Genomic DNA, 70746 nt, shown 5'->3' with positions numbered 1-70746 from the left:
CTGTCTTACTTTGGCAGCTCAGATAAGGCACAGATTGGAAGCAGCAACATTCCCAGAATTCCCAGTCAGAACACGTTTCTATCAGAACCTGCAGCTGATGAGACAGACTGACTCCTGTCCACCATGTTACATAATAATAATAATAATAATAATAATAATAATAATAATAATAATAATAATAATAATAGATTGACAAAACCTTTGGTAACTTTCAGGTATTTCAGCAAAACATCAGATTCCAAATTTCAGTATTGATCAGTGTTGATCAGGTTTGACATGCTTTCTTTAACCAGTTAAACTTCCTCTGAGGAAGGAGACGACCCCTGCACACCTGCTGCCAGTTAAAAACCACAAATGGGATTAAAACAAGTGTAAGTGATCAGAAACATGTTCTTATGTCGTTGTTTTAATATCGATCTGTGCTGATTAAATTCAGTCTGATCTGATCCGTTTAAATAAAGATGTTCTTACTGTTTCCATCAGCAAACGTTGTTCCAGACACAGAGAGGAGACAGAGACACAGCAGAGGAAGAAGCTCCATCTCTACAGAACACATCTGAACAATAATCACTTCCACAATCAGCAGTTACGGAAATGTAGTGGAAGGTTAACTGTGCCACCAACTCGTCCACACTTTCGGTTTCTTCAGTTTCCAGTTTTCATCCTTCATCATAATGTTTAATGAACCCTTACAGTTCTCCAGGTGTTGCAGCAGCTGAGACTTAGAGAAACATTAATCTCTGAAAACAAAGTCACACAGCTCACTGACAAATGCAAGTTCAATGCTGCCAATAAAGGGTTTGAATCAGTGTTCACTGAGGCAGAGGGAGGCTGTCGAGGGTACAGTTCTGCACCACAACTCTATTTAGCAAATTTTTGTAACCGTCTGCAAGAGCAGCTGTAAAGAGCCACAAGAGAAATGAGTTATCAGTCTGCTATATCATAATAAGGAAATGAAAACACTGAGAGACAGGACTGAGCCTGAGCTTAAAACATTCTGACACATTATTTAATGTAGAAAGAAAAATCTGATAAAAAAAAAATAGGTATAAATAGGAGATCAGCAATTATATAAATAAAGTTTTTTTTTTTAATTGAAATTATGATTTGTTAATTCTGTGTTTTCTCTGCTGTATTTAAAAGTTAAGCTTTGGAAAACAACACTGGAGGTGTCAGACAGTAACAATCAGAGACAGTAACAAAAGGAACGTCTTCATCTGTGGTTAACAGTTTCTCAGAAATAAGACTTCACTTCGGTCTGCAGGAAGGAGACGATGCCCTCCACATCCTGCCAACTACAATCAAATCAAATGTGATGACTACAGCTTTAACAAATCAGAAGGTTGTTTTAATGTTTCAACTCTGTATGTCAAATAATATCTAATAAAATGTTTTTCATTTGAATTAAAGCTCTGACACAGACACCAGCTGATCCACCTCGCAGCAGAAATCTGGTGCAAAGAGTCACTTGTCAAAATCACGAGGTACAGAGCTGTGAGAATGTTTTATTTTTATGTATATTGTCACATGGCTCAGATCATCCAACAAATTTAACAAAGATAATCCTGAAGGATGAATCAGTTCATGACCTCAAACTCAAGCGCACTTATACAGCAAAGGCAGTAATCCAAAACATGTGCATCAGCAAATCCACCTCTGAATGTCTAAAAAATATAATAATATAATATTAAAATTGGTTTGATGAAGTGTGACAAATGTGCAAAATAATAATCAGGACAGGGGCAAATATTTTTTCACAGCACTGAACAGATTCAGTTATCAGAATCTGTCAGACACACCTGCAGCCTGTATGTAAGCCACCGGATGGTTGCACCATGCTGTTACTGAGAAAACAGCAGATGTGACGTCTAAACCAACAAGACTGTCAGGAAATGAGAACGTTATAGTGTCATGTATCTTAAAGTGAAGAAGTGCCACTACTTTAGTTTTACTTTGTTTTTTTGTTATACTTATTTCAAGATGGATTTTGATAAACAACAAAACACCTTTTTATTCAGGTGGCACTGACCAATTAAACTGACGCAAAAACTGGGTTTAGAAAAGTTGAAAGTTAAAACTCAGAACTCTGATGTGTTTGTGTTTCTACGCTGCCCTCTCCTGGTTCTGCTGCAGTAAAACAGGAGCAGCATGTTTCAGATGGAAATATTGTCTTTAATCAACTATTTTATGTGACAGCTGAAAACTCATTTAGAAAAACACCTCAGTGATGTGTCAGAGTAAAAGAAGAACCATTGAGCTCTTCACACTGTGTCAGGAGCTCAGCAGGTGGGAACCAGGAGACAGATGCATTCTGGGGGACTTAGTCCCCTCTAGCCTTGATCTCCAGGTTACTACAGCAGCTGACTTAACAAGGTCAGTGACATTAATTAGCTTCAGTTTGTTTTCTAACCTTCAAATAAACAGATGTTTCCATGTCTGAACTTCTTATTTGTCTAAATCCTAAAAGTTTGATGTGTAAATGTGTAGTTTAGACTCTAAACTGTAGCTCATCAATATTGAAATAAGTAGAAATTCTGTGTGATGAGAGCAGGTTTAATAGGGAAAACACATTTCTGATTAAAACGACTGTTTCTGAATTTATCCAGTAATTTAATGCTGTTTAAAACTTTCACCATTAAATCATGTTTATTTCTATGTATATTCTAAAACCAGGTTTTGATTCAAATTTAATCTTTTGACTAAAATGTACATAAGTTTTAGTTAAATGTTGTCATTTGATATTTTGGTTCCTGATACTTAAACCAAATCACAGGTGTTGGCAGCAGCTCCAGAGCTCTATAACAATTAACCTGCTCACAGACAAACTATTTGTTTCATTACTGTAAATTACAAAGACAAATTAAACACAGGGAAGAAGTCTGTTGTTTGCTGTTGCTTTTCCTTCTAACTAAACTTTTTTGTATCTTTAATAAATGACAGAAAAAAATGTAATATGTTTTTTCCCAGTTGTGACTTTGCTGGTTTTTGACTCTGTTCAATAAAATGTTTGTAGCCTCAGAAACAAACAAGTTCACAGGTTTGATTCCAGGAACCAGTCATGTCAAGTATTGTATATGTCAAGCTACTATACTGGTTCTTATTTTTGATTGTTTCTAAAACAATCTCTAAATAAAAGTCTAAAGTTTGTTTCTTACCCTCAGAAAATGTCTATAAAACTATTTATTTTATGAAGTTGAAAAATATGACGGAAAAAAGACAGAAATGGCATTTAGTCTCTTCATAATACTGTAAGACACTAGCATAGTTTATATAAGGTGAAAATTACACAGTATTAACTGTGATGAGAGGTGAAGTAACACAGTGATCCACCAGTTTTATTTTCTTCACAAAGAAAGTGTCAGCGGTCATGCAGAGAATTAAAGAAAGAAAAAATGACAAACATACAATATAGCAAATATACCATGTTAACACCATGACACTTCAATAATTACTCAAAGTAAATACAATGATGAATGTAAACCTTTGAAGATAACTGTAAATTGAGCTCAGGTCACCGTCTCCAACGGACCCATATTGGATGAGCTCAGTGGAATTGACTCAGGTGGGTCCTTATTTAGACTGTGATCATTTTTGTGTTGTGTCTCCTCTGAACCTGCAGAAAAGGAAACAAAACCACATTTATAAAAATAATCTTTTATTTGGCACTGACCCAGGTCAAAGGTTAAACTAGAAATATTATTTGGGATATGAAACAAAGCAAATGGACCATGTGGAACACATTTCATGAAGTGTTGGTGGTACCTGTGTTACCATTGGTTCTTATGGGTTAAATATCATCAATTAGATAACTGGAGTCAGAGACCCCACAGTTAAACCAGGATTTTAGGGTTAAAGGTCAAACACAAACCAACTGTTTTATGTAACAACAAATTTAAAATTTACCTGTTTTGCTGTGTTTTCTACAGAAAAATATTGTGAATCCAACTCCAAGTCCAACTCCAAGTCCAACTCCAAGTCCAATCAGAAAACCATCAACAACCCTCAGAGTGGTCTTTCTTTGTTCAGCACCTAAAACAAAAAAGTGAAACTCAGAATGTAAATGTGGATCAAGAACAGAACCTGTGGTTAGTGAAGCTCTCTCTGATCTTAATCTGCACAGTTACTGATAATAAAAACTGAACTCTCAGGATTTTTTAATCTTCACTTATGGCACAAAAATGTCTAAATCCACCTCATTTGGTTCATGTTGGTTCCTCTGCATGAGCTGTGATAAACACCAGCTTATTAAAATTATTAACTACTATTCTTAACCTGTGTTCTGCACTGAAGTTTGTCTTCATCTGTCCTGTTTCTGAGGCTAAAATGTAAAACTAAACATGTTAGACAATTAACAGGCAGGTGACATTTCCACATCCAGGTTTAAACTGCTCAAACTTTCACAGACGACTGGTTTGTTCCAGTCTCAAGTGGAGTTTACAGTCTGTCCTTGGAAGCTGTTGTGGATTTTGATGGTACTTCATACATTACAGTGTTTGTCAGACTCCCTCTAATGTCAACATCAGAAATATGTGTGAGGAGGTTTAAAGACAAACTGCAATTCTCATGTCTGACGTCTGATACATGGAAGACTATTATTCCAAATGGGTTTGCAGCTGTTGTGGATAAGAATCTGACAGTGAGTTATTATGACTGTTTTCTGATCTCAGTTTACTACAAACACTTGTTTCTGTTTTTTCCCTCCACAGCCTCTGATTCTTCCACTGATCTCAGTAGATTCATCAAGTGCAGTCTCAGCAAAATCTGAATCATTTTCAACGGTTTTATCTAAAACAAATAACTTGAACAACAGGACTTATTTCAATCTACAAATATAAATACAGAGAAACTCACCATGAACAGGAACATATGTCTCTGTATAAACCTGATGCTTGATTTCCTCCTGTGTGGCTACACAGCGGTAATAGCCACTCTTGGTCACAGTAGTGTTGAGGATGTAACTTTCTCCTCTTTCTGTCTTCTGTATTTCTTTTTCAGTGAGGTTGTTTCCAGAGCCGTCCTGCCAACCGATCTTCAATTTAATTCCTGGATAAGTTCCCACAACCTCACACTGCAGCTGAACCCCGTCCTTAGTTTCACTGAGTATGGTGACGCACGGCTTTAAAACGGCGTCTGTGAACATAAACAGTGAATTATAAAGAACATTCACATAATGAGACATATATTTTTATGACAGATTGTCTGAATGTTTCACTGTGAATGTTCTTTACTTGACTGTGAATGTGTTAGCTGCGTCAGGCTGTGAGTGGCAGAGAAGCCAGAACAGGTAATGAACTAGGATTATTCACAAAAACAGAAGTCAGTCTGTAAACGGGTCGTATTAAACTCACACAGAAAATACTGTGGAGGCAAAATGTAATCTGGTAATCAGAAGATCGACAGGCGACAGAACGAACGGCCTGTCGAGTGTGTGAGAGCTGTAGAAGGATGAGTCCAGCACACAAGAATCAGATCCAGGTATTCAGAGCAGAGAGCAAGAGGAGCGAGGGAGGCACAGATAGAGAGAAACAACATGTGGTCAATGTCTGTGAAGATTCTCCATCATCCAAGTGGTTATTCCTGTTCAGTATTAACTGGACTTCCCCTTCTCATTCATCTATTATTTTAGGAACTGGAACATCGATGGATGCCTTTCCCTTTGCTTGTGAGCAGCTCTGCCACGTGTTCTTGTTTGCTAAGGCTGACTGAAACTGCCAAAGGTTTGATTTAGGCTGTTTCGTGTTAGTGTGTTCGTAAAGACTTTGGTCTGGAGCTTCTGTTGGTTGTGTCTGTGTGTTTTTTATGTTGATTTAGTCCTTAGTTTTTATAATTTTAGTATTTTAATCATTGTGGTTTGATAATGACCATTTGAAGCCTCAAGACTGTTTCTAGACTCGTTCCTAAGTAGTTTTGATTTTGTGAAGTGTACAATAAATAGATTTAACCATTTAACAAGGTAAAGTCGTCAAGTAACATTATATTTAGTGAGCCAGGAAACAAGGTCATAAATGAACAGAAACTGTTAAAACAGTTTGATGATTCACTCACCAACAATAAGCTTAATGTAGAATTTCTGTCTCGGCTGCAGACGTGGAAAATCACAGGTGTAGACTCCCCTGTCTGCTGTTGTTATACTTCTGATGATTATGGAGGCGTTACCGTTCTTTAGTTCTTCTTGAAAATATGAGACTCGTCCTCTGAACTGTTTATTTTGACCTCCAAGACCATTATTATCATGAAGACCAGCATCGTATCGGAACACCTCCTTCTGTCCATCTTTCCTCCAGTCAAAGATTTTGGACTCAACACTCGTCTTGGTCCTGAGAGAACAGGGTAGAATGACGTCCCTTCCTTCTTTCTCAGTCACTGTGACGACTTCTGATCCTGGAAGATAAAAACAGGTTGAAATCAGTATTTTCACAAACAGACATTAGTCTGCATCAGTCCAATTTCTCATCTACTGTATTCATATCTACAGATAATATATACATATTCTGCTTTTTAGTTTAAATTAAAGACATTTATTCAATTTCTAGTCTCCACAGACATAACTGAAATATTTTCAGTTCACTACAGAACAAAACTTTCTGTGTAGAAACAGGAACAGGATGAAATGACGAAAGTGGAAATAACTTCTGTTTGTTTAGTGTTTCAGTGGAAAAAGTTCTATGATTAGAAAACTAATGTAACTAATAATGTTACTAACTCAGTTTTCCTTAAGGAAAGAAGGAAATAAGTTCGATCCAACAGAAACCTGTTTTTAAGTGTTTAAACTTTGTTCTGTGCGGGTCGGCTCAGAGGAAACACCCCGTCAGTGTCCGGACTTTTACCTGCTGTGTTCTCACCTGGACTCGGACATTATAGACTTTGTTGAGTAGAATTGTTTCGTTCGTGAAAGATTTGTTCAATATGAACTAATCTCTTCAACTGTGAGTCTGTACTCAGGTCCTCGTTCTTTTGTCACGTGACAGCCAGGCTGCTCAGGCTCTGTGTCAGCAGCACTACAGTTCTTTAATGAGTCGTTCATACGGATCATTACGGATCGTTCTTTTGTCATGTGACAGCTGTAGCTCAGCTCCGGGGCTGTGGACTGAGAAACAAGGAAATGAATGATGTCTGATATCTGACGTTCATTTATTTGTCACCTGACACCAGACATTATTTATTAATGGAATCATCTTGTAGATGTGTGTAGTGTTATTGTGTAAATAATGTAAATTATGTTCGTAAATAAATACTTTAGAAAATTATATCAAAATATGAATTGTGTTATTCTCTTCCATAAAATAATAAAACTTAATTTGTAATTAAAATAACATAATAATAATAATAATAATAATAATAATAATAATAATAATAATAATAATAATAATAATAATGTCACGTTTTGGACACAATAAATGCACCATGTCAACATTTTAGGGAACTTGTTTTTACGATTTGCTTCAAAAGTCTCACTAATTGTCGAAATCAGTTTTACTTTCACTCGTCCTCTACCAGCTGTCATGTGAACAGCAACTCGGACTGCACGGTTTCCTTCATCGTTCACAGTTCAGGCTGCGGCAGCGGTAACTAGTTCGCAGATCGGTCTCTCGTTCATTTGTAACGTGACAGCTACCAAGTCTGTTAAACAACAATATCAGGCAGGATGCAGAACACAGGTCACTTTATTGTGGTGTGTATTTGCTTTCCTAGGTTTTGACATGGTTTGAATTGCTTGTGGCATTTTGTGTATTATAATTTGTCAGCTGAACAATTCATGTTGTCTTCACTATATAGTGTCTGAGAACCGGGACCATTTTTATATCGCCCACTAGAGGGTTAAAGAGCAACCCGCTGTAAAATGAACGAAATGACTCAAAAGGATTCGTTCAATTTACTGTTCGAGAGTTACAGATCTGAGTCAGTTATTTGAACCGAATTTCCCATCTCTAGGACTGAGGTCTCACAGTCCAGAGAATCTCTGAGCTGAATAACTCACTTCGCACTTTACTCGGAAGATGTTCAGGTGCAGAAGAAACAAAGTTTGAGTTTCTCACCGTTTTTCTCACAACGTGTTATTTGAGTTTTCAGAAACAGCAGAAGGAGAAGAGGAACCATCATCAGTCCGTCATCTTGATCTCTGAAGAGGTTTTAGAAGAGTTATTGTAAAGCAAAGTGCTGCGACGACTGTAAAGTTTTACTTCAACTTCTTTCAGCCAGTGTTTATTTCCTGTTTCACCCACAGGAGGAAGTAACCACAGCGCCCCAGTTGCTACAGTATTCATTTTACATGATGCTTTACAGAAGTATTCACAAAGATACAAGATAACAATAAATAATAAACAGCTACATAAAGAAAATTATATGTACTGTACATAAAGTTTTAAGAGGTACAGAATAAATACAGTAATAGTGTAAAAATAATTTAATACAGTACACATTGACTCTTTTGTGGGCTTCAAGTTCCTGCACCACTTATCTGACAGCATCTCTGCATAACAACTTTTTTTATAATCTGCATTATAGTTGTAATGATCCCCTCTATAACATGAGAACACATTATGATCACAGAGGTGAAGGGAAACATTTGAACCGTGGACTCAAACATACTCAGTTTACAACATTCAGTAAAGGAAATGTGATAAAGTTTCATCCGTCATCTGACGCACATGAAACAAACCAGGAAACAGTTTGTTCCTCTTTGTCACTAAAGAGAGAAACGGGCTGAAAAACAAATGATCAGATTCACTGTCAGACTGAACAAGTGTAACGACATCCGAGTCCATCTACAGGAGAGAAAAGTGGAAAAGTCCAACACGGCTGCTTCAACCTGCTGACACTCCTCCACACACTGAAGGTGAGCTTAAACAAAAAACATGACTCAAAGTGAAAGTGGAGATAAAGAGGAAGACGTGGGGCCATGACTCAGTGTACTTTGTGTTTTCAGCTTTACCCACAAACCAAATGGCTTCCAGATCAGTGGAGGACTTCTGCTGCCCAGTCTGTCATGAGGTCTTCAGAGATCCTGTACTTTTATCATGTAGCCACAGCTTCTGTACTGACTGTCTGCAAAAGTGGTGGAAAGCGAAACAAACACGAGAGTGTCCAGTTTGTAGAATAAGATCTTTGATGTTAAAACCACCTCGTAACCTGGCATTGAAGAACCTGTGTGAGGCCTTCGTGCAGGAGAGAGATCAGAGACCTTCAGAGAGTCTCTGCAGTCTGCACTCTGAGAAACTCAGACTCTTCTGTCTGGACCATCAGCAGCCGGTTTGTCTCGTCTGCAGAGATTCAAGACAACACACCAACCACACATTCAGACCCATCGATGAAGCAGCTCAGGATCACAGAGGGAATCTGCAGAGATCCCTGAAGACTTTACAGGACAAACTGGAGCAGTGTCAGACAGTCAAAGTGCAGTTTGATCAAACAGCTGAACACATCAAGGTCCAGGCCCGACACACAGAGAGGCAGATTAAGGAGCAGTTTAAGAAGCTTCACCAGTTCCTAGAAGAGGAAGAGGAGGGCAGGATGGCTGCACTGAGGGAGGAAGAGGAGCACAAGAGTCAGAGGATGAAGGAGAAGATGGAGGCTCTGAGCAGAGACATAGCAGCTCTTTCAGACACCGTCAGAGCCACAGAGGAGGAGCTGAGAGCTGGAGACGTCTCATTCCTCAACAACTACAAGGCTGCAGTGGAAAGAGTCCAGCAGCGCCCCCTGCTGGAGGATCCACAGCTGCCCTCAGGAGCTCTGATAGACCAGGTCAAACACCTGGGAAACCTGAGCTTCAACATCTGGACCAAGATGAGGGACGTGGTCTCCTACACTCCTGTGGTTCTGGATCCAAACACGGCTCATCCATATCTCAGACTGTCTGAAGATCTGACCAGTGTGAGAGAAGGAGACAAACAGCAGCTTCCTGACAATCCAGAGAGAAACAGGTATTACATCTCTGTCCTGGGCTCTGAGGGCTTCAACTCAGGGACTCACAGCTGGGACGTCGAGGTTGGAGACAGTGAAGAGTGGACAGTGGGTGTGTTAGCGAAGTCTGTGCACAGAAGGGGGCGCGTACAGCCCGGATTATGTGGAATATGGTTCTGTGAAGGTAAATACTTAGCATGGCAACCAAGAACTACAGCTATTTATATCCCACTGAAGAAGAAGGTCCAGAGGGTCAGAGTGAATCTGGACTGGATCAAAGGAAACCTATCGTTCTTTGACATGGAGACAGACAGATGTTTACTCAATTTCGAACACAGTTTCACTGAGAGGATGTTTCCATTCATAAGCAACGTGAATAATCTCCCAGTGAAGATTTTACCAGTAAAAGTTTCTGTGAAAGTGGAACAGAGCAGTTAGAGATTAACAGGATGATCACAGACCTCTTTGGCAGTACTGGAATGATAAAGACAATTTATTTGTGAACGCTGTACAAAACATTTTAAGAACGAAAGGTGGATGTGAGGTGAAAGTTCATATTGATGTACACATCAACATGTTAAACAGAGAACCTACTGTGGATCAACCACATTTAACGTAACTTAAACTATGTCAGTTAAAATCAAATCCCTCGTTTGCATCAATCAAACTGTTTCTTCTTTTGATTTGCTTGATTTGTTTTTATTGCAGCCTTCATTTGTATGTTTTTTGTTTTTTGTTTTTGTACACATCTAAATTCATCTTGCTGCCACCATCATTTACCTCAGTAAAGATCACTGAGCCTTTCTTCAGATCCTACCTTCATCATGCTCAGCACGTGAGCTTGAATGATTTAGATTTGTTTATTCACAGTTGTTAAATCATTGTGTCATTTGTTTTAATTCTGTATTTTTACTTTGTCTGTAGCCATGAAAACTGAAAACAGGCTGTTTGTTAACAAATTTCAAAAAACTTAATAATTTAAATACAGCACTTGTGTGATGTACTAAATTACTTAACACCTAAAAATAACACACATAAATTAAAATCTATTAATCATTGTCAAAGAAAACAAACAGAAATGAAGATAAAGAGAATCAACAGTTTTATTACACAGAAACATTTGATCAGTTTTGTTTTTACAGTAATATCCTTGGTAACTCTATTTGAAAGGTGCTAAATGAATACATTTATTATTAATTGGTTGCATTGTGAAAATTTTAATCCCAAAGTTCCTTTCTATCTTTAAATCCTAAAGTAGCTGGACTCCATATTACTAAGAATAAACCCACTCTTCTATGATCATAAAAAAACCATGTGACCTGCTCTGAAAGGTGATTCTGTCTTTAACTGTTTACACAGCAAACAGAAGACATCTGGTATGTGTGAAATGATCTGTGTCTGTGTTTAGTTTGTGTTCTGTATCATCCAGATATAATCCAATATTCGTGTGTCTGACAAATAGGTGCTGTAGAAAGTTTGTCGTAGTTGTTCACTTCTTATTTTCACCACACAGTTTGTTAAAGCTGTTAAAGGTAAAGGCTAAAGACCATCTTCTCCTAGAAAGGTCAACATAAGATACACAGTATAAAAATGTAAAGTGATTATAGTGACAAGAAGTATCACAGTTATACTCTTTCAGCTGTCATATTTGTTATTGATTATATTAGTATTAATAATAGTTTTTAAATACTATGTGTTAAACACCAACAACAAAAGTGAACTCACAACATGATATGAGACTGTGTCAAGTGGAAATTAGACCATCTGCATCAAAATGAACCTTCCAGCCGCACAAAGCTAATAATTGATTAAATCAATGAGTCTTAATGTTTGAGAACTTAGTGTGACACTTGTGTGGTTACAGTAAATAACAAATATACCAACTCGTGTGTTGACAGTAGCTGAAACAAAGAGAAAAACACCAAACAAACATAAACACTAACAGGAACTAAAAGTTGTGGAACCTCGTTAATCAACAGCAGCAGTGAGTTTACTTAAAGTCCACAGACAGCAGGAGTCACACAGGTGCTAACAAGGTACTATCAACAAGTTCACAGCGTCTACTTACAGCTTATTATCTATAAAAGGTATTGAAAGAGAGCACGTCTATGTAAGAGCTGCTACCACACTTTGTACTGCTGTAAATACAGTACAAAGTACAGCTGCAACCACAGCTCAGCACCTAGTTAAGTAAGTCTGAAGTCTGTTCTTTTAGGAGGTTGATACTGACTCTGGTTGATGCTGGACTGTATTTAATTCATCTAAATATCAAGAAGACCTGAGAGAAGGGCTAGAAAACACGTGAAAGGTAAAGGCAGCAGTGGCCCCTGAGGTTAATATACTGATAGTATAAAGTAGTTTCTGTTTAAAATATTTCTCATTATTTACTGCTCTACATTTATTTCAGTTAGTCTTCAGATAAACATTTGAAATAGAAAGTAAATAATCACTGAGCTGCCGTTACAGAGTAAATTAACATTAAAGCACTATAATGTCAGCTTCTATTCTGCATGATGAGAATATTTAATGTTCATACTTTGATTCCATATTATTAAGAATAAACCCACTCTTCTGTGATCATATAAAAAACATGTGACCTGCTCTGGAGGTGATTCTTTAACTGTTTACACAGCAAACAGAAGACATCTGGTATGTGTGACGTGATCTGTGTCTGTGTTTAGTTTGTGTTCTGTATCATCCACATATGTTTGATTATTCGTTTGTCTGACTGGTTCGACTTGAGTCCACAGAGAAACAACAAGCCGCTGTTAAACAGTCTTTTCTCTTCTTCTTCTTCTATCAAGCGTAAGTTTGCTCTGTTTGATTCTTTCTCTTTATGAACTTTCGTCTTTGTTTCTTGTTGTAGACATTTAGTCGTAGTTGTTCACTTCTTATTTGACCACAAAGGTTGGAGACAAATCTCGATGTTGTTGGATTTAAAGTAAGTCGGGTTGATGCTGATATTAATTAATCTGACAATTGATTTTTTTCCATTAGCTGAAACAAAGAGACGATTAATTCACCAACAGGAGCTTCACTAAAGCTGCAGCTGGTTAAAGTTTACTTTCAGTTTCCGGGATCAATGTGACAAACTTTGTTTACTCCACGAAAAGGTCATGGAATTAGTTTCTGTTTAATGTGAACTGTCAATATTTGATTGGATTTAAAATCTGAATTATATTAATCACTTGTTATAGAAAATAAAGAAAAGGAAAAATTAGTTGGTACACGTCAGTTAAAGAAAGAGAAACTTGCAATGGTCACTGAAATAACTTGAAACCGACAAAAGTAAAAATAAACAAAACTTTACTAAAAATAAACTCAGACATAGTTTTTAAGTTTTTTTAACAAACAAACTAATGAAGCAGGTTTGGACAAAAATGATGTTAAACTAAAGAGTGTCCTGAAATTATCTTTACAGGTGTCTTCATACTTGTAATCAGTCAGTCTGCGTATCTAAAGGTTGAAAAGTGGTCACTGTGCTGTTTAGTATCATGGTGTTTACCACAATGAACATAAACCACAGAAAGCTGAAGAGAGTTGTCTCAGGACATTAGAAATCAAAATGATAGACCAATGTTAAAGGTAAAGGCTGTAAAACCATCTCCAAGCAGTTTGATCTTCCTGTGACTACAGCTGCACATATTATTCAGAAGTTTAAGTCCACATGACTGTAGCCAGCCTCCCTGGACATGACCCTAAGAGGAAAATTGATGGCAAACTAAAGAAACAGAAAATACAAATGGTAACTAAAGAACCCAGAATAACTTCCATAGAGATTAGAGGTGAAATCAAGGGTGAAGGTACATCCGAGTCAGATCACACTACAGTCACTGTTTAAGATTACCAAGCATCTGGAGCAAAACATGCTGCCCAGTGTCAGATAGTTTAATCTCAGTAGCAGGTAATGGGTCCTCTGACAAGATCATGACCTATGAGTCCTGATCTAACACATTTAACATCTGTGGAAGGAGCTGAAACATGGCATCTGGAGAAGGTACCCTTGAAACCTGAGAGAACTGGAGCACGAAGAACGTGATAAAAATACCTGTTGACAGGTGCAGAAGTCTCATTGAGAGTTGAGAATTTCTGCATGTACAGTAGTAAAGTATCTAAACTTTATCCTTCTATTATAAATATTGTATATTTTACTTCTCTACATTTACCTGACATATTATATGAATTAATTAATTGAACTGTTTCAATAATTATGTCATTACAGTTATTCAGAAAAACAAATTATATTAATTTCGTAAAGAATTCAATATAAAGAATTTTTCAATAAAGTCAATATTATTTATTTTTTACATTTATATTTTACAGCTACACAAAGCTAATAATTGATTATTATGTGTGAGAAGTTAATGTGGTTACAGTAAATAACAAATATACCAACTCGTGTGTTGACAGTAGCTGATACAAAGAGACAATAAAAATAATAATAAAGAGAAAATATTTAATTTAAAACAAAACACTAACAGGAACTAAAAGTTGTGTCACCTCCTTAAACAAACTGCAGCAGCGAGTCTTCCCCTAGTTAATTAAGGAGGGAGAGCAGCTCTGAAGTCTGTATTTTGGGAGATTGATACTGACTCTGGTTGATGCTGGACTGTATTTAATTCTTCTAAAACCAAGACGACCTGAGAGAAGGGCTATAAAGGATGTGAAAGGTAAAGGCAGCAGTGGCCCCTGTGGCTGTTAAACCGAAACTTAGAGAGTAATTCCAGCAGATTTCAAGAACAACGTCTGATATCTATGTCTAGAAGAGCACGGTCCTGGGAACAGCTGTGACAATGCTCAGGACCCTCATACTCCCTGAGCTTGATGCTGATGGGCAGAAATGAGAAGTTTAATTTACTGATAGTAGAAGTAGAGCAGCTGACGGCAGCTTCCTCCACCTCCCACTGCTGTCTGACTGCATTCAACTGACACTGATATGAAAGAGGAAAGAAGAGCCAATCAGTGGAGGAGCAGCTGATCTTTGTCCAGGAGAAATGATGGAAAGGAGGATTTCAGTTTTACTGCACATCAATGATTTGTGTTTCCTCTTCACAGCTGAGCTGGATTCAGCAGCATGGATCAGTGTGAGGACAGAGAGGAGGGGGTCCCTCCCTCTAAAACCAGTCTGTGTGGGGACCATGAGAGTCAGACCAGAGTTGAGAGGTCAGATGACTGAGACCATCGGACTGATTAAGAACAACAACAACAACAACATAGTATTTGTATTTTATGAAAATTGATTGTTTGATTTCGATCAGGTCCCGTCAGAAACCCGAATCCTCTGGACCTGCACCTGAACCCAGCTGTGTGTCCTTCAAGAGTCACATGTCAAAGGACTTCTACATAACTTTTAAGCAACATCTATCTGACACAAAGTAAGTTGTTTTCATAAAAAATAAAATACAAGCTTTATATGTTGATAAAGGAATCATTCATTAATGTTTTGTTGGTTTTAGACTTCCTGTCAGCACAAATAAATTAAGACATGATAGAAACAACCTTGTTAAAGTAGGAAGACATTGGACCATTTATCTCTACTGGCAGCATGTCCACTTTGATGGACTCTACTCTGCAAGACAGGGGCAAACATTTCTATCTCTTGGACATCCACCTGGACAAACGTCAGGCTGCTGATACATTTGATGGGAGACTGGTCCGCACCTGGAACTGTACTACAGACAACATCTCAGTCACACCTCTCCATCACTTCTTCATTCAGCTCACAGTCTTTCTCACCAGACCTTCACATAGTCTCATCCCACTTGTAAATTTTCACCAGAATCTCAGAACTCTCAGCCCTGATTGATTTTCTTCCCGGCTCTCTGCACCCCTACCCCCACAACAGGTCCTTCCACCTTTGACACAGACACAGCCACTGACAGCTTGTGAAACCTGTCTGGTGTCTCTGTCCTGTCTTCCAATTCAACCCATTCCTCAGATCCTCATTCCTGGATTACTGACTGGATCAGTGAACAACGCACCTATGCTGAGGAGTGAGAATGAGAGAAAGTTGTGCAAGTGCCTATAAAAAGTAATCAGCCATGCCATGCATGGATGGACATATATATTAATAAACTGTCTTTTCAGGCTAGGTGAGATTCATCTAAATTAGTGGAACACCATCTCCTTTCCAGCTTACATGATGTCTGCTTTAAGCTACGGATTCACTCAGAGATTCACTACCTCACAACATCAGCATCAACACAGGACCTTAAGTCATTGTCCCCATCAAGTCTGCCAGAAACCTCCATATAATCATTGATGACCAGCTGAACTTTACCGACCACATCTCCAGCCTAAAAGGACACACGTCACTCCATTCTTCAGAACTCCCTCATCAGGTTAAAAGCCCTGACTCTCCACAGCAGCAATCCAGCAAACAACGCTTGAACAAGTTAACAAACTTTGCACAATCTACAGTCTCACTCCTAATATTGAAGAATCTGAGGAAAACAGAACTCTTCTGCTTCCTACTACTTCCTATGCACATATGAATTTAAGAAAAATCCAATCTGTGTTATTTTGCAAGTAGATGTTCTGTACTTGGATTAGACCCAAGCTCTGTTTTTATTAAGAGGCTGGTAATACTGTCTAGATATACGTTGCTGTATGTCGCAGAATATCATCTTCAGACATGCATTTCTTAGTTAATTCTCTGAACAGCGCCCTCTTTGCCTCATGTTCACACAGTGAAACATATTCAGACTGGGAGCTGCCCAGTATAACGAGTCTGATACAACCAGACTTTGTCTCTAGATGCCTTTTACCAACATTTCTGCATTTCGTCCACTGAGGGATGCAGAGATATCTGTTGTTCAGAGACTAAAGCAAAGTGACTAAATCTTCTCCACTACAGAGAGTCTCCAATTCACTGTTCACATTAAATCTCTCTTCATGGACCTTTACCTTGTGTGTGTCTCTGTGTGGACAGACATACTGTGAGCTCATTCTTGATGATTCCTCCACAGAGTGGACCAGGAGAGCTCAGAGGTTCCCAGTGGTCAGTCTGCCCAGCAGCATCCAACACACCTGGACTCCATATTTCTGGTCTGTACATGTCCAACTTCTACTTTTCCATCTGTTGTGTTTATAATAATCTCCATGCTGCACGTTTTAGACCAGTGGATTGTCAGTCTGTCCAACATGGATCTGATGTTTGGCTCCATGAGTTCAGTTGGATTGTGTCATTCATATAGTTTCTGTTCCAGCTGCTGGAGGAGAACATTGTCATTTTTGTGAAGAACGAGCTGAAGAAGATCCAGGAGGTTCTGAGTCCAGATTACCCAGAATGCTTAGAGAGTCAGAGGGAGGAGGAGGAGGTGTTGGATGGTGAGGATGAAGAGCAGAGGAGGAGCAGCAGAGAGGCATTTGTGAAGATCACACTGAACTTCCTGAGGAGAATGAAGCAGGAGGAGCTGGCTGACTGTCTGCAGAGCAGTAAGAGGATTTCTCTAAACATTTAACATCATGGACAAATGAGACATTTACTGAGAGCTGAAGATGTGGAGTGTTAATATGTTGAAATGTGAATCATTTAGGGTCATGAAACTGTCAAACTGTGTTCTCATTAGAAATTATATTGATCATGTTTTTGTGGTTTCATTCAGGAACTTCAGCTGCAGTTTGTCAGCGTTTTAAATCTAATCTGAAGAAGAAGTTCCAGTGTGTGTTTGAGGGGATCGCTAAAGGAGGAAACCCAACCCTTCTGAACCAGATCTACACAGAGCTCTACATCACAGAGGGAGGGACTGGAGAGGTCAATGATGAACATGAGGTCAGACAGATTGAAACAGCATCCAGGAAACCAGACAGACCAGAAACAACCATCAGACAAGAAGACATCTTTAAAGGCTCACCTGGAAGAGAGGAACCAATCAGAACAGTGATGACAAAGGGAGTGGCTGGCATTGGGAAAACAGTCTTAACACAGAAGTTCACTCTGGACTGGGCTGAAGACAAAGCCAACCAGGACATACAGTTCACATTTCCATTGACCTTCAGAGAGCTGAATGTGCTGGAAGAGAAAAAGTTCAGCTTGGTGGAACTTGTTCATCACTTCTTTACTGAAACCAAAGAAGCAGGAATCTGCAGGTTTGAAGAGTTCCAGGTTGTGTTCATCTTGGACGGTCTGGATGAGTGTCGACTTCCTCTGGACTTCTACAACAATCAGGTCCTGACTGATGTGACAGAGTCCACCTCAGTGGATGTGCTGCTGACAAACCTGATCAGGGGGAACCTGCTTCCTTCTGCTCGCCTCTGGATAACCACACGACCTGCAGCAGCCAATCAGATCCCTCCTGAGTGTATTGACATGGTGACAGAGGTCAGAGGGTTCACTGACCCACAGAAGGAGGAGTACTTCAGGAAGAGGTTCAGAGATGAGGAGCAGGCCAGAAGAATCATCTCCCACATCAAGACATCACGAAGCCTCCACATCATGTGTCATGTCCCAGTCTACTGCTGGATCACTGCTACAGTTCTGGAGGATGTGTTGAAAACCAGAGAGGGAGGAGAGCTGCCCAAGACCCTGACTGAGATGTACATCCACTTTCTGGTGGTTCAGACCAGAGTGAAGAACATCAAGTATGATGGAGGAGCTGAGACAGATTCACAATGGAGTCGAGAGAGCAGGAAGATGATCGGGTCTCTGGGAAAACTGGCTTTTGAGCAGCTGCAGAAAGGAAACCTGATCTTCTATGAATCAGACCTGACAGAGTGTGGCATCCATATCAGAGCAGCCTCAGTGTACTCAGGAGTGTTCACACAGATCTTTAAAGAGGAGAGAGGACTGTACCAGGACAAGGTGTTCTGCTTCGTCCATGTGATTGTTCAGGAGTTTCTGGCTGCTCTTCATGTCCATCTGACCTTCATCAAGTCTGGAGTCAATCTGTTGGAAGAACAACAATCAACACTGTGGAAGTCTAAAACAAGATATCCAAAATCTGCATTTAAACGCTTTTACCAGAGTGCTGTGAAACAGGCCTTGAAGAATCCAAATGGACACCTGGACTTGTTCCTCCGCTTCCTCCTGGGCCTTTCAATGCAGACCAATCAGAGTCTCCTACGAGGTCTGGTGGCCCAGACAGGAAGTGGATCACAGACCAGTCAAGAAACAGTTCAGTTCATAAAGAAGAAGATCAAAGAGAATCTGTCTGCAGAGAAAAGCATCAACCTGTTTCACTGTTTGAATGAACTGAATGATGGTTCTCTAGTGGAGGAGATCCAACAGTACCTGAGATCAGGAAGTCTCTCCACAGACCAACTGTCTCCTGCTCAGTGGTCAGCTCTGGTCTTCATCTTACTGTCATCAGAAAAAGATCTGAACTTGTTTGACCTGAAGAAATACTCTGCTTCAGAGGAGGCTCTTCTGAAGCTGCTGCCGGTGGTCAAAGCCTCTAACAAAGCTCTGTAGGTGAACATAGAACATTTCCAGGTTCTGTTTATCTTTTACTTCAATCAGAACATTTTTATATCGGTTTCTTTTGTTTTGCTGGTTTCTCTCCAGACTGAGTGGCTGTAACCTCTCAGGGAGAAGCTGTGAAGCTCTGTCCTCAGTTCTCAGCTCCCAGTCCTTTAGTCTGAGAGAACTGGACCTGAGTAACAACAACCTGCAGGATTCAGGAGTGAGACTGCTGTCTGCTGGACTGGGGAGTCCACACTGTTCACTTGAAACACTTAGGTCAGATCAAGTTACACTTCAGCCTTTTTTACTTACGCACTTCTACTAAATAGTTAGTATTGAAAAGGTCAGTTTCATATTGGGGTGGGGGATGGTCACTGTGTAGAGGGTCTAGAAAGAAACCTCCAGCAGAACCTCAGGGTGGGCGGCCATCTGCCTCGATCCGTTGGGGTGAGTGGAATGAGAAGAAAGAAAAGAACAGCAGGCAACAAAAAACAACAACAAGCAGCAAAAACACTGGACAGGTTGGTAGAACTAGTAAATGGATTCTGGAAATACACAGCTCCAACGAGGAAGATACCTGCAGAGGAGAACAGAGAGAGGGAGACAGAGAGGAGGAAACACAACTACAGGAGACACAAAGTTAATGACATGCACTGGTGGCATCTGAATGGATAGAGGAGATAGTAGAGAGGAGAGGAGCTCAGTGTATCAGTAGAGTTCCCCCAGGAGACTAACTTATATCAGCAGAACTAAGAGATGGTTCAGAGTCACCTGATCCATCTCTAACTATCAGTTGAACAAGTCACATTGGAAATTACGCATTATACATACAATTCTGGTTTCCTGTAGGAAAGAAACACAGGATATTTATGTTGGACTTTAGATTGGGTCTTTTTCCAGGACTGGTACTAGTCACTACATCACTGTGCTGCCCTATATTATTGTAAAAATATCAAAAACTATCTAAAAATTTTTAAACATTCTTATTGGCCTAACAACACTAAGCTTAACAATTTTGTTCTGCCAGTTTATAATTCTAGATACAATACAGGTGGTAATTAAACTTTAATATAATGTTCTTCTCTTGTTCAATATCTTCGTTCCAGACTGAGTAGCTGTAACCTCTCAGAGTCAAGTTGTGAAGTTCTGTCCTCAGTTCTTCACGACCATTCCTCTAGTCTGAGAGAACTGGACCTAAGTAATAACAACCTGCATCATTCAGGAGTGAAGCTGCTGTCTGATGGACTGGGGAGTCAGTACTGTAAACTGCAAACTCTCAGGTCAGGATTTGTTAAGTTGTTTAGCTGAGCATTTAGTATCTGGTTTTCACTTGCTGATTCACACAGTGTGTGTGTGTGTGTGTGTGTGTGTGTGTGTGTGTGTGTGTGTGTGTGTGTGTGTGTGTGTGTGTGTGTTCAGACTGTCAGGCTGTCTGATCACAGAGGAAGGCTGTGCTTCTCTGGCCTCAGCTCTGCTTTCAAACCCCTCACGTCTTAGAGAGCTGGACCTGAGCTACAATCATCCAGGAGACGTAGGAGTGAAGCAGCTGTCTGCTGTACTGGAGGATCCACACTGGAGACTGGACACTCTCAGGTATGGAGAGACCTGCTGCAGCCGGAGACAACACTATTCACTCAACCCATGTCATTATAAGTCATGTTGGATTTGAGTGTTTTATGAATCAACACATGTAAGAAGTATTTTTCTTTTTCTCAGAATAATAACGTATAAATTATTTACGAATAATGTCTCCTTGAACAAAAATCATTAAGGTTGATAAAGTTCAATCTGTAACTGTAAAGGCACAAGGAACGGCTTTAAGAAGCTATGTATTTATCTGCTTTGTCAGTTTGTGTATGAGAAGATGTTGAGGTTCTCCTTAGGAGTGACCAGGTTAGACAGAATAAGGAACGAGTACATCAGAGGGACGGCTCACGTTGCCTGTGTTAGCGACAAAGTCAGAGAGGCCAGACTGAGATGGTTCGGACATGTTCAGAGGAGGGATAGTGAGTATATTGGTAGAAGGATGTTGGAGATGGAGCTGCCAGGCAGGAGGGCAAGAGGACGACCAAAGAGGAGATATATGGATGTGTTAACAGAGGACATGAGGTTGGCTAATGTTAGGGTAGAAGATGTTCATGATAGAGTTAGGTGGAGAAGGATGATTCGCTGTGGCGACCCCTGATGGGAAAAGCCGAAAGAGAAGAAGAAGAAGTCAGTTTGTGTATGAGAGCCGTGTAATGTCCATGTGTTTATGCTGAAAGAGAGTGTGCTGCTCTGACCCCCTCCTCCTTTCTGCTCTGACAATAGCACTGACTTGAGCTCTACAAGCAGTAAGTGCTATATGTTGGGGAAACTTTTGGCGGCTGGTGGCTCAATGAGTAGATCATTGGGCCTGAGATACAGAAGGTTCGGGGTTTAAACCCCCCGTCAGGCGTGTCCTTGAGCAAGACACTCCACGCTAGCTCCCCGGGCGCTGTATGTAGCTGCAGTGAGGTGCCAGGGAGATGGAAGTTGAAAGGTCAGATCACTGCATCCTATCAGGGTGTACTGGTCACACTGAAGCACTCAACACACAACACAGACAGAAAAAAGCTTTAAATCCTATTTTATTATTTATATTATACAGATTTTATTTTGTGTGCAGAGTAAAACACAGTTTTCATTGTTGTGAAATAAGAAGCGACAGGTTCTGTTCTCTAACAGTCAACAGATGGGTTAAATGCAGAGGACAAATTTCATCTGTAACATTTAAAATGTGACAAATGACAAATAAAGGTGTTTCTGTTTCTTTCAGGATGGAGCCTGGTGGAGTCCGATGGTTGAGACCAGGTCTGAGGAAGTGTAAGTGTGTTTTTAATGAGACTGATGAAAACAAAGCAGCAACATTCAACCATCTTCAAACTGTCACATCACTCCTTCAAATCCCTGATGTCATGAGTCCTCATCAAACTGATGATAGATTAATAACTGCAGCTGGATTGTGTCTTGTTCTCTCATCAGATTTCTGTCAACTCACCATCGACACAAACACAGTGAACAGAAAACTACGACTGTCTGACAACAACAGGAAGGTGACACATGTGGAGGAGGATCAGTCATATCCTGATCATCCAGACCGATTTGACCAGTGTCCACAGCTGCTGTGTAGTACTGGTCTGACTGGTCGCTGTTACTGGGAGGTCGAGTGGAGCGGAAGTATCTATATATCAGTGAGTTACAGAGGAATCAGACGGAGAGGAGACGGTAAAGAGTGCTGGTTTGGGATTAATGATCATTCCTGGAGTCTGACCTGCTCAAATGCCGGTTACTCTGTTTATCATAAATGCAGAGAAACAGTCATCCACCCCTCCTCCTCCTCTGTCTCTGACAGAGTATCAGTGTATGTGGACTGTCCTGCTAGGACTCTGTCCTTCTACAGAGTCTCCTCTGACAAACTGGTCCACCTCCACACCTTCAACACCACATTCACTGAACCTCTTTATCCTGGGTTTGGACTCTGGCCTGGTTCCTCAGTGTCTCTGAGTTCAGTGTAGTACTGAGAAATGTTGTCTTTGTTGAGACTATACATTTTTTTGAATTGCAGAAACAGTTAAAGACCAAATGAAACAGAATAAATAAATGTACAGTCGATTAGTATAGTTGTCAAACTCTAAGGTCTAATTTTATTCAATAAATAATTATCTAACTTTGTCTTAATCAGGTATTTATCAATTATTAACCAGTAACAACAAAAAACAAAGCAATGTTTTCTTTATTTTAACATTTTACAACTTCTCAATTTAAGAAAACTGTGATTGTTGTTCATCTAATCCTGGTTAGTTCATGTTTCTATTGTTGACTGTTAGAGAACAGAACCTGTCGCTTCTTATTTCACAACAATGAAAACTGTGTTTTACTCTGCACACAAAATAAAATCTGTATAATATAAATAATAAAATAGGATTTAAAGCTTTTTTCTGTCTGTGTTGTGTGTTGAGTGCTTCAGTGTGACCAGTACACCCTGATAGGAGGAGGTTATCTGACCTTTCACCTTCCATCTCTTAGAAAAGCAAATCTAAATAGAAGAAATAGAAGAAGAGTAGATGTGTTCAGAGTCACTGCAGCTCGTTTCATTCTCAGACACATCAACATATTCAAACTATCACCAATCCTCATCTTCCTGTTTGCAGCTGTCACCATGGAAACATCAAGACTGATCAGTTCATATTGATGTTGTAGTGAGTCAGTGTGACCACTAGAGGGCAGTAAATCCTCATTATTATTATTATTATTATTATTATTATTATTATTAAGTATGAGAGAAGTATGACGGTGGTGAGATGTGCTGTAGGTCAGACAGAGGAGTTCAAGGTGGAGGTGGGACTACACCAAGGATCAGCTTTGAGTCCCTTCTTGTTTGCTATGCTGATGGACAGGCTGACAGATGAGGTCAGACAGGAATCACCCTGGACAATGATGTTTGCGGATGACATTGTGATTTGCAGTGAGAGTAGAGAGCAGGTAGAGGAACAGCTAGAGAGGTGGAGGTTTGCTCTGGAAAGAAGAGGCATGAAGGTCAGTCGTAGTAAGACAGAATACATGTGTCTGAACGAGAGGGATCAAGGTAGAAGCGTTAGGTTACAGGGGGCTGAGGTGAAGAAGGTGCAGGAGTTTAAGTACTTGGGGTCAACAGTTCAGTGTGATGGGGAGTGTGGAAAAGAGGTGAAGAGGAGAGTGCAGGCAGGTTGGAGCGGGTGGAGGAAAGTGTCAGGAGTGTTGTGTGACAGAAGAGTGTCAGCAAGACTCAAAGGAAAGGTGTACAAGACAGTGGTGAGACCAGCTCTGCTCTATGGGTTAGAGACGGTAGCAGTGAGACAGAGACGAGAGGCTGAGATGGAGGTAGCAGAGATGAAGATGTTGAGGTTCTCCTTAGGAGTGACCAGGTTAGACAGAATAAGGAACGAGTACATCAGAGGGACGGCTCACGTTGCCTGAGTTAGCGACAAAGTCAGAGAGGCCAGACTGAGATGGTTCGGACATGTTCAGAGGAGGGATAGTGAGTATATTGGTAGAAGGATGTTGGAGATGGAGCTGCCAGGCAGGAGGACAAGAGGACGACCAAGGAGGAGATATATGGATGTTATAACAGAGGACATGAGGTTGGCTAATGTTAGGGTAGAAGATGTTCATGATAGAGTGAGGTGGAAAAGGATGATTCACTGTGGCGACCCCTGATGGGAAAAGCCGAAAGAAGAAGAAGATTATTATTATTATTATTGTATTTACAGCAGTTTCATCACATCTGTTTTCACACTGAGATAAAATCCTGCAGGAAATGTGTCAGAATCCGTCTCAACATGTCGAAGTATTTGAACAAATCTGGAGTCGAGTCTGAACGTTCAAAGTTTTAAAAACAGCAGGAAAATGTTGAACTGCACTGGTTTGTGCAGTAAAACAGAACAGAGCTAATAATATGAACGTTCAGTTCTCGGCCTGTGCTGGTTCTGAGTCTGGTTGAAACCAGGATCCTGAATTGATGGGATCGAAGTTCGAGATGATGAGAAGATCAGATATAAAATATCTATATAAATAAAATAAAATAATAAAATATAAATAAAATCATCTGTATCATCACACATTTCAGAAATGTACGTGGTGCGTGAATAAATAATTTACAGGCTACAGAATATCATCTGTGTTCAAGTTAGTTATTAAACTACATTATAACATTTAGTCCAACTCCTTTTTTTAAAAAATTGATTTAAATGTTTAATCTTAGATTTTATAGAACATCACGTTATTTATGTCTTTATTATGTGAAGTTTAGTCTGTGTGGCTTCAGTCCTGAATACAAAGTTCTAATTGTATCTGTGACATCTTTAAATAAACTAAAGATGATTCTGAGGACTAAGCTCAGACGTGTGTTCGTCTTTATACTGTAATGTTTGTACTATTTAAAAATATCTGTAGATATCTAAATGGTGCCGTAAGTTAAAGGTCATTCATCACAGTGTCTCACAGTAACACAGTTACAGTTTGTTGAAGTACAAAACAAACAACAGGTTAAATACACGGGAATATCACAGAGTAAGTGCTCAGACTACAAATAAGTAGTGTGAATATTTAATTTAAACAGTCTGAGTTGACCTAATTCTGTATCCAGTTATATTTTCTAAGGTCTTAAACCTTAAATACTGTAAAGTGCCTTCAGACGACTTCTGTTGTAAATTTGGTGCTTTACAAATAAAACTGAAATGAACTGAATTGACTGTGAAACTTTTTAGTGGCACAGGGATGAGAATTAAAACACCTGGTTCAACTGTTTCAACTTCTCTCTTCCCCAAAGAAACACGTCCAACAACTCATCTACTGAACAAACTGAAGCTCCTGGTTCTATTAGACTCCCTCGTTTCTTGACTGGTATCAGGCTCCATGCTGAGCTGAGCTGAGCTGAGCTGAGCTGAGCTGAGCTGGAATCACTCGTGAGGCCAGAATTGTCCAAGTGGAGACGACTGAAAGAGAAAAGAAGACGAGGCTTTAAGAAGAAGGACGAGAAATGCTGCGTTTCATCTTTGTTTTCTGTTTTAAGAGGAATTAACAGAATGGAGACGCACCATGTTTGAAACTTTCAGCTTTCTCAGTTTCTACAGGGAACAAACTGGAATTTAATTAAACTAGTAGCTTAAACGTCCGGTCTCTGTAGTGACTTCACGTGCTGAATTTAAGAACGTGACATTAAAATGTAAGATGAATCCACAATAATATGAATAAAACATTTATTCTAAAAGCACCATGATCAACGGCAGCTGATCAGAAACAACCTGAAAAGTCTGATTATTGTTTTTATCATTTATTACAGTAAGAAATTTTAAAATACTGATAATGAATCAGTTTCTAAATTAATTAAATCGACTTCTCTCCAGTAATTGTTGTATTTTCTCTAAAACCGTGATGACACCTGGTGGTCGAACTAAGAACAACACTGAGGTTGAAGCTGTTGAAACAGAAACATGTTATGTTTGAAGATTCAACTCTTTAAGAGGACGTTTGTTTCTCCACCTCCAACATCCAGAGGTTCATCAGTGGGTTCAGTCTGAGCTTCAGAACAGGTTCCACTGATCCAGCTCCTTCTGGATCTTTAAAAACATCTTTAATTATTATTTCTCCATCTTGCTTTAATCTTACTTCTTTGTCCTCTCTCACTCTTCTTCACTGCTTCATCCATACGTACAGACTCCAACAGTCTCTTCCTGCTGGATCGGACCTTGTTGTTCACCCGACACCAGAACTCTGGGACTTTATGGAAACACTAGTTTAAACCTAAACCTCCCGACCTCAAGAACTGGTTCAGAAACATGATGTGATGTGTGGTTTTACAGGTGACGTGAAAACATCACTGATCTTTTTTAGCGCTGGGATCTGATCAACAGGACGTGAACTGAGAACAGGAGCAGCATCAGGATCAAAGCCACGTTTAGAACCAGCTTCTACTGGATCTTCTCACTGCTGCACACTGACTCACACCAACACGTTCATACTGTGATTGAACTTGTTTTAATTGAGACTTTCACGGTCGGATGAACTGAAACGTTTGTTCAACCGTGAAGCTGCTGCTGAGTGAAGTTATGATTAAATCACAACTGGAGCGTTTTATCACTGATGAGATGATACGAGTAGTAGAAAGTAGAAATACTATAATACATACATAATACTACAATACTACAGCAGGAAAGAAACCACAGCAGCCGTGACTCAGTATTTGTACTAGTTGGAGATTTACTTACTTATTGTTAATTAGCTGGAAGATAATTGTTCCTCCATCTTCTGACTGACTTAACACACTGAACCAGGTAAACAGCTGAGGACAGAGTTCAACCTCATGTTAATGGATTTGAACTTTATCAGAAAATATTTATACAACAGAAGGTGAAATACTTCATACTTTCACAAATACTGTATCTAGTCTGTGGTTTACGTGGGTTCACCGTGTACTAACACACACACACACACACACACACACACACACACACACACACACACACACACACACACACACACACACACACACACACACACCGTCTCCTGCTGAGACAGCTGATCTGTTGATCTGTTGGCCCTTTAGCTCGGTCACAGACGTTTACTCGGCCTTTTAACTCGGTCAGGTGGAGCAGAGTCGGGATCATGTGAGTCAAGTCACCTGCAGGAAGGCAGCGAGTGTGTGTGTGTGTTGTGGGAAAAGGATCAGGCTTCACCACACACTGATCTCAGACACATTAAATCATCCTTCTCTCTCTCAGTTTATTTCCTAATAACTCGTGTTTCTTTAATTAGTTGTTTGTTGGTTTGTGATCATTTAAACATGTAGTTACAAGTGTTTCTGTTATTTTGTCCACGTCCACATTAACTAATTAATGGTTCATTTATTTTCCTGATCTAATGATCAGATGAGGTTTTACTGAAGACTGGTTGGGTCCAGGTTTCAGATTCTCTGAGGCTCAGATCAGGTGAGTTGGCTGAAAATCAGTAACATCAGTCTTCAGACCAGTTAGTGGTAGTTCTGGACTCTGGACTGGATGAATACAGTGGACCGACACCAGCAGTCGACCTGAACCCATCACCGACTGGACTTGGATTCTGAATTCTCCGGTCCTCATCCCGACTCTGAGACGTTTGTTTCCACATTAAAAGAAGAATTCACGTTCATTTGAAGTTCCTCTAGTCCTCAGTCCAGGTGAGACACCTCAGGTGACCGCAGCTCCTGATGATTCAGACTCTTAGTGACCGTTCTTGTCTTCTCCAGGTCTCTGCTGCTTCTTCTTTTAATGTCGTACTTTCTCTTCTTCTAAAACCACAGGACAGATTTTCTCACATCAAACTGTTTCTCAGTTGTTTTCTAATAAACCAGCTTCACTTCACTCAGTTTAAATATTTGAAGGACGCCGGCCCCCCCACCACACACAGACCATCAGAGTCTGAACTAAACTAGAAACTCTAACACATATTAGAACTTAATGACTTGTACTCAGTTTTATTTACCCAGCACTCAGACTCAGCCGGCTCCAGGTCGTACCCTCCACACAGGCACCTCCTGGCAGTCCTCTCTCAGTCCTGAACCCTGTGCTGGCCTCATGCCTCCCACTCCCCCCCGACACCTCTCCTCTGCCCTCAGCTCCTCCCATCCAGCCCCGGTCAAATCGCTCTGTCCCTGTTCCTGCAGCCGACTGAGAGCTCAACATTTAAACTGCAGCATAATTAATAAGTCTCAGTTGTCCGTGAGCATTTAAACGCACCATCACTCAGCTTAACACAGTCAGAGAAACATTTAGTTTCCTTAGAGCTCAGATATGTTTCTTATGTAAATGTAGAAACTTCATATTGTCAAATTAAAACAATCTTTTGGTCGCTTGGACTTTAAAGGGCGACTTCACAGATTCTGAACTTACTGTGGTTTAGTTTAGTTTAGTTTAGTTTAGTTTAGTTTAGTTTAGTTTAGTTTAGTTTAGTTTAGTTTGGATAAACACAGAGTGAGAGGAGAAGGAGAGAGGTGTTGTGACCTTATCTTAACCTAAACCTAAAGTCGACCTCCGGTGACCCTGGTTTTAACAACATAAAAACAAAATAAATAAATATTTTTAAATTATATTTAATTATATTATAATTTATATTTTAAATTATTCTCTCATCGTAACTGTAGTGATTTATTATTTTATTACCAAAGAGCTAACTCAGATCAATTTAGACCCAAAATGCACGTTTAAAGGTTTCAAATCTAAAAGTCCAGCTTGAAGGGAGAAGTTGTAAGTTCAGCTTTAACTTTAATTTAGAAATGTAGTTTATTACTTTTCTCAGTTTGTGATCGAGTCTGGAAACAGAGTGAACTTCAGTTCTCTGCTCATTTCGCTGATCGTTAATTTCCAGCTGCTGAAGCAGACACACTTCGATCTTCTGTCTGTGTTTGTGTCTGTGGACGTGGTGTGTTTGTCTTTGTCTTTGAGTGTGTTGTGTTGTCCTCTGGCTCCTGTGGTATTCAGTTCACAGGTTGCAGTAGGATGTGAAGGTCAACAGCTCTGCAGCAGGTCAACAGTCATTAACCCCCTCCCCCTCCTCTGACAGCGGTCGACATATTAAAGATATTTTCTGCAAACTTTTAAAAACTGGTTTTATATTTTTAGAGTTTTCATTTTGTCTCCTACTATTAGACACAACCCAGTGTTTGTGTTCTACAGTTCTTCCCCCAGCTCCATCACTAAGTCGCTGTGTTTTACTCATAAATCCCTCTGAACGGTGTCAGCTGGTTCTTAAACTAATAAAAACCTGCTCCTCTCAAACATCTGTGTACCAGACGACGTCTTCCACCTTCTGTCTGCAGAGGAAACTGAAGCAGAGTTTTACACATGAATCTGGGAAACTGGGATTTCACAGCACGTGAACTCAGGCTGGTGTGATTGTTCCTCTAACGTGTTACCTGAGTGTTACCTGTACGCACTCCACCTTCTTGATTTTTTCTACATCCATGTTCACAGGTGGACACGTTTGATTTCATAATGATGATGGATGATATTCGCTGTAAGCCACTTTTTACACCATGATTTGAGGAGCTTCATGTCTGCAGAGCCTCGTAAATTCTCTCTCTCTACACATGACCCTGGACTGTCTGGGGTAACTTCCTCTGATGTGCACAGTTCATACACACACACTTCATCCTGTGTAGCAGCTGTTAGACAAACACACACATACCACAAATAAACGGTTATAAAGTCTTTGAAAATCAAATAAATCCTCATTTTACAACCAGAACAACAAACACACACATTTACCTGTTGTTACAGTGAACATCTGTGTTTGTTCCTGTCAGGACGGGTCGACCCAGGTGGAACGACGCTGAGATGACAGTTCTCTGATTACTGTGAATCTAAAATAATAAAGTAAAATACAACAGGTGACATTAACATTAATAAATGTTAAACCAGTGATTCTACCTACAAGAGAGCGTCTCAGTAAAGACTGTAGATCTGATAGTGATTGACCTGTACACTCACTTCAGCTGAACTTCAAGGAATATTAGTTTAAAGTTTCGGTTTTTGCAACAATGAAAGTATCGAAACTAACACAAAATAAATAAAATAATATCCATAAACCCACAAAATAACAATAACGAACGTGCAGCACATTCCTAATAATTTACAACAGCTTCACGTGGAACATAAAACAGCCAAATGAGTCATTTTACATCAAGTTATTAACAGAATTCAACAGAATGTAACACAAACATCAATGTCTTTCTCAATGCTGCCACCATGTGGTCAAACCCTGTAATGGCATGTGAACCTGTGGCAGCACACTAATGAACTTTTAATATAACAATGTTCACAAATTAACCTAAATGAACTGTAGGAGATATTTTACCCTCAGTGGATAAACTCCCAGAGACCTCGTGACAGAAGCAACAGTTCAAACCGAAGCTGAGTTTTCCATCATCTTCTTCTGCTGCTTTTTTCCAGGACCACCTGGATCTAATCTCCATTAACCATCATTAGCATTCCTCCCATATTTCCCATGCGTCGTTAGCATCTCACCATTAGCATTCTGCTCATTTTTCTCTGACTGCTCTGACAGGAGGAGTCAAACAGCTGTGAGCATCAGACAATGAGCTGATGAGCTCCGTCTTCTTCTCTGAGGACGAGATGATAGTTTCATCATGTCACGCTGATCTATGGCTGAACGGAGCGTTGTCTCTTATCTCGTATCAGCTTGATATCCTCTATTTGTACCTTCTGTTCATCCTGCTTTTCAAGTTTCCACTCTTCTATTTCTCTGTCTCTGTCTTTCACGTCCCATCATCTGATCTTCTTCACTTCTCTCAGCCTTTACTCATTTTATCCAAATCTTCTTTTCATTTCTTCCTCCTTATCTCCTCTGCTCTGTCTAATCTGTGATCAGAACTTCAGCCGGCCTCTCTTTTCTCCTCCTCTCCTTTTTCACCTCTCGGCAGTTTCTCATGTTTTCTTTCTCCGTCCATCACCGTGATGTTGAGGTGATGATTTACAGGCAGAGGATTGTGGTAAAGCAGAGCAGACGTGGACAGTAGGCTCCTTTATCCCACTGTAAGGCACAAAGAGAAGCCAGAGAGACGGGGCCCCTCGACCACACTGTGAAGGATATGAGTGCTGGGACTGCAGGGAGGTCGAGGCCCCGGTATAATACTGTTCCTGTACACGTGTGTTTTCCCTGTGAGGATCCAAACTTTACTCTAATCCTGTTTCCCTGACACTAAATCCTACAATGAACCCTGAGGGTAACCCCCCTCACAGTGAACACAGCAACAATCATAATCCTGATCATTTTTTTAATATTAGAAACTTATGTTATTCATAACTTCAGATCCATTCCCTTCTACCAGAATCTATAACCTTCAAAGGATTCTGGATCATGTCTGCTAGTGCTGACTCAGCAACTGCAACAGAAAACTTCAAGGAAACAGTTTGGTCTGTGGAGCCTCAAACATTTGGTTTGATTTTTGCAACTATGCTAAATAAATAAGTTCAACATTTTCACCCTCCTAGCAGCGAAACCGTCTGCCTCAATAGTGCAGAAAGGTTATAATTTAAATTTGGACAAATACAAAATCTAATGACTGATGAATGATGAGCCTCAGCTGCACATTCTGTTTAATACTACTGTAAATCAATAATTAAGGTTAAAGATTAAGAGTGAGGTTCAACAGATAAAATCTTATCAGTCATGAGACATTGTGTTTATTACAAAATCAAGAGAACCACAGTACAGTGTCTCTTTAACGTTAACAAACGTACTTGTTTTGTCTAAACCACACACAGAACACTGGAGTCTAATGTGACAGTTGTTATCTCTGCACATCTGCTCTCCATCCCCATCACCCCCGTTTGAATTAATGAATGTAAAAGTCATTTTATTTATAAATAGACAGTCCACCACCACCTTGCGTTTATGTGAACGACCACGATTACTGACACACATCAGCGATTTCACTGCCATAGACAGATGCTGCTGGGACGAGAATCAGCAGCGCCGCCCCACCACACTATGTGCTGACACACGTGTGGTGAGACACGGAGCAGTGTTTCTAAATGCTGAGTGACGTCTGGCAAAATTAAAATAGACTGAAACAGGTATTAAACAGCACAGCTGGGAGCCACAAAGACAGAGCAGAGCTTCATTTCCCACTAGGTAAAACTGTAGATCTGCAGAAGAAGCTGGTGGATGTAGTTTCACTGCTCATTTAAAGCTGAAGGTCACAAACAACAAGATCACTGAGATACTGAGAAACAAGCTGCTGCGTCTCCACGTGCTGCAAAGGTCATCGTTAGTTTAGCTCTGAGGACGGATGTTGATCAGGAGGCAGTGGTTTCCTTCACACTTTGGTTGAAGCATCAAGATCAGTGGAGCATCATCTGAGTGCAGACTTCAGTTCAAAGTAAAGGACTGAAGGAAAACAGGACACAGAGCTGTAGAAGAGACTTGTACTATTATTCTGTGCAGATCCAGAGCAGGTGGAGTTCATACCGTGTGTAAAAACACCACATTTACCATGTAATCAATCATAAATCCTGCCACACTGACAGCCTGTCAGAGCAGATTAGAATCTCTCCATCAGGTGAAACACCAGCTCTGTTAATTAAATATCGTGCCGTTCTTCATCCTATTTGAAATGATGACAGACTGTTCTTTCCATTTTCAGGTGGCGAAGAAAGGCGACATTCAATGTGCAGCATCCAGAGGGTTTGAAGTGACTGAGCTCTTTTCTTCAGGTAACACAGGTCAAGGGTCTGAATGAAGAATGAAGGTGTGTCCCTATAGATTAAAACCCAACAATGGGCTCTTTCATTTGGCTTCTCGTTCATCAGGATGGAGGGAAAACGTGGCGGGCGTTCGTGTTTTGGGCACGTGAATCTCTCAGTTTGAAGTTTCTCCCACATGATAGAGATTAGGAGCCCACATACGGCCCGGTCTTGTGTTTCCACCGTCTCCTTCCTCCGCACGTTTGTGTTGTTAATGATGAGGAAGAGGAGGAAGGGAGAGAAGAGCACAGGAAGACAGACACATGCCGGTCTGTTCCCCTCTGAATATTAGACACGTGAGGCATGAAGAGGAAGTGGAGGCCTCTCCAGGCCTTCAGTCTGTGTGAGGAACCCGTTAGACACTAACACTTCGAGCCTGTTGTCGTCGTATGTTATCACTGAGCTGCTTCATAGATCTCAGACACATCTGAAAACAACTGGTCATTAGAAAAAGATGAAATGTGACAGAGAAGAGCTCCAGGAAGGTCTGCGTACGTACAGGAGGAGGGTTTTAGAACAGCCACAAGAAGTTTGTCTTCTCAAACGACCCCGAGGATCAGATTGTAAAATGAGTTAAAAACTACTTTCACAAAATTAAACTCTCTTCTTTCTCTTTAGACTGTGTCTGTGTTCCAGTGTGTGATCGAATGAAATGACTTGTTTCTTCTCTGAACTGTATGTTTGAATGAAGACGTCGCCGTGTTAAGAATGAGAAATATGCAGCAGTAACAAGTGACTGTAGTTTTATTCTGCAGCCTTACAACATGTGGGAGGTCCCGTCACGCCTGTGTGATTATCTCCTGCTTCACTTGGTCGGAACAAAAAGAGCCTTTTGGTTTTGCTTTTAACTACAAACTTCATTACTCCCAACTTCACTTCAAAAGATCGAACCTACAAAAAGAGTCGGGTGATGTCGGCTTTGTTGGTTTGTTGAGCTCCTCAGACACTTTAATTAATTGGATTAACGTTATAAGAACGAGAGCTTAAAGGGACAAAGGGACAGAGTGTGAAGGAGGTGTTGATGTTCTGGACCTGAACCAAAGGATTTCTGTCATCACCGCTCTGAGTGGTCCAGTAGATCACAGGACAGATTAAACTAAACACGGCACAAGAGTCTAATAAGATAAAGTTGGAAAGATGAAGTGCACCAGTGAAGAAACAGTTTTCCAAGTTTGGTTCCCTAAAATCTACTGGACGAATGTTCCTAATCACTCATCTTGAAGAACGTTAGTAGATGATTATTAACACTGGTCCTACTGCTGGATAATCACTGAAGCAACTGGCGCCTTGTTTTTCATGTAGATACACTCTCTCCAGGTTATATTTAAATAAATTAGTGATTTTAAAATCATTCAGGCCAAACTGAACTCCACTGGAGTCTTCTGGCTCTTACAGGACTTCATGGAATTAAAACATTGAGACAGATCCTGTGGGAGCAGCCTGAGCTGCTGCTTCACTGTACAACAGTAACAAAGCTCCATTCACACCTCAGCTTCCATCTCCGACAGATTATTGAGTTAAAGGTTTTTTCTCAAAGTGTTTCACTGCTGCTTTCTCTCACTGTGCCGTCGGCTCATGTGTCATAGAACCTCACTGTACTCTCTCTGTATCACGTTATAACTCTGTTTTCTTTGAGACGTTCACAGTTCATCTCCACTTCAGTGCAGTTCCAGCTCTCTGTGACCACAGAGGTGAGTGAAGGGTAACTCAGGGTCATTCTGCTGAGTCTCATGGGGTAAAGTCGTACGTCGGATGTTTTAATGTTCAGTTAACTGCAGCAGCTGCAACAGCCATCTTTGTGCTTTCACAGAGGTCAAAGGTCAGAGGATGCTGGATGTGCCGAGTAGTCGTTGCCTGGTCCAGTGAAGGTTCAGAGAAACTGATGAGAGTCTCACAGCACAAGAGAACTCGATAATATCGTAGTTTGTTATCTGAACATGACGACAGTGACAGTACTTCCTGATAATGATCAGTTTTTGATTTTATTTTGTGGATGATTTGATTCACCTACAAAATAAAGTACATTAATTATTGGTTGGTTAGGTCAGTAAGTTTAGGGAACCAATCGATTGGAGACATGAGACCAGTTGACTCAAGTTCCAGGACAGAAATCTGTTTAAGTCTCTGAAGTCTTTTACTAAATGATAGTTCAGAACCATTAAATCTAGAAAAGTGGAGGATTTGATCCGAACATTCAGTGTTTCTCTCACGTACAGTGAATCATGTTAACACGTTTCCTTCCTCATTAACAGTCTGAACTTCACCTTTTCTGACTGTACACTGTGTTTATTAATGATCGTGTCGACACTGTGACGTCCAGAGTCCATTTACTGAATCACTCGTTTCTTGCCTCCACCTGATGACGAGAACTTGTTCCAAACCTCCACCTGAGGACAGTCTAGTTAACTCTGCATGAAGAGGTGGAAATTAGCTCTGGTGAACTCCTGATGGATGGTCTCTAACAGGACGTCGTCCTCCTGACCTCGGTCCGTCCCTCCGTCCACCTTCCCTCCTCCTGCTGCTCCTCTGACAGATTGAGGCGGGTGGAGCTCAGGGCTGTAGGTGAAGCTGAAGGATGTGCGATAAATGAGGCCGTCCACTCGGACGAGAGCCAGGGGGACGGTGATGACGCGACGCAGCGAGCGCCAACTGTCACTAAAGACGGAGACGTCAGGAACCACGCAGAGCAGAGATTTAGGAGACCTGAGGAGAAGGAAGAAGAAGAAGAAGACGACTGTGAGATGATTCAGTCTAGAATCAGGTTATTAAGTTATTAAAGGAAGTTAATGAAGTCATTAGGAAGTTAAATCAATTAACAACAATTAACTTCACAAACACGGCGGCACAGAGGTCCAGTGATCAGTAAGTGGTTCCTGTTTCTGTGTGGAACGTGTTCTCCACCTGCTCAAAGTCATGCAGGTTGATTAGGAGCTGTGGATGGTTTTCTGTGTGTCGGCCCTGTGGTGACCTGGACTCAGCGTAACCCGCCTCTGTCACCGAGCGTCAGCTGGGATCTAACAGCATTAGTGGCCTATAAGTGAAATAAGTGGCAGAGCAGAGGGTGGACGTTCCCAGAGATAAATGTTTAAAATCATAGTTAAATAGAGGTCTGAACATTAAATCTGATAAACTTTACCCTGTGAAGAAGAAGCTTATTTCAGTATCGTGGACATGAGGACCTCTAAAAGAATTTAGACTTCTAGATTCTTTAGATTTTCTAAAACTCTGCAGGAAAAGCAGATAATTACCTGACTGTGACAGACTAAACATAGTTCTGTGTGGAATATGAAAATCCAAGCGGGCAGCAGACGTGTTCACTGCACTTTTCTAAGCCACTTCCCTCTGACCTACACTGCGCCTCTGCTGTGCATGGCAGACAGGTATCATGTTCCTAATGGGCTGCAGCTTCTCGTACAAACAGCACATTGTGTTCACAAACACAGCTTTCCTCTGCGCCGCCGAGCTGATGGCGACGGGAGGAATATTTGCAGAACCTCGTGGCGAGCCGCTCTCAGGCAGAGACCCTGACTTATGATGTCTCAGCACCTCAGGTGTGGGATCTGAGGTGGATTCTGACGTCAGAGAGGCTGTTTGTCTTTAGGACACATCATATGAGATTCTGTGAGGGGACACGTCTCTGCAGAGCTTCTCTGTAACGTACAGACTCCCACACAAGAGTTAGAGAGACGATTGTTCCCTGTGTGAGTTTCTCTGACGATGTCGGAGTATAACATAACCCCCTTTATACACTTCAGGTCAGGCTTTGGCTCGGTCTGTTAAAACGGATGAATACAGGTAAACAGGAAAGTTCAATAAACTGAAAATGTCTGAATGAATAATTATTTGACTCAAATTATTTGGGAAAACTGCCTGATGCTCTGTCCCTGTGATTCCTATAATTTAGTCCTAAACAAAGAAAGTGAGAAGGAATAAACTCTAAAAACAAATTGATTAACTGTCTCTAATTATTTGGCAGACGTAGATACAAAAATTAAATGGAAGTTATGTTAAACTAACTAATCAGCATGTTAGTTAGATGAGATCAGTAAGTGAGTGTATTTATTTCACTTGAACTACCGTTTATATGAATGCTGATGCTTCTTTTACAGTATTTGAAAAAAATAGAAATATTTTTCTGACAGATTTCGTTCTGGATTAAAGCTCAACCCTAACGTTTTATTAAAGATCTGCAACAAACATCAAATGTGCAGATTATGTTGTATCACAATATAATCATACATAATCATCCCTTGCTTTATCACACACTTTTACTGTCTTCACTATAATACATCCCCTCCTCTTCCTCTTCCTCCTCCTCTTCCTCTTCCTCCTCCTCTTCCTCCTCCTCCTCTTCCTTCCACACACTCGTCTTCCTGACGCCTCTATACTCACTTGAACATGGTCTCAGCTTCAATGTTTCCAAACCAGACTTTGAGATGAGGACTGAAGTTTTCTCCGCTGATCTCCAACATGGCGACGTGTCCTCCACCGTTCACCTGCAGTAAAACGACACCTCTGCTCATATGATAACGTACTCTGATTCCTGAATCCTCATAAACTCTTCTAACTTTTGAGGTTTAATGACTTCAAAAGTTGCTCCACCTGAGAAACTGATTAAAAACACAGACAGGTACTATGAGGTATCTTTGAAAACAGTGTGTCAGTCACCTTTGAACTCACCTCTAACCCAGTGATGACTGGAAAAGGACTAACTGGTGTCTGGATACAGGCTGGCCCCTGATTGAAGGTGAACTCCACTGCTTCCACTCCGATGATGGTCCAACAGGCTCCATCGTTCAGCACCACTCTGCTGGGGTCTCTGACACTGGGTTGAGCCTGGAGGGAAGTATTTTATTATGATTATGATATTATTAATTATTATTACAGAGAAAGAACAAGAGGTAAGGTGATGGGAAAGTGAGAACGCCTCACCTGGTGCTGTATAATGGTGTCATTGGATAAACACAGGAAGGCCTGAGGATCGTCTCTGAACTGGAAGCTGCACTTGTGGAGCTGAGAAACTGGCTCGTCCACGTCTAAGATGGCGTGCTGCTTGTTGACTTTACGAATCACCTGTTGGCAAGAGAAGTGAAAAAACTGAGATTAAACTTCTGAGCAAGGCAAAAATATTTTATCAGAATAAACTCATACATTTTGTCCTGATAACAGAAACATAATGAGAAGTTCTCTCTGACAAATGGAAATCCATCTGGGCTGGAGAGTTTACCTGCATGTTAATCTGCATGGAGACATTAAAACAGGCATTTGTACTTTTTAACTTAGACTTCACCTAATCCTGTATCAAGTCTAAAATAAGATATAAACACTAAATTAAATGGACTCTGTACCGTTACTCAAAAAAGAAAATAGGAACTTCATCATGTGACTTTTCAATCAGCAAAGCTTCACACGTGACATTAAGAGAAAGAGAGGCTGCTCAGATTTGAGGGTGAAATAAAGCTGAGTGGTTAAAACAACAAAAGATCCTAAAACCATAAAGTTTATTCACCTTATAAACGTACAGCAGGAGGAAAAGGAACTTTAAATCAAACCTAACACGACTGTGTGAGAACCAGCTGACAAAGCTCGCTCTCTGCTGACTAATGACATTCTGAGATGTACACTGCCCAGAGCTCGAGGTTCATAATGAATTATTTCTGGTAGCTCCAGACTGAAGTCTGATCCTAAGCATTTCCACTCAAACACCACACTCACAGTATTAGAGGCTCCGTTTTCATATTTAAGTCTTTGTGCTGCTGCTGAATCTGCTGAACTTTTCTACCTTCACCTTCTTCCGTCTCAACCACAAGCAAACAACCGAACCGAGCTGCTCATCACGCGAGGAAAACGTTTTCATCTTCAAACAAACGCTGCAGCAGCTACAAAAACATATAGAGGTGCAGTGTGTAGCTATACCTTCTCCACCTACACCAGGTCAGCAGCTGAGGTTGTTATAGCTGCAGTTTAGAGAAAAGATCGGCTCAGCGAAAGGTAAAGGATCCTGCTAAGTCTAACTTTCTGGGATTAGCAGGTTATGTAACACCTGCACAGACACACATCTGTAGGACGTCCAGCATCAGAGCAGCGATTCTACTCAGACAGGACAGCTACACACCGTCAGCACCTACAGGACCCAAATGTTACACAACAACAGTCCTTTTTACTTTTAACGGGAAAAATGAATCACTGCAGAAATTCAGACAAATCTGTGAGTACACACAGTACAACATGTGAATATATTACTAAATACTACTACTACTACTATACTACTATATAGTACTATACAACATGGACCAGCATACTGTTGTGCAGTTGTGTTTTAATACGTGTGTGTGTGTGTGTGTGTGTGTGTGTGTGTGTGTGTGTGTTACCATGGGTGGCAGAGCTACTCCGGTCTCGGTACACACTAACTGGACCACACAGCCGTAACAGATGAAGCCTTCGTTCAGCACAAAGTCCCCTTGGTCAGCACGCTGGCCCTCCACTGAACACACACACACACACACACACACACACACACACACACACACACACACACACACACACACACACACACACACACACACACACACACACACACACACACGCACACACGAATAGAAATATTTCCACTGCAACACACACTTCATTACAGACTATGGCTGATTTTTTTTACTTAATCACAGAATAATGACCAAAACAAAGTGTGTGGTGTGTGTGGAGCAGAGAGGAGGGAGTGAAGGTAGATGAATGACTGACGTTAGGTTTTAGTGGTGGGAGGTCGATGAACACCGTGAACTGTGTTAAATAAATAACCTCCCAGATCTCTGGACAGGGAAACGCTGCAGAACAGCCACCGGCACAGTGAGTGTATTTATGCAGGGTGGCCGTGAGAGAGGAGCCGTCTGGTGACTGGAAGGTTCAGGTTTGATGCTAGTGACGGTCACTGGTCATCTCTGTGTCTGTGACACCTTAGTACTGGTTCTACAGCTTTAAAGTTTTTAGCTGAGTGGAAATGAAATACTGAGATGAATAAAACACAGAAACACCTTGTATTAACCTGCTGTTTCAGGGACGAGCAGAGCTGGCTTCTATGATCTTTGTTCCTCAGACCAACAGGAAATACAACTAATCTGTTCTTCCAGCTGGAATTTAGGAAACAACACAACCACCACAGACTTCTGCATTGTTTTGTCTGTGTGAGTACAGCAAACATCTTAGTTTAACATATTAGCATGTTAACATTCAGTAACTAGCACTCATCATGTGGTGATAAAGCAGATTAAAGTTGGACTCGTGGTGCTTGAAACTATTCATTTGAGTAAAACATGAATGAACATCATCAAAAAGTCATCCTCTGGGGACCATGAAATATTATCTCATTTGGTCCATTGGTCATTGAGATGCTTCAGTCAGGAACAAAGTGGTTCCATCTCACACAGGCAGCGTGGCTAAAAACACATTTCATGGAACAACTACTGTACGTTATATGTAAGATACTTGACATTACAGTAAATTAGAGACTGAGGAGAACATGAGCTTCACTGCACTCAAGGTTTATGTGAGAATCAGAAACACAGTGAACACACAAGCTCCTGCACATCTACCCATGGTGATGGTGAACGCTGTCCACTGCCTGGCGCTGGCTATGAAGGCTCCTCTGTCCACTGAGAGGTAACGAGTGCTGACGGTCTGCGAGCGCAAACGGTTGAACAGCGCTACTCTGGAGCACGAAGAGATGCACACTGAAAAACAAACAACACAGACACTCGCACAGAGGTTCAAACTAATGTCGCCTCGTTTTACCTGCAGTAATGAGCAGTTTGAATGTGACTCACAGTCTGCGTTCTTCATCGACTGCCTCTTCTGTGAGGGTTTGGAGATGACTTTGATCATTCGGCTCTGGAAAGAACCCACTTCCTGTCTGTTGCCCAAGAAAAGCTGCAGCAGCAGCCGGAAGTGTTTCCTCTTGTCCTGATCGGAGATGAACAGGGACTTGGCGCAGGCGAACATCTGCTGCAGAGAGACCGAGACAGAGACAGAGAGAGTGTATGTGACAGAGCACAGAACCTGTCTGGAAACCTTAGCTGGATTCAAACTTTAACCCAAGTCTGAGTGGAACTGAAGCATGTTAAACTTTTTAAATCCATGTTCAGATGCACTTAAATGTCAGAGGATGAAGACTTCAGGGTCACTGAGCAGATGGAGAGATGTTTCAGAGAGGCAGAGCTGGTTAAATAACGTGTTCTCCACCATTCTCAGTGTTTGACATATTGACTGATGAACGTCACCATAATGCAGATGTAGGACGTCTCTTTCTTGTGTTCTTCTCTTACAGCAAGTAAACAAGCAGAGACCAGCGAACACACACGGTGTGTTTACAGCAGTGCAGCGCGACTGTTTGTCCAGTCAACAGTCGGCTGTAATAAAGGAGGCGAGTGTCTTGTCTGAGTAAACACACAGAGCTGTGTGACGCTCAGACGCTCAGAGCTCCAGGTCTTCAGTCTAAGACTCAATCAGCTGCTAATCTACAGCTCAACATGAGTCAAATTTATCATTAATGTTGCTTCAGTTGCAGAAATAAATTCAGCATTAAGGTTTAGTGAGAATTAAATGACCAGATTTCTTTATGAAGACATTCATGATCCCTGCAGTAGATGAACTGGCACCAAATTTGTGCAGATATTTGTGTTTCTGATAGAAATTCTGTATCTCATCAGTATTAGATCCCCTTAGGTCACATTGTGAAACAGTGTGAAAAACCGAGCACAGGGAACAAACATCTGCTCTGAGATCTGTGTCCCGTTAGTTTCTGAACAGGCTATAAAGACTGGGACAAACTGAAGATTGGTTGAAGCCAACAAAAAATAGTTTCCACCCTCTTGAACTGATGTTTTGTTCTTTGTGAAGAAGGAGCGTGAACATTATGACTGAGTAAATCACCAGACATCACACTGAACCACTGGAGGTCTGGTTTTAGATGACAATGAATCAACAGTCACGTCTTCTTGAACCAAACAAACATGGTTCATGGATGAAAACCAGCGAACTGAACTCTCTCTGTGCTGTGATGTCGGGTTAGAAAAACAAAGCCCAGAGTTTGGTGAGATCGTGGATGGAACGCTAACCTCCAGTTGGATAAAGCTGCATCTCCATCGGACAACATAACGACACGGACACATGTATGAGAACAACTGGCAGCTCCTGGAACTGTGGACTCATCACTGTGTGATAATTATAAACCTGTGCTGTCTATGAATCTATAACCTTAAACACAAATATGGATCTGACTTTATCCAGTGTTTAGGATTAAGAAGGAATAAAAACATGAACATGCCGTTTCCTGACACTTCATCACTGACCTCCTGCTGCTTGGAGAGAGACGTAGACAATAATTTAGCCGGAGCTGAGGCCAGTTCAAACATTTGTTTTAAGAAATCATCTGACAGCTGTCGACAAAATCAGTCCAGTAAAACAGTGTGAGAAAACACTCGTAAACAGTCTTCTCACCCTGGAGTTTGGCTGCTCGTCGAAGATGAGTTTGAATGTGTCGGCCTGAGACTGACTGGAACTGTCCAGACACATGTAGCCGCACACTCGATCTCCAGAAGCAGCCGCTGGAGGAGAGGAGGGAAATAAAGACATGAGCACGTTTTGACTTATGAGGTATGAAGTTTGTTGAATCTATTTTTACCTTTAATTAACTTTTTACCTTTCAGATGATCCTGTGTGATCCTCCATCCGTGACCAGTGATGTAAACACAAGGAGGAGGACAGAAGAACCTGCAGGTGAAGTAACATCTCATTAAACCACAGAGTCAGACACATTATTCCCATGAAGCTGAGGATGAAGAGTGTCACCAAACCTTTTCTCGTTGCCGTAAGACTTCTGAGCCACCTTGGCGTGCAGGATGATGATGGTCTGGTCTGCGTGGGCTCCTCTCCCTGGTTCTCTTGTACCCAGAAAACATGGATCCAGCCTCCTGATTGGACGACAGGGCAGTTCCAGACAATCAGTTTGTGAAGTTCATGGTGATAAAATCTGAGAGTTTGTAGGTTTGTAGCTGGTTGGTCATGTGTCATCTGTGTATTCATCTGTTCTCTTGTGTTTGTTGGTACAGATCAGACCGATGAAGCTACAGGTGGAGACAACATCTAGTGTGGCTGTTAAACTACTTCCCATTAGTCAACGACCAATTAAATTAAAGGAACACGGACTAAACATACGAGAGGACTTGGATTCAGTCTTTGTCTTTTGTTTTTTCCAAGTTGGCACAAAGCACCTCAGACTAAACACAGTTACTGTATCATCTCAAACACTACATCCATCTTTATAATGGACTCAGCAGCAGCGAGACATAAATAAAGACGAGAGAACGACGTGATGACAACACGTTACTGACACATTAAACAATGGAAAAGTTAATTTTACATCCGTTTGTTATGTTTCTGACTCATCCACAGCTGAACAGACAGTTACTGCTAAACAAAGGTTTTGAATTCCTTCACTTCATTTATCACAATAAAAGATGTTAAACATCAAACTCCAACAAATGAATAACTGACAGTTCTAACCTGACTTAATAGCATTAGTTTCTACTCGTGTGTGACAACAAGTCTGAAAGTCGTTTGATTTGGTGAATAAAACTCCTCCATGTGATTCTATTCTAAATGTTCACCTCAGCAGCAGGTGAGTGAACGAACAGGAACGTGGTGGAGCTCTGTTAACAATAGCAGCCGTCACATTAGCTGAGTCGCTACCTCAGGGATAGAATGAAGACTGTTGACATGAGGAGGAGGAGAGGGAGACAGGACGAAGAATGAAAAGGTTTCCACTGCAGTTATGTCGCATGTGCATCAACGTCTCTGAGCTTCACAGAGGACAGGAGCTGAACCGACTGACTGAGTGTGTGTCTGTGTACGTGGTCGGTCACCAAGGTGTCAACAGTGGACTAAATTAGGCCTCCTCTTTAAAGGTCACAGGTCGAAGGTCAGTGAGTCAGGAGTTCAGATGCTGTGGTATTTTACACGGGGAACACAGAACACAGAGGAATTTACTTTCACCTCTACAAAGTGTTTCTACAGCTCCAGTTGTTAAGTTAGTGAAAACTGTTTAGATGAGTCATTTTTAAAACCTCTAAAACCTGAATCTGAGCTGGTTTCAGGCTCCAAACCATCAATCAGCACCTGACAGAGGTCCAGAGACAGAAGACAGAGGTCCACAGACAGAAGACAGAGAAGACAGAGGTCCAGAGACAGAAGACAGAGGTCCACAGACAGAAGACAGAGGTCCAGAGACAGAAGACAGAGAAGACAGAGGTCCAGAGACAGAAGACAGAGGTCCAGAGACAGAAGACAGAGGTCCACAGACAGAAGACAGAGAAGACAGAGGTCCAGAGACAGAAGACAGAGGTCCAGAGACAGAAGACAGAGGTCCACAGAGGTCCAGAGACAGAAGACAGAGGTCCACAGAGGTCCAGAGACAGAAGACAGAGGTCCAGAGACAGAAGACAGAGGTCCACAGAGGTCCAGAGACAGAAGACAGAGGTCCAGACAGAGGTCCAGAGACAGAAGACAGAGGTCCAGAGACAGAAGACAGAGGTCCAGAGACAGAAGACAGAGGTCCACAGACAGAAGACAGGTCAGAGACAGAAGACGAGGTCCAGAGACAGAAGACAGAGGTCCAGAGACAGAGACAAAGGTCCAGAGACAGAAGACAGAGGTCCACAGACAGAAGACACAGGTCCCGAGACAGAAGACAGAGTCCAGAGACAGAAGACAGAGGTCCAGCAGACAGAAGACAGAGGTCCAGAGACAGAAGACAGAGGTCCAGAGACAGAAGGACAGAGGTCCACAGACAGAAGACAGAGGTCCAGAGAAGAGACAGAGGTCCACAGACAGAAGACAGAGGTCCAGAGACAGAAGACAGAGGTCCAGCAGGACAGGAAGACAGAGGTCCACAGACAGAAGGACAGAGGTCCAGAGGACAGAAGACAGAGGTCCACAGACAGAGACAGAGGTCCAGAGACAGAAGACAGAGGTCCACAGACAGAAGACAGAGGTCCAGAGACAGAAGACAGAGGTCCAGAGACAGAAGACAGAGAAGACAGAGGTCCAGAGACAGAAGACAGAGGTCCAGAGACAGAAGACAGAGGTCCAGAGACAGAAGACAGAGGTCCAGAGAAAGAAGACAGAGGTCCAGAGACAGAAGACAGAGGTCCAGAGAAAGAAGACAGAGGTCCAGAGACAGAAGACAGAGGTCCAGAGACAGAAGACAGAGGTCCAGAGACAGAAGACAGAGGTCCAGAGACAGAAGACAGAGGTCCAGAGACAGAAGACAGAGGTCCACAGAGGTCCAGAGACAGAAGACAGAGGTCCACAGAGGTCCAGAGACAGAAGACAGAGGTCCAGAGACAGAAGACAGAGGTCCACAGAGGTCCAGAGACAGAAGACAGAGGTCCACAGAGGTCCAGAGACAGAAGACAGAGGTCCAGAGACAGAAGACAGAGGTCCAGAGACAGAAGACAGAGGTCCACAGACAGAAGACACAGGTCCAGAGACAGAAGACAGAGGTCCAGAGACAGAAGACAGAGGTCCAGAGACAGAAGACAGAGGTCCAGAGACAGAAGACAGAGGTCCAGAGACAGAAGACAGAGGTCCACAGACAGAAGACAGAGGTCCAGAGACAGAAGACAGAGGTCCAGAGACAGAAGACAGAGGTCCAGAGACAGAAGACAGAGGTCCACAGACAGAAGACAGAGGCCCAGAGACAGAAGACAGAAGTCCACAGACAGAAGACAGAGGTCCAGAGACAGAAGACAGAGGTCCAGAGACAGAAGACAGAGGTCCAGAGACAGAAGACAGAGGTCCACAGACAGAAGACAGAGGTCCAGAGACAGAAGACAGAGGTCCAGAGACAGAAGACAGAGGTCCAGAGACAGAAGACAGAGGTCCAGAGACAGAAGACAGAGGTCCAGAGAAAGAAGACAGAGGTCCAGAGACAGAAGACAGAGGTCCAGAGAAAGAAGACAGAGGTCCAGAGACAGAAGACAGAGGTCCAGAGACAGAAGACAGAGGTCCACAGACAGAAGACAGAGGTCCAGAGACAGAAGACAGAGGTCCAGAGAAAGAAGACAGAGGTCCAGAGACAGAAGACAGAGGTCCAGAGAAAGAAGACAGAGGTCCAGAGACAGAAGACAGAGGTCCAGAGACAGAAGACAGAGGTCCAGAGACAGAAGACAGAGGTCCACAGACAGAAGACAGAGGTCCACAGACAGAAGACAGAGGTCCAGAGACAGAAGACAGAGGTCCACAGACAGAAGACAGAGGTCCACAGACAGAAGACAGAGGTCCAGAGACAGAAGACAGAGAAGACAGAGGTCCAGAGACAGAAGACAGAGGTCCAGAGACAGAAGACAGAGGTCCACAGACAGAAGACAGAGGTCCACAGACAGAAGACAGAGGTCCAGAGACAGAAGACAGAGGTCCAGAGACAGAAGACAGAGGTCCAGAGACAGAAGACAGAAGTCCAGAGACAGAAGACAGAAGTCCAGAGACAGAAGACAGAGGTCCAGAGACAGAAGACAGAGGTCCAGAGACAGAAGACAGAGGTCCACAGACAGAAGACAGAGGTCCAGAGACTGAAGACAGAGGTCCACAGACAGAAGACAGAGGTCCAGAGACAGAAAACAGAGGTCCAGAGACAGAAGACAGAGGTCCAGAGACAGAAGACAGAGGTCCACAGACAGAAGACAGAGGTCCAGAGACAGAAGACAGAGGTCCAGAGACAGAAGACAGAGGTCCAGAGACAGAAGACAGAAGTCCAGAGACAGAAGACAGAAGTCCAGAGACAGAAGACAGAGGTCCAGAGACAGAAGACAGAGGTCCACAGACAGAAGACAGAGGTCCAGAGACAGAAGACAGAGGTCCAGAGACAGAAGACAGAGGTCCAGAGACAGAAGACAGAGGTCCACAGACAGAAGACAGAGGTCCACAGACAGAAGACAGAGGTCCAGAGACAGAAGACAGAGGTCCACAGACAGAAGACAGAGGTCCACAGACAGAAGACAGAGGTCCAGAGACAGAAGACAGAGGTCCAGAGACAGAAGACAGAGGTCCACAGAGGTCCAGAGACAGAAGACAGAGGTCCACAGAGGTCCAGAGACAGAAGACAGAGGTCCAGAGACAGAAGACAGAGGTCCACAGAGGTCCAGAGACAGAAGACAGAGGTCCACAGAGGTCCAGAGACAGAAGACAGAGGTCCAGAGACAGAAGACAGAGGTCCAGAGACAGAAGACAGAGGTCCAGAGACAGAAGACAGAGGTCCACAGACAGAAGACACAGGTCCAGAGACAGAAGACAGAGGTCCAGAGACAGAAGACAGAGGTCCAGAGACAGAAGACAGAGGTCCAGAGACAGAAGACAGAGGTCCACAGACAGAAGACACAGGTCCAGAGACAGAAGACAGAGGTCCAGAGACAGAAGACAGAGGTCCAGAGACAGAAGACAGAGGTCCAGAGACAGAAGACAGAGGTCCAGAGACAGAAGACAGAGGTCCAGAGACAGAAGACAGAGGTCCACAGACAGAAGACAGAGGCCCAGAGACAGAAGACAGAAGTCCACAGACAGAAGACAGAGGTCCAGAGACAGAAGACAGAGGTCCAGAGACAGAAGACAGAGGTCCACAGACAGAAGACAGAGGTCCAGAGACAGAAGACAGAGGTCCACAGACAGAAGACAGAGGTCCAGAGACAGAAGACAGAGGTCCAGAGACAGAAGACAGAGAAGACAGAGGTCCAGAGACAGAAGACAGAGGTCCAGAGACAGAAGACAGAGGTCCAGAGACAGAAGACAGAGGTCCAGAGAAAGAAGACAGAGGTCCAGAGACAGAAGACAGAGGTCCAGAGAAAGAAGACAGAGGTCCAGAGACAGAAGACAGAGGTCCAGAGACAGAAGACAGAGGTCCAGAGACAGAAGACAGAGGTCCAGAGACAGAAGACAGAGGTCCACAGACAGAAGACAGAGGTCCAGAGACAGAAGACAGAGGTCCAGAGAAAGAAGACAGAGGTCCAGAGACAGAAGACAGAGGTCCAGAGAAAGAAGACAGAGGTCCAGAGACAGAAGACAGAGGTCCAGAGACAGAAGACAGAGGTCCAGAGACAGAAGACAGAGGTCCAGAGACAGAAGACAGAGGTCCAGAGACAGAAGACAGAGGTCCACAGACAGAAGACAGAGGTCCACAGACAGAAGACAGAGGTCCAGAGACAGAAGACAGAGGTCCACAGACAGAAGACAGAGGTCCACAGACAGAAGACAGAGGTCCAGAGACAGAAGACAGAGGTCCAGAGACAGAAGACAGAGGTCCAGAGACAGAAGACAGAAGTCCAGAGACAGAAGACAGAAGTCCAGAGACAGAAGACAGAGGTCCAGAGACAGAAGACAGAGGTCCAGAGACAGAAGACAGAGGTCCAGAGACAGAAGACAGAGGTCCAGAGACAGAAGACAGAGGTCCAGAGACAGAAGACAGAGGTCCAGAGACTGAAGACAGAGGTCCACAGACAGAAGACAGAGGTCCAGAGACAGAAAACAGAGGTCCAGAGACAGAAGACAGAGGTCCAGAGACAGAAGACAGAGGTCCACAGACAGAAGACAGAGGTCCAGAGACAGAAGACAGAGGTCCAGAGACAGAAGACAGAAGTCCAGAGACAGAAGACAGAAGTCCAGAGACAGAAGACAGAGGTCCAGAGACAGAAGACAGAGGTCCACAGACAGAAGACAGAAGTCCACAGACAGAAGACAGAGGTCCAGAGACAGAAGACAGAGGTCCAGAGACAGAAGACAGAGGTCCAGAGACAGAAGACACAGGTCCACAGACAGAAGACACAGGTCCACAGACAGGAGACAGAGGTCCACAGACAGAAGACAGAGGTCCAGAGACAGAAGACAGAGGTCCAGAGACAGAAGACAGAGGTCCAGAGACAGAAGACAGAGGTCCAGAGACAGAAGCCTTTAGAAGAGTTTAAGCTTTTACTACAGGGTTAAATATAATTAAATTCTGCTCAGGATGATTTGTTTTCTACATATTGTTACTGGGGGGCTCTGATCATGTTCTAACTGCTGCTTTTATTATTTTATAGAATAAAAAGTTTGGACATTTCAACAACATATTTAACCTTTAAGTCTCATTTAACCGTATTTCAGAACCTCTAATTCTGACTCAGTGATTTAATCCTGGTTCATCCCCCCCCACACCTCTCCTCTCCAGATTTCTCCCCGCTGGTGGATTTCAGGAGGAGGGGTCTCTGCCTCCCCAGTCACTGCTCCTTTTGGCATTTTAACACCACCCCTCCACCACCTCATTCCACAGTGAGTGAGAGCGGAACGATCCCACCGCCCTGAGCGCATTTTCCCGTCCAGGCGTCGACTGCAGCTGCGGAGGAAACGTTTGGGATAAAACTCTTCTCTGCTCGGGACAGAGACTTTGCTGCTCAGCTGTACCTCCAGCTCACCTGTCCCAGCCGCCTGTCCTCGGTGCGTCGTGTCCGGACAGCAGCGTGCCCAGGTGAGTGAGCGGAGTGACCGGGTCTGAGGACACGGGAGGGGGGGAGAACAGAGCGGGGTCCGCCGGGGAGAGTCCCGGCAGGTGTAACGGTGTCTCTGACAGAAGGACATGAAGACACAGTTAGATCTGATGTGAATGAAGACTGGTTGTAGCAGGTGGAAGAAAACAGATATTAACGGAAACAAAGATTTAATGAGCGAGAAATAATGAATTATTAATGAATTATTAATGAATTATTAATGAATTATTAATGAATTATTAATTAAACTGCTCTGTACTGAAAAGATGCAGCAGATACTGTCTGAGCTTTGCAGCCTGCATCATCACTGGAGTTATTTTAAACTGCAAACCATCATCTGATGATCCTGAGAGAAGCTCAGTGAGTAAAACAGAACAGACACAAACGTACTTTCTCTTTTATAGACAATGAATTCATCATTTGATCAGTGAAAGTTTATCAGCTGCTTTAATCTGTAAAATGTTTGTCCAGTGAGGTTCTTTCTCTGATTCCTGTGCTGCAGTAGATGTTTACTGAGATAATACAAATGTCCTGTCAACATTTAGTCTTCTGCTTTTTAACATTAGTAAAATAAAATAAGAGGTTGTGTTGCCAGGTTTGATAATAGATCAGCGTCAGAGACTGGAGCAGTAACGCTCTGGGTTCACACTGGCTGCCTGGAGCTGATGATCTGTGCACTCAGTCATACACAGTAATCAGACAGTCGGTCCTACATTACATTCATATTAGACCATTTAACAAAATAAAAGCTTGTGTTGTTTTACCTAGTCTACTAACAATCGGTGACACGTGCTGAAAACAGAAAACTCGAGTCAGAATTAGTGAGTTTGTACTAATGAGAAGGAAAAAGAATAAATGAGAGGTTCTGTCCCAGTAAATAAAGTATAATAATAAATCTGTCCCAGTAAATAAAGTATACATTATTATTATTAAAGAACCACAGGAGCTGTTTATCAGAACATTAAACTGCTGAATCATCCAGAAACACTTCTCTTCAATAATCCAGTAGAGGTTCAGTCAAACTGAGAAAAGACTCTTAATGAACTCGTATTTAAAGTTAACAGGTCAGGTTAACACTCAGCTACACAGACAGGCAGGCAGTGAGACAGGCAGGAAGGTAGACAGTGAGACAGGCAGTGAAACAGTAGCAGAGTCAACATCTGGTTCCAATCTGAAGCTACTAACAAGAAGTGCTGTGTCTTCATGTCAGTATGGGCTCCAGCTGTCACTCAAAAACCCCAAACCACCTACAGTCCTGACCACAGACCGGCTGTCTCACTGCTCTCCTGTCTGTCTGTCTCTTTTCAGCCTCTTCTTTAAAACGAAATTAAAAACTTACACTATTAGTTAGGTGACCTCTAGAGGTCATAGTAGCTGTGACAGGAGCAGAAGAAGAAGCCAGGTGAGGTTAGACAAAGAGAAGGAGACGGGTTTCCTGTTTCTAACGAGGGTCAGGACTTCAGGGACTTTACAGCTCGTCTCTAGAAGTCAGATCCAGCCTGTCAATCAAACATAAAGACACTTGGCTGTATATATAACATGTTGACCTACCTGCCTGTTGTCTTAATCTCAGTGCGACTTGTTGTTAAAACTGCTTTTTGAGTTTCTTTTTAATATCTTCAGGTGTCAGGGTTTTCTGTATGAAACCTGACAAAGACGTTTCTGGAGACGTCAACCAGGGTCGGATATGCTTCTCCTGTTTTTAGGTTCTCAACCTCATGGTCACAACCCCGGCAGTAGGTCATGGGATGAGTATCACAGGTCATAGGTCAGATACTACATGTGCTATGTCACAGCAGCAGATTGATAAACAGTCGCTCTGACAGTTCGATACTGTGACGGTATCATACAGTGAAGACGTCACGTTGTTCTGGTGAGAGTCGTATTAAACTGTATCTTGGTCCAAACTCTGACTCATTCTCCTGTTTAATGCAGAGTTGTGTTCCCTGTTGACATTTTACCACCGTTCTTAAAGTTGGAAAAATGAATTACACTTGATGAAAGTCAGTCTTCTCGGTGCCTCATTAGTCGACCAGTTGGTCCACTCACCTTTCCTGCTGTCGTCCACCATGTCCAACTCATCCATGATGCTGTGGTGTCTGCTGATACTAGGAGGGGGCGTTCATCATGTCCATGGTCAGGAGCGATCGTAGGGTTAACTGAAACAGGACTGAACAACAAGTCCAGGGCGATGTCGACTAATCTGGACAAACAAAAACACAGCATGTTGGTTTCACGTTGCTGTTTGATGGTCTGTTGAAGTCCGACTCTCCTCAGCTGTTGCATCTGTGTAAACCCCCGTCCTTCAATTACATGAATCGCTATTCCACAGTTTTTTGGTTTAACTGCTTACAGACAATGTTACATAAGGTAATGAAATGAACATTTGCCAGTTAGTGAATCAACCTTCATTAACATTCACATGGACGTCCCTGTAACAACAGAAGCACAATAATAACGTTCTTATCATTGCTCTTAGTGGAAACTCACCTGAAATGAGGTGGTCGTCCTGTAGCCTCCTGGTTAAAGTCCCTCCACTTTCCTGTGCTGCAGGTTCCACAGTGATGAAGGTTTCACCATCACTGACACGTTAGTTCACCTAAACACAGCAAACGTTCGTTAATCAACAGCAGATCCAGTTTCCACTTCACCGTACAGTCAGTCTACAGTACGACGGTTTGGTGGAAGAGATATTTAAGAGTGTCTGTGTCTGTACATGTTTACACTTCATCCTGGATCCTGTTATCGGACCACTGGTCTCGGTGTGTGTGTGTACATTAGTGTATCTGCCTGTTTGTGTGGATAAGAAGATAATCACCTGCTGCTGGACTGCAGGTTTCCCACACACGCCTCTCTTTGGCAAACATCACAGATACGTGCGACAATTTCTCCAACTTAACTTATGTGATTGGTCTAAAATACAAACTAATTAGAAAAGCTTTCAGAAACTTTACAGCCCTGATAAATGGAAATGTGCAGAGCGACAGTTTTATTGAATGAAAGATGACACGATTAGCAGAAGGCTGTATTGTTACAGCCTCTATGAACCCGGATCTATTGATTAAAGCCATAATGTGACTCAGTATCACTTTAGAGGAAACTTTGAACCTTCGTTCTTTCTTAAACATCCGGAGCTACAGACAAATGTGTCGGTAACTATGACAAATCCATCCTTAGACTATTACCTGGTAGAGACCAGCAGTTTTCTGGAGTGTCCACTAGATGTAGGTCGATGGGTTGTAATCAACCAGCTACAGAGAGTCTGACTGTTTCCAGTCTTTATGCTAAGCTAAGCTCACTGGCTGCAGCTCCTTCAAACAGCACAAGTGGGCAATCAATCACTTGACCTGTGGTTTATTTTAAGCACTGATACGTTTGCACGTTCTGCAATGCAGAAATTCATGTCACCTTTACCTTAAAGGTGTTTTACAGCCAGCTGCTTAGAACATCACAGTCTGGGAAACTGTGTTTTCCATCAGTCAGCAGGTAGAAAGGGACAAATAACAGACACCGTCACCTGTCCAAGATACAGAGTTGATATACGCTGCAGTTTGTGTTACTTTGACAGATGATGAAATATCTGCTTTTTTAACATCTCTGTGAAAGAGCTTTGTTTTGTTTTGGTCGACCTGAGATGACAGAGGAACAGTTTGAACTCAACTGAGCAGCGACGGGACGACGTGAGAGTCAGGAAAAGATCCAGGACTAGCTGAACAATAACCTGCATTATGATTAGGTGTGATGGGTCAGTCTGACATTAGTATTACCAGATTAAACTGGTAAAATTCTGTCAACTCAGATTTATTTAATCAAATATAACATTTGACAAGACAAAGAAATCTTACAGTTCATAAATGGCATTTAAGAATTGATTCTTTATTCATCCTGTTTCTTAAGAGAGCATTATAAAATAATGGTATCACTATATTTTTAAGAGGTGACGCCAGAAATGTATTTACATAAAGAATGTAAATGAATCATGGGAATCAGAAGACATCTAACGAGGGGATGAGGTGTCTCAACAGTCAATTAACAGGAATCAATCTGCAGCCAACAGTTGTCATTTGAGACATTTCTCAATTTCAAAAATCACAAAATATTTTCTAAATTTAAGCCTCTGACACATTTAGATTCTCTTTGTCTTATGTGAGAGAAAATAAACATTCGGACTGATTAAATAAAATGAGGTTAAATCCATAACACTGGGAAACAAAACAGAAAATAACTTATTAAATCATCAGTAATTATCTACTCACTTATTCTCCCTAAACGGTTTATTTACTTCATATTTAATGCACAATATCGTCTGTTCTAGAGAAGCCACAGTGTGATGCTGGGGTCAGGTGAGAGTTACCTCTGTCCACTGGCTGTAGTTGACTGGACATCAGGGACTGGTGCACAGGAAATCTGGGAAATACATCAACATGCTGTGGTCCCCGAGGGGGGGGGCAGCACTAACAGGAAATCCAGGTCTGACATATGCTGCTGTTAAAGTTTCTGTAATCAGCGCAAAGACACCAGAAAGTGACGGGTGAAATGCAGGACGCACCTAAAACAAACTCAACCAGTGTTAAACTAATCTCCGAGTGAGAATGTCCCAAAGTTTATCCACCAGACAGCAGGCGGAGGGGGTAGGAATACAAAAACTTAAAACTTTATATAACCCAGTAGTCGACAAAACTGTGTAGACTGTGCATTTATAATAATAATAATAATAATAATAATAATAATAATAATAATAATAATAATAATAATAATAATAATAATAATAATAATGTTGTATTGTTTAGTTGATTCTTTTTGTAACCTGCATCTGTAAAACCTAACTAGTAAATAAAACAGTTACTAAAGTACACTTAGTGGAGTAAAAAGTACTGTGAGTAGTACTAGAGTAAAGGTACTTTAAAGTAACAAGTCAGTACCATGAGATTGAAACCTGCACCGGGGTAAACGTCCCTTGAAGGAAATAATTTCTATTTCTACAAAACTGGCTGCTGAATTATCAAAAGTGCATCAGTTGTTTACGTCGTTACACTCACTTCATTTAATTAATCAGTGACGCTCAGTCCTGTAAACCTCAAACCAACAGATCCTGTACCCTCAGTACGAACTATACCTCGACTAGAAACTCATGGAGCAATAAAACTGGAGCCACAGAACTAAATTTAAACCTGTTTCTTCTGTAGAAACAAAATCTTCCTGCAGTCGAAACAGTTTTAATCTTTAAACTACATTTCCAATTCTCTTTTATACTTTTACTTGTAACTGAGTATTTCTATAAACTGGTTTTCCACTGATTTGATGATGGTTGAACTGTAGCTGGGACGTTAAAGCTGATTTTTATTTTGACCTTTTACCCTTTTGAAACTCTGCTGCAACAAAACTCAGACCAGTGGAAACGCAGCCGTTTATTTTTACCGCCTGGACTTTAAGAGAGCTTTTCAGAAACAGTCACAGTATCGTTTGTCATTGTAATCTCACATTCATGCCAACGTCAACAGCGGCTCCTGCTCTTTGACTCCTGTTCAACAAGTAGCTCTGTAAACTGTGAGGCTGCTGGACACTTCCAACTGCTCCATGACCACTTACAGCTCATTTTATTTCATTTTCTTTCAGCTTAGACATTTTCAATAAAGTCATTCTGATAATTACACTAAATGATTTACTTTGAGGCAGTAGTTACACAGCATAATGTGTAGTTCTATAAATCAAATATATTCAGGCAGCTGGACAGAGAGGAGACAGTTTCAATTTGTTTAAAGTGTTAATTAAAGGAAATAGCTACGAAGTTAAGAGACACATTATAAACTGGCTCACAGTCGCCACCAGTAGCAGCCGTCACCATCATCCAGTCAATGAAATGTTTAACGAGAAAATATCAGGTCTGAGCTGAATGATTCTTTTTGTGGATAATTATAGAACTTGTGTGTGTGTGTGTGTGTGTGTGTGTTGCACGTGGTCAGCAGCAGTCGCAGCAGGATCGTAGTAGATTGTTTAGTGAGGGAGACAGGAAGGGGGAGTTTGGGGGGGTAAAGAAAGTCATACTGAGGAGTCTTTGTCCTACAGACACACACACACACACTTCATGGTAAAGTTCAGCTGATGTACTGAAGTCTCCTCTGTGTGTTCAGATAAACTTTGCTACGTTGCTGCATTAACTTCATTTTATTCGAGGTGCGTCTTTCTCTTTCTTTGTCTTTTCACTCTCTTCCATCAGACTTATGACATCTGTCTATGACATCTGTCGTCTACAGAAATGTGTGTAAGTATTTTAAGGTTTATACTGATTCTCTCAAAGGTAAAAACCTTCATGAGGTTACCTCAGGAAAGCTGGTCCCAGAGTGACACAAACTCTTTACTGGAATAGAAACAAGAAACATCCGATTATTGTGACAAGAAAAATTATAAAAACAATGAAAGAATAAAAAATAAAAGTCTTTGTACCATTTATTAGATTTGTTTACCTGTAATGTGATCAATACCAGGTAGGTGATGCTAGTTAGTTAGCTACCAGCAAAGGTTAGTAGTTAGTAGTAATCCCATTTCTTAGTGGATGTAAATGGCATCCACAGCAATCCCAAGGTCAGCTCTTAGGGTCAGGAGAAAATAGTAAAGACATGTTTGCATCTGCTGTTGTGCTTTACATTAGCATTTCTGGGTCAGTTGAGACGTACACAGCTCTGTGGTGGCTCTTTGATTGATGATAAGTTGTTATGAGGTTGAGACAAGATCTAAGAAACAGCTGGTTTAAAAGGGTCAGTGAACATATTTAGAACTGAGGAGTTATCAACAGAACTGTGGCTTCACTGATTATAATAAACAAAACCCTATAATACTAAATAATTATTATTATTATTTTGTATTACCTTATTATTATTATTTATTAATAATAATAACGTTTTCCTAAAAACACTAGATGTACATCATGCATGAAGTTCACAGATTGTTCATGATGTACTGTGTTGTTGCTACTGAGAGACCGATGCAGGATACGGGGGTGAGGTTCAGGTTAGAGCTCAGATGACATCTAAAGGTAAGAGAGTCGACAAAAGTGTTTGCTGTTTAGAGATCCCAGCTTTCAGTGCTGAAAAAAACAGAGCAACGTACATAAAGCATAAAATATGCAAAAAATCATCAAGTAAATCAATACGCTCTTTGAATTAAATGGAGAATGAAGAGTAAGTGTTACATGTGACCTCTCTAGTTCAAGTGTTCAGGTCATTATGAAAACATAGACATAACTGCAGCCTACTCTTGAAATCACAACAGCATGATTAATGTGCTCCACATGTTTGGCTGACGTTCACTACAGAGATGCTCCAAAAAACATTTGGCTTAGATGCAAAAGATGAGAGAAAGTGGGCAAAGACAGACGAGACAGAGAAAAGATCCTTTGTGCTCTGTTGACTCATTAATCAGAGCTGAGCCAGTGATGACCACAGGCGCTGGCTGCCCGTCACACAGCGATAACCCCTGAAGGACCCTTCTCTCCATAGACCTAATGAAAGAGAGGTGGCTTTCAAGCTGCCTGTTTGAATTGACCATGTGCCCTGAACATAAACACTTTCCAGACATTATCATTATCCCTCTGCTGCTGCTGGAGCTGATAGCCTACAGGGATACTGAGAAACACAAAAGCCGGTTAGAGGCTGCATGTTTATCTACAGCCTTACATTAGGACTTGCTGCGCACCTTATCCAGGTGTTTGGAGCCACATGTTTTACAACGGGGCCGGACTGGAATGTCCCACTGCGACAGACGCCTGTCATCATCATTATTATCACTTTACAAACACACACGGGACAGGAATTTAAAGCAGAGTGTGGAAACACCACGAGGGATGAATTCTTCTTTCATACAGTACATGATAACTGTTTGTTAGTCAAATTAGTAATGCTAGGAAATATATTCATCTTGTTTAACAAATTCTGCACCACTGAACAACACAGGCTCCGAATTAAACAACAAAATGACACGAATAAATCATGTCAGAGGTCAGAATCAGCTTTAACAGTCGATGCATTTAAACACTGCATCATGTTACCACAAATAACTTTCTGCTTTCTTTTCTCAGAGTCTGACCCAGTTCCACATCCAGCCCAGTCCAGCTCCGAGCAACCTGTCTGGAAGATCAGTATCATCAGGATGAAGATGAGACAGCTCACAGCACAGTTCTGCTTCATTCTGCTCTCCCTGGCTGTTCTCACCAACGCCAGGCCAAAAGCAGGTCAGTCTGAGCAGAAAACAGACAGAAACAAATCATCTGACCACAGCGTGAGACAGAAACAAGTCACTACACAAACTTCATCTGACATTCAAGTGGTTCGAGTTGTGAGCTCTTATTCCTTCTTTACAAAAGTGTGTTCAATTATGTATTTTGGGCGTCTGCAGCTGAAGGTTGACCTGATTTATGCGTCCAGACAATAATTACATATCAAGACATTACGCTGCTCGTGTCTGTTAGAAGCTGAAGATGAAATCATGAAGTCTGAGTCTCTTTCGTTTTGACTTCCAGTTTAAATTCTGGAGGTGCATTAATCAAACATCCCCTTCCAACTCATAAAGCTACACTACCTCATTTCTGACTACTGTTTTTGAACAGAGATGATGTTACAACATGGGAGTGTGCTTAAAGACAAAAACAGGTGCGGCTGAAGTCATGAAGTGAAGCTCAGGTGGTAAATAATGTGAAAGTTATACTGGTGTGTGAGGACGGGGTTGGCTGCTGCTTTGTTCCAGAGAAACGTAAAACTGAACACACACATTCCTACACACATCTGTAAAGCCATGAAAGAAAAACAAGTTTATCTTCCCATGTAGATAATATAGTTTATAATAGACACTATGTTGAGAGCAGCATAATGAACTTTCCCTTTGATAAAACTAGAATTACTGACGCTGCACTTTACAGTCATCTCAGTCCAGACTCATATACTTAAACTCATGTACGAGTCTGAGTCGATGTTTGTGCCTGATGTAATAAAACAGCTTCCAGATGAGGCACCAAAACCTAAATCTGTTCCGTGGCATTCCTGTGGTCACAATATCCTTGACCTTTGACCCTTATTGACTTACATACGATACCAGTGGGACATTTGGATAAAATTCGCAGAAATACTCCCCACTTGTTGAGACGGAGAGACAGATGACGCCGACGTGGAGACAAAATCTCAGTAGCTACAACTTTAAATCGCAGCTCGCTGTAGTTTTAACAAATGTTGGTGAAGAAGAGAAAGTGGGGGACTATTTTCAGAGGTGGATTAATCTGCATTTAGTGCTCTAGTGTGTACTTGCAGCAAAAGAATGGTGTCAAACGGTGGTTTATAGTGATGAAGAACATTAAGAAACTGCCGAATGTCACCAGCCCAACATTTAGGAAAAACAGTAACATTATCTTTAAATTATTAGTAGCACGTCAAAAACAGGTTTTTCCGAATTTAATATGTGTTTTCAGAAGCAGCCTGGTAGCCAAATGGTTACAGCTTATGCCGCTGAACTGTCCCAGGTTCCTGGAGACGTCTGCTTTCTGTCTCATCTCTTCTCTTCACTGACGTTTCTCAAATACAGACAAATAAATACCACAAAAAACAAATCTTAATAAAAAATTATGTTTTCATGTTGTGTTCAAGGTCCAGAGCAGAAGTGCAAGTCTGGTCCAGTGGATCTGGTCTTCCTCATCGACAGCTCCCGCAGCGTTCGGCCACATGAGTTTGAGACCATGAGGAAGTTCATGATCGACATCCTCAACACCCTCGACATTGGACTCAACAGCACCAGAGTGGGAGTGGTTCAGTACTCCAGCCAGGTACAGGCTCCACGTCTTCATGTTAATGTCTCATCCACAGCTCTTATCGTTCTACCTTCACATTTTCTTTTACTGTCTCAGCTTCTACTCAAAATGAAAATGTCAAATACAGCTTTAGGTGTTAAGTGTAATCCTCACTTCTCACTGCTTTATCCCCTCTCTGCTAATTATCTGAAGTTTAATGATGAAGGTGAGAACAATACTCGACTCTCCTCACAGTAAATAAGTGGACTTTAATTCTTTCTGCTGTCTCTCAGTGTTGCCTCTCTTCTCTTTTAACTTCAGGTTCGCAGTGAGTTCTCTCTGAAGAGCCACGGTAATCTGGACAGCATGGTGAAAGGCATCAATCAGATCATCCCCCTCGCTCAGGGAACCATGACCGGGCTCGCCATCAGATATGTGATGAATGTAGCTTTCACCGCAGAGGAGGGCGACAGACCAAAGGTACTGAGAGACTAGTCTTAAAGCACATCAGTCCTTCAACACAAACAACATATTTCATAGTAAATCAACTACCAGTCATTTCATCATTGACGTACTTATATTAAACAGAATGGTGACGACAAGCACAGACGTCTAATACACTCCCATCCTTCATGGATGGCCGATATTCACACCGTACCACTGTCCTCCTCACCTCACCTGAGCTTTTCTCCCCCTCAGGTTCCTAACGTGGCTGTGATCGTGACTGACGGACGCCCTCAGGACCGCGTGGCCGAAGTAGCAGCCGAGGCCAGAGAGAAAGGCATCGAGATCTACGCCGTGGGAGTGGCCAGGGCTGACATGACATCACTCAGGGCCATGGCGTCGCCACCCTTCGAGGATCACGTCTTCCTGGTGGAGTCGTTCGATCTCATTCACCAGTTCGGTCTGCAGTTCCAGGACAAGCTCTGTGGTGAGACTGTTATTACAAATACACCATCCACAACCAAGACACAACCTTAGCTTGTAGTTTACTGTGACGAGGTCTAATCAGTTATATAGATTCAGGTTTTATCAAGTTGTTCCTTAGAACAAAGTAGGTGATTTCAAGTAAATTGGCAAAATTATAATTCTTAATGGATTTGAAAAAAAAAAAAATGAAACTGCTGCTTTTACTTAAGTAAAAGTGAATTTAAGACTTCATGTTGTTTGTTACATCTGGTCCAACACTAGATTCTTTATGTAATTAAAAACACTGTGAAAGTATAGCCCGAAGAGAAAAAAACCCACCATGACCATCTGACCCCACAAAACTTAATACTTTTTCATAACAACCTCCTGAAATCCCTAAAGTGCAAGTATTTCCTCATGCTGCTGTTTTTCTAAACTGGACTGCTGTAAAAAAAAAAAGTCTGGTCCTCAGGGGCAGATGGAAAAGAAGAGAGAAGGCAAGGAAATAAAATAAATTAGAATAAATTAATACAAATGGATTAATACAAAAAAATGAATTAAACAGTTACTTAACAACCACCTAAGATGTTTATACATACATAAACTCACCCATCACTACAGACATCTGGGGTCAGAGCTGCTGATGACGTTCACATCTGTTAACTTTTTCCTTCTCTGCTGTTTATTTTATCACGGATTCAAAAGATAATTATTACAATGAAAAGTTTCAGGCTAACGTTGAGGTTCGTTATACAGGAGCTGATGTTACCGTATTGATGCTGATGTCGTCTGTGCTGTAGGTGTCGATCTGTGTTTGGAGTCGGATCACGGCTGTGAGCACATCTGTGAGAGCTCTCCAGGCTCCTACCACTGCCTCTGTCTGCCTGGATACACTCTGAATGATGACGGGAAAACATGTGCAGGTAACAAAACAATGACCAAAGTCAGACCGGAGCCCACAGGAGCCCAGCTACACTTGAGTTACTGCTTCCAGTCAGAGTCTCCTGCTGCCTGAACAGTACAGTCCACGTTCTTTGAGTTGACCCGGCCTGGCTGTGAATCGTTTACATACATCAGCTGTAACTTCAGGATTTAAATCCTCTGTATCTACAGTCAGTGTCAACCTTGTGTGTTTCAGCTATAGATCTGTGCGCTCAGGAGAAACACGACTGTGAACAAATCTGCGTCAGCTCCCCGGGTTCCTTCAGCTGCGACTGCAACAAAGGTTTCAAACTGAACGACGACAAAAAGACCTGCTCAAGTTAGTCTCACATAAACACACAGACGGTACAGACGCACTGTTACGAACCTGAAGGCCTCATGTAAAAACATTAGCTTAACATTATCTTACCATTCACTTCTCTCTGTGACATTTGTTCATATCATCACCAGACTCCACTGAACAGTCTCTGTCAGGTTTGATCAGTAACATAATTAATACCCATAAAATGACCAGCTGTAGAACAGCTCTGCTTTGATGGCGGGAAAGTTCAACAACAAAGAAAAAAATAAGAAATCAGCAGAGGACGATAGTGAGACATGGTGACACAGACACTGAGACAGCCACACCTGGAAGACCAGTGTCTACTTTCCTTCATACTTACTATATGATGAACAGAAAATGAATTTTACATTTAGCTGGTTGTATTGTGTACGATCACTGCACAGACAGTGTGACAGGTCCGGACTTCTCATGATGGTAAGTTTGAGAATATTAACACAAACTCTCGTAAATCTCTTGTATGTGCAATTTAAGAACAAATCTAATCATGGTTCTTATATGAGGCCCATACTGACAGCTCTTAGTCTGTCTTGACTTCATGTTATGTTCATTCTCAAGCTGCTGAGTTCTCCGCTGCTTTGTGAAGCTGTGTGTGGGTTTGCACTATTTTCCTGTATCTACTTTAAAAGACATCAGCTGCTAATCCAATATGGCCCTTTATATTATTCTTATCCTTCCATACTCTTACTAGTAATGCCTTACTTTCAGTTTTATAAGAGAAATGTGTAATGAAAAACAGTAAATACAGTATATCCTTTGTCTACATAGAGTATATCAATCATACAGTATATCTAGTCTATGAGAAAAACAATATCTCTGATTCATCAGTATGTTTGTGGTACATTTACTCTATAAAAACATAGATGCAACCCCACATACTTCACTCTTTGCTGCTTTGCTCCCCTCAGTGATCGACTACTGTTCGTTTGGGAACCACAGTTGCGATCATGAGTGTGTGAGTGTGCTCAACGGTTATCACTGTCGCTGTAATGATGGATACAGGCTGCTGGCCAACGGCAAGACCTGCCAAGGTAAGCTGTTCATACATGGGAGAAAAACAGATGTGTGTGTTTATGACACAGATAAAATGAACCATGTATAACTAATATCTACTGATGTTTTCTGTTGCTGGATAATAAAGATATAATCTGACTAACTGGACCTTGTGGAGTCACTAACACAGCTGCATGATTTAAGAAAAACAGCTTATTTTAACTTCATGCGATGCAGACTCAGAATTGCACATTTCTATCTACAAGTGAGCAGGGAATGGATTCTGAATTAGGAATACGTTAGTATTTCCATCTCTGGCTGTAAATTTGTTGTTGCAAATTTCTTCCTAAAATAATGAATGCTTCACTGCAGCAGTTGCATTGTTTGTTGAGGCCGATGCCTTTTCTCTTTCCCGTCTGACAAGTAACTTTGCTATTTTCATGTGCTCCACTAAATCTTTTTACTACGTTACCAGAAATACAACAGGTGAGAGCACTGAAACACATATCATGGCCATGTTTCAGCTGAATTCATTGTTCTGTAATTCCAAGACATTGAAGAGAGCGAACAAGCTGTGAGCAGTTAAACTGTTGACAGAAAGTATAGTTGTAACAGAAATGTTTAAGTTTCCTAGTATTGATATAATTGACTTTTGACAGACATGAACCTGGCACATAAAAAAAAGTTAGTTGTGGCCATAAAACACACTGTTACAGCCAAACACTACACACACTCATACAGTTCTGACTGCAGATTTAACCCAGAACCTTTCAAATTCATATTAGCTGAGAGCAAACTTAAAAGCAGCAACACAAGACTTCACAACTTTACTCAGTTACTTCTACTTGTTTTTAGTACTGAGTGTTTGTACATTCTTATGCATACTGCACAGACACACTGGAACAGTGCAACACCTGCAGCACAGGAAACTGAAATAAACACAACCTACAACCTTCCGATAATGATGATAACCACAAACACTCACTTTGCCCTTGAAGTCATAAAAATCAACTGACAACTACTGTGTCGCCCACAGCAGCGTAAAGAGAAGTGAAACGATATATCAGCACATTCCTGAGAGTGTGGCTGTTTGATTGTTTTTCAAATATAGCAGCAACATAGTTTAAATATAAAAGGTCACTTAGAGGTTAGAAACAATCTGGCTAATGTGCGAGTTATAATTTAACTTACATTTGGACCTGGAGCTTCATCACACTCTGTAAAACTGACTAACAAATATTTTCATATTGTTGCATAGAAAACAAAAACAAACACTTTAACTCGGTGTGTGTCTGTGTGTGTGATATTTAGCCATTGACCTGTGCACTGAGGGGAAACACGACTGCGAACAAATCTGTGTCACTGCGCCGGGCGCCTTCACCTGCGACTGCAATGAAGGATACTCACTCAATGAGGACGAGAAGACCTGCACACGTTAGTCAGGCGCTCACACAGACACACGTTTACTAAATGAGGTCATTGTGAAATAATAAAAACAGCACAAATATTACGTCCAGTTAAATAAAACTACAGAATAAACTGTTGCTGTTTCCAGATTTGCTGTCAGTGTAAATTAATACCCTATGGGTCATTGGACTGGTTCCTTAGGATAAAGTGCATCCTGAAAGTTTTACAGTGCTCAACGTTTTGCATGTTACCTTTTTCCAAAATGGACTCAATTCATTATTTTCCTCAAAATCCTACAAAAAATACCCCATAATGTCAAAGTGAAAGAAGTTTGTTCGAAATCTTTGCAAATTTAATAAAAAGAAAAACTCACACGTACATAAATATTCAGTCTTTGCTCAACACTTTGTTAAACCACCTTTAACACCTATTACGGCCTCAAGTCTTTTGAGTATGACGCTACAAGCTTGGCACCTATTTTGGGGCAGTTTCTCCCATTCTTCTTTGCAGAACTTCTCAAGCTCTATAAGGTTGGATGTGGAGTGTAGATGCACAGCCATCGGTTTGCACAGAGTCTGGGCTCTGGCTGTAGCACTCAGTGACCTGTACAGAGTTGTTCCGTAGCCACTCCTTGTTTTCTTGGCTGTGTGCTTAGGATCATTGTCCTATTGAAAGATGGACTGTTGCACAGTCTAAGGTCCAGAGATCTCTGGAACAGGTTTTCATCAAGGATGTCTTTGTACATTGCTGAATTCATCTTTCGCTCCATCCTGACTAGTCTTCCAGTTCCTGCTGCTGAAAAACATCCCCACAGCATGATGCTTCCACCACCATGGGTGGTATTGTCCAGGTGCTGAGCAGTGCCTGGTGTCATCCAGACATGATGCTTGGCCTTCAGGCCAAAGAGTTCAATCTTTGTTTCATCAGACCAAAGGGTCTTGTTTCTTATGGTCTGAGAATCCATCAGGTGCATTTTGGCAAACTTTTACTGAGGAGTGGTTTCAGTCTGACCACTCTGCCATACAGACCTGATTAGTGGAGTTCTGCAGTGTCTACAGACAATTCCTTGGATGCCTTGGTTTGTGCTCTGACATGCTAAATTTCCCACAGGTAGACTCCAGTCACGTTGTCCAAACATCTCAAGGAGGATCAGTAGAAACAGGATGAACCAGACCTCAATTTTGAAAGTCATGGCAAAGACTGTGACCAGTTATGAACATGTGATTTTTTTTTCATTTTGTATTTTTTAATACATTTACAAAGATTTAAAACAAACTTTCACTTTGACATTATGGGGTATTGTTTGTAAAATAATTTACTTAATTCGTTTTGGAATAGACTGTGAAAGGTAAGAACTGTGAAAACTTTCTGGATTCACTGTAAATATGGATTTTGAAGGTACCACTCTGAATTCATTGAAGCAACACATATTGAGCTTTGTTGCAAACTGAATCTGTGGTTAGCAGAAATTCAGTAAATTCATTGAATACATGATGCTCTGGGTTCACTGGCGCTCATACTTTTAGACACAGAACAACATGCAAACAGAAGCTATGGAGGTGAAAATGGAAATAACGTCTGTCTGTCTGTGTAATTTAGCCATTGACCTGTGCGCTGAAGGAAAACATGACTGTGAACAAATCTGCATCAGTGCACCGGGCGTCTTCACCTGCGACTGCAACAAAGGCTTCAAACTCAACCAGGACAAGAAGACCTGCACAAGTCAGTGAATTCTGCACATTCTGCATCATGTGTTCTCCACATACACTTAGAATGTGATAGAAATAAACTTATTATATGTTTGTTTTGCTGGAAAATATGTTTTAAGAGTAGACTCAGGAGGAAACAATAAAAATAAACCTCATCAGTACTTCTGGAAATGTATTTCAGTTGGTTCCTAAACCTGTCTGAGTCTCTCTTCTGTTATACTGTGCATGTAATATTAACTGTGTATTTGCAGACATTGACATGTGTAACACAGTGGAGCACGGCTGTGAGCACCAGTGTGTGAGCACTCCAGGATCGTACTACTGCATCTGTCCCGAGGGACAATTGCTGCAGGAGGACGGAAAGAGCTGCGGCAGTAAGTGAACATAAAATCATTTGATCTGACTGAACAGTGAACAGTGAACTAACAGGGACTGAGGTGGAAACGCACACAGATTCATCTCAGACCTATTCATCAAAAACACAGTGTTATAAATGAGTTTAGTTTGGAGAAGCTCACCACTCAGCTGCAGGATCCTGGGGGTCCTGTGGGACCACATAGATGGTGCTGGATGCAGGAAATGGAGCTAAGTGAAACAGGAAGTGATCAACATCACCACGCTTGTCTGAGATTAATCTGCAGCAAACTGAAAGGATGAGAAGTAAATAGGCAGCAAATAAAAGAATGTGATAGTTAAAACAGAGGTTAAGGATAAGAAGCCAGGTCTCTGGTGAGAGGAGCAAGAATTCACCGGTAACAAAGGGGAAACGAAGACTGTTGAGGAGTGCTGAGGAGATTAAATAAAAATGTCTGCGAAAACAAACCGAATCTCAATCTGATGTCAAAAGCAGCTGGATGAAGATGACCTTTATTTTATACTTTAACCTAAGTGAAGTTAAAATCTGTTGTTAATAGACAACTGTGATGGTAGTCAGAAAACAGCCTGTGCTTTATAAACAAGGATCCGCTGATACTAAATACTGTAGCAATGTTCTTCAACTATGATCCAGGGTTTAGCAGGACAGAAAAGCCTTTTATTTCACTACCATATTAATTTACAAATTTACAGATTACCTGAAAACAGAACTACAGTTTAGTGATTTCAGTGTCAGAACTTTGTCGCCGTCCTTCAGCTTCTGTCTCCTTCAGCCTGCAAGTCTGCAAACATTGACCTGGTGTTTCTGATTGACGGCTCCAAGAGCGTCCGTCCTCAAAACTTTGAGTTGGTCAAAAAGTTTGTCAACCAGGTGAGACACGACTTCTTGATGAACAGTAGTGACCTAAAACAACAGCAACTTATATTTTATTTTTTATTCTTATTACTGAATTTTAAAACCAATACTGTCAGTTATTGTTCAAAATATTTATCACTTAAGAAAATCTGTTTTGTACATTTTTCATATTTTCAGTGTTGACGGATGTTCGTCTGCGGTTACTTTGCTTTTACAAATCATTAAATGTGAACAACAAATATCTGGAAACATATTATTAGTTTAGATGTGTGAGGTGAAGCTCCCTCACCTCCTCCTTTGCTCCAGGTTGTGGACTCTCTGGACGTGTCCGCTCATGGTACCAGAGTTGGTCTGGTCCAATACTCCAGCCGGGTCAGGACAGAGTTCCCTCTCAACATGTACCACACAGCTGATGAGATCAAAGCTGCAGTCCTGAAGGTAAAGTCTAAAAGCTGCATCACCACCAGCCTGTGTACATAAATAAAACGGACTGATTTCAGCTGCAGAGCTTGAAAAGCTGTTCCTGATTTTTTCCAGGTCGACTACATGGAGAAAGGTACGATGACAGGTCTGTCTCTAAAACACATGTTGGAGAACAGTTTCTCAGAGGCAGAGGGCGCTCGTCCTTCCAGCCGCAACATCCCTCGAATCGGACTGGTCTTCACAGACGGACGCTCACAGGACGACATCACAGAGTACGCCAAGAAGGCCAAAGAAGCCGGTGAGACTCAGTGTGCATTATACCCAAAATATGTTGCCGTAACTGTTTGATTCCAGTCCCTGACAACAGGTTTCTGTGAATGTACACAGGCATCATCATGTACGCTGTCGGTGTTGGAAAAGCTGTGGAGGACGAGCTGAGGGAGATTGCATCTGAGCCTGTGGATAAACATTTTTACTACACTGCTGACTTTACTGCCATCAGCACCATCGCTGAGAACCTGAAACTCAATGTCTGCCCAGGTAGGATAGTCTACGGCTTCTAATTTAACCTTTAACAGTGTGACAGCATGTGGGAGTATAGGAACCATAAAAAAGACAAAACACACAACTCAACTATTCACTTTAACATGTCTGGACATCTTACTTATGGTTTTGATGATAGAAAAAAACACATTGTTCAATGTTGCTAATGATCCACCCGATGTCTGTGCAGCTGATTAAAATAAAAAGAAACTGTTGTAAATGAACAGAAGAACTGTCAGAGAGCATCTGACTTAACTTAAAGGAACTTTGGATGAGCTACATTTACTCAAATACATATTCTCTTTATGATTGAACATCTAGTTAATTTCTGATACACATTTATCATTTAAACATACACTGATCTTAAAAGTGTCTGTGAAACAGCATAAATATGATCCTAATGCATCACACTGTTCAACCTACAGGGGCTTGTTTGATTTCAACTCTGTTGTTTCGTTGTGTTTAATACAAATATTCTTAACAGTGTGAGCTGGCTGACGTCTTGTTCTTTGGCTCCATCTGTTGACTCAAACACAACATGACAGTTGTAGGGCATTAACAAAAAAAAAACGTAGTTTGGAATTTCAATTTGTTCCTGTAATACGTGGACGGGTGCAATAAAGGTAAATATAAATATAGATAGATAGAGACTGAAACACCCTGACGTCTTCTTCCTTGCGTTTCCTTTCTGTCCCTCAGCAGAGGAAAGTCAGGGGGAGATTGAGGTGAAGGACCCCTGTGCCTGTGAGAGTTTGGTGGAGTTCCAGCAGGCCACCATGAGCAGCCTGGAGCAGTTCACACAGAAGCATATCCTTTTAAAACAAAACAGAAGTTATATAACTTTAACCAAGGATCAGACACTAGATCACAGCAAAGGCTGTAACTAACAATCATTCATTGTCCAGAACAAATGCTTTTTTACATCAACAATGAATTAAAATGATTAATAATTAATAGAATAATTGTTGGCAGCAGTTTAACCTTCTGCTGCTACAAGTAGTCCACAAGATATTTCTCCACCTGTTTGTCACTGTACTTTTAAAGAACATTAATCCACGTTTTGGAAAATGACTCTTTGTTGATTTTCAGCAGTAAACTGTGGTTTTAGAGTTTAGTTTTTCAAAAAGGAGAAATACAAGTATGGAGAGAGAATTCCAACATGGTTCAGATATTTTTATAGATTTGCTCACAGTAAGAAAAGTATAGCGTAAGTTCAATCTTATTATATTATTATATATATTAGTCTGATCCTAGAATATATTTAAGACACACATCAGGAGGTCTTGTGTTGAGATGTGACAAATGTTCAACATTTCCTAAAAGTATGAGACAATGTATGAAATCCTCTGTACACAAAACTTATGTTATTATTATTCCTTGACAAAATATCTACTGGGGGCCATGACGGCTCGTCTGCAGCAGCTTGAGAACCAGCTTCTATCCAGGAAGTGATCTGGTCACTGCTAAGAGCAAACAGAAAACCACAGAGGAAGAAACGCTGAATGAGGAGGACGACGGCACATCCTGACAAGATCTTTAATAGTGCACAAAAACAAAAAGCCCTAGTACTTAATCACTTCTGTCCATCTGGTATAAATAAAGTAAAGTACATCATTTGAACACTAAAATCCTGAAGTACAAAAACAAGAACAGAACCATAACATTAACTTTCTCTGCACAAAGCAGCTGTTACAAGACGAAAAGCTGACGCTTGTATAAAACATGAATGTTAGATTTTCTCACTCTTCTCCACTTGTGGGATTTTCAGTGTTAAACTACATGTGCCAACAAACATAACTTCAGAGATTGTAAAGCATTTGTTATTAACCTTCATGTAATGTACATTATCACACTTCATCTGTGATGATCTCCACATTTGGTGGAACGTGATGTAATCATTGTACTGTAGATATTAAATGTAACATTCATGAAAGATTAGCTTCCCACCCTCATAGCCTCACACCTTTCTGTTCTCCTAGCGCTTTATTTATACTTGAAATATGTTAAATATGATGTATTTATAGCTGTTTTTTTTACCAACAGTAGAATAGCAAATAAAGAAGTTAGAGGTAAGAAAACAGATGTTAAAAGGATGAAGTGTTGTTACCACTGCCACATTGGTTTGATCTATTTTCATTAGGAATGATCTGTTTTCCTGTAGAAACCAGTTTTCAATCACAGGCCTGACTTGTTTTAGAGCTTTGAGAACTGTTGAAGAGGAAACAGGGTTAGATTTAAAAAAGGGAAGTATAAAGTATCACTGTTCTTTAAAGTTGTGGTCTCTTGTTTATAGAAGTTATGATGTGTTATAACAGAAATCCTTAGTAATTTGCTCTTAATACATACAACCCTAAAAAAATATGTGCAACACAAAAAAGTTCACGTACTGTGGGTCAAAACCTCCAGGTCCACGTGAAAGATGTTCATGACCACCTCAACCATGGCGGATTTTCTAACTCTTCAAGTTTTATATAGACTACCACAAATGTACTCCCCTTTTATATTTGAATACCTGTATATTTTTTACATTTTTGTATTTTTGAGATGAATCCCTGTATCACAGCACAGAATAAACGAGTGAACCTTTAACTTTTGAGTGATGTGTTGTTGTTTTTGGGAATTAAAACCATTATTATGATTATTATGTCTTTGGAATTTCAGTATCACACAATCCAACAAAAGAAAATTGATTGAGAAAACAATCATCATTTGCAGATCAATATACATCAAATTGGATGTTATTATACAAAATTGTATATTATGTGTATTTGTGTTTCATTTTCCATTATATCATATATATCATATATCCTGGCACAGCC

The 70746-nt window shown here is 41.3% G+C and overlaps 5 protein-coding genes across 12 annotated transcripts in view; 2 read left to right on the top strand and 3 right to left on the bottom strand.

The window, feature by feature from the left end:
* Nucleotides 1-874, bottom strand: part of LOC113154781 (butyrophilin subfamily 1 member A1-like) — a 10276-nt gene extending 9402 nt beyond the window's left edge. For 2 of the 3 annotated variants that reach the window (XM_026349157.1, XM_026349159.1), the window contains exon 1: nucleotides 472-873. In XM_026349157.1, the coding sequence (XP_026204942.1) occupies nucleotides 472-556 (85 nt within the window). In that variant the 5' untranslated portion in view covers nucleotides 557-873. Of the gene's footprint in view, nucleotides 1-471 lie in introns of all 3 variants that reach the window. The other variant, XM_026349158.2, reaches the window with a different exon arrangement.
* Nucleotides 875-3282: 2408 nt separating this feature from the next.
* LOC113154786 (CD276 antigen homolog) lies at nucleotides 3283-8221 on the bottom strand. The gene is made up of 5 exons (XM_026349165.1): nucleotides 8037-8221; nucleotides 6046-6381; nucleotides 4852-5130; nucleotides 3904-4029; nucleotides 3283-3613 (listed from the first exon to the last, which is right to left on the bottom strand). Exons 1-5 carry the CDS (start codon nucleotides 8098-8100, stop codon nucleotides 3507-3509), a joined length of 912 nt encoding a protein of 303 aa, XP_026204950.1. The 5' UTR covers nucleotides 8101-8221; the 3' UTR covers nucleotides 3283-3506.
* Nucleotides 8222-8393: 172 nt separating this feature from the next.
* Nucleotides 8394-23259, top strand: LOC113154774 (NLR family CARD domain-containing protein 3-like). Of its 5 annotated transcripts, XM_033325986.1 has the most exons (11): nucleotides 14968-15063; nucleotides 15159-15254; nucleotides 15905-15931; nucleotides 16869-16947; nucleotides 17109-17334; nucleotides 17508-19308; nucleotides 19406-19579; nucleotides 20410-20583; nucleotides 20723-20896; nucleotides 22101-22147; nucleotides 22307-23259. In XM_033325986.1, the coding sequence occupies exons 1-11, from the start codon at nucleotides 14975-14977 to the stop codon at nucleotides 22837-22839; spliced, it is 3420 nt and encodes a 1139-aa protein (XP_033181877.1). In that variant the 5' UTR covers nucleotides 14968-14974; the 3' UTR covers nucleotides 22840-23259. The 5 variants fall into 5 exon arrangements, with proteins under 5 accessions (XP_033181879.1, XP_033181877.1, XP_026204928.1 ...); XM_026349143.1 differs by lacking the exon at nucleotides 15905-15931 and having other exon boundaries at nucleotides 15159-15275; nucleotides 17109-17337; XM_033325987.1 differs by lacking the exons at nucleotides 15905-15931; nucleotides 20410-20583 and adding an exon at nucleotides 15771-15794 and having other exon boundaries at nucleotides 14975-15055; nucleotides 15169-15259; nucleotides 16871-16947; nucleotides 17109-17337.
* An 11045-nt stretch (nucleotides 23260-34304) lies between these two features.
* Nucleotides 34305-52331, bottom strand: rbpjl (recombination signal binding protein for immunoglobulin kappa J region-like). The gene is made up of 13 exons (XM_026349455.1): nucleotides 52152-52331; nucleotides 51711-51864; nucleotides 49590-49737; nucleotides 42948-43064; nucleotides 42794-42864; nucleotides 42592-42698; nucleotides 40920-41097; nucleotides 40689-40826; nucleotides 39474-39586; nucleotides 38035-38175; nucleotides 37783-37938; nucleotides 37495-37598; nucleotides 34305-35805 (listed from the first exon to the last, which is right to left on the bottom strand). The coding sequence occupies exons 2-13, from the start codon at nucleotides 51745-51747 to the stop codon at nucleotides 35505-35507; spliced, it is 1611 nt and encodes a 536-aa protein (XP_026205240.1). The 5' UTR covers nucleotides 51748-51864; nucleotides 52152-52331; the 3' UTR covers nucleotides 34305-35504.
* Nucleotides 49533-70484, top strand: matn4 (matrilin 4). 2 transcript variants are annotated; one of them, XM_026349453.1, is made up of 17 exons: nucleotides 49533-49642; nucleotides 57736-57888; nucleotides 59291-59466; nucleotides 59752-59910; nucleotides 60130-60361; nucleotides 61140-61262; nucleotides 61478-61600; nucleotides 62530-62652; nucleotides 63926-64048; nucleotides 65621-65743; nucleotides 65982-66104; nucleotides 66879-66976; nucleotides 67268-67399; nucleotides 67499-67682; nucleotides 67772-67924; nucleotides 68627-68734; nucleotides 69321-70484. In XM_026349453.1, the coding sequence occupies exons 2-17, from the start codon at nucleotides 57807-57809 to the stop codon at nucleotides 69377-69379; spliced, it is 2121 nt and encodes a 706-aa protein (XP_026205238.1). In that variant the 5' UTR covers nucleotides 49533-49642; nucleotides 57736-57806; the 3' UTR covers nucleotides 69380-70484. The 2 variants fall into 2 exon arrangements, with proteins under 2 accessions (XP_026205238.1, XP_026205239.1); XM_026349454.1 differs by lacking the exon at nucleotides 63926-64048.
* The last annotated feature ends 262 nt before the right edge of the window (nucleotides 70485-70746 follow it).

The sequence above is a fragment of the Anabas testudineus genome, chromosome 5, assembly GCF_900324465.2.
Source record: "Anabas testudineus chromosome 5, fAnaTes1.2, whole genome shotgun sequence".
Classification (NCBI taxonomy): Eukaryota; Metazoa; Chordata; class Actinopteri; order Anabantiformes; family Anabantidae; genus Anabas; species Anabas testudineus.
This window is presented reverse-complemented; position numbering and strand designations above follow the sequence as displayed.

Excerpts from the sequence above, each read along its gene's own strand:
- LOC113154786 (XM_026349165.1), bottom strand. The coding sequence starts at position 8,100 with ATGATGGTTCCTCTTCTCCTTCTGCTGTTTCTGAAAACTCAAATAACA. Across the intron at positions 6,382-8,036 it reads AACACGTTGTGAGAAAAACG|GATCAGAAGTCGTCACAGTG; the intron begins GTGAGAAACTCA and ends TTTATCTTCCAG. Across the intron at positions 5,131-6,045 it reads CTACATTAAGCTTATTGTTG|ACGCCGTTTTAAAGCCGTGC; the intron begins GTGAGTGAATCA and ends TTATGTTCACAG.
- rbpjl (XM_026349455.1), bottom strand. The coding sequence starts at position 51,747 with ATGGATGAGTTGGACATGGTGGACGACAGCAGGAAAG. Across the intron at positions 42,699-42,793 it reads CACACAGGATCATCTGAAAG|CGGCTGCTTCTGGAGATCGA; the intron begins GTAAAAAGTTAA and ends CCTCTCCTCCAG. Across the intron at positions 41,098-42,591 it reads ACGAGCAGCCAAACTCCAGG|CAGATGTTCGCCTGCGCCAA; the intron begins GTGAGAAGACTG and ends GTCTCTCTGCAG.
- LOC113154774 (XM_033325986.1), top strand. The coding sequence starts at position 14,975 with ATGGATCAGTGTGAGGACAGAGAGGAGGGGGTCCCTCCCTCTAAAACC. Across the intron at positions 15,064-15,158 it reads AGTCAGACCAGAGTTGAGAG|GTCCCGTCAGAAACCCGAAT; the intron begins GTCAGATGACTG and ends GATTTCGATCAG. Across the intron at positions 19,309-19,405 it reads AAAGCCTCTAACAAAGCTCT|ACTGAGTGGCTGTAACCTCT; the intron begins GTAGGTGAACAT and ends GTTTCTCTCCAG.
- matn4 (XM_026349453.1), top strand. The coding sequence starts at position 57,807 with ATGAAGATGAGACAGCTCACAGCACAGTTCTGCTTCATTCTGCTCTCC. Across the intron at positions 57,889-59,290 it reads CAACGCCAGGCCAAAAGCAG|GTCCAGAGCAGAAGTGCAAG; the intron begins GTCAGTCTGAGC and ends GTTGTGTTCAAG. Across the intron at positions 66,105-66,878 it reads GGACGGAAAGAGCTGCGGCA|CCTGCAAGTCTGCAAACATT; the intron begins GTAAGTGAACAT and ends TGTCTCCTTCAG.